The 72,089-nt window shown below is 31.9% G+C and overlaps 8 protein-coding genes across 9 annotated transcripts in view; 5 read left to right on the top strand and 3 right to left on the bottom strand.

Annotated features, from left to right (window-relative positions):
* LOC123919512 (elongation factor 1-delta-like) overlaps positions 1–2,076 on the top strand; it is a 2,548-nt gene extending 472 nt beyond the window's left edge. The window contains exons 2-8 of the mRNA XM_045971430.1: positions 8–114; positions 228–344; positions 563–653; positions 784–907; positions 1,005–1,118; positions 1,548–1,709; positions 1,847–2,076. Of these exons, the coding sequence (XP_045827386.1) occupies positions 29–114; positions 228–344; positions 563–653; positions 784–907; positions 1,005–1,118; positions 1,548–1,709; positions 1,847–1,848 (696 nt within the window). The 5' untranslated portion in view covers positions 8–28 and the 3' untranslated portion in view covers positions 1,849–2,076. The remainder of the gene's footprint in view (positions 1–7; positions 115–227; positions 345–562; positions 654–783; positions 908–1,004; positions 1,119–1,547; positions 1,710–1,846) is intronic.
* A 14,213-nt stretch (positions 2,077–16,289) lies between these two features.
* On the top strand, positions 16,290–20,806 carry LOC123919511 (protein NRT1/ PTR FAMILY 5.6-like). Its single transcript, XM_045971429.1, has 4 exons — positions 16,290–16,534; positions 18,401–18,618; positions 18,826–19,373; positions 19,728–20,806. The coding sequence occupies exons 1-4, from the start codon at positions 16,393–16,395 to the stop codon at positions 20,602–20,604; spliced, it is 1,785 nt and encodes a 594-aa protein (XP_045827385.1). The 5' UTR covers positions 16,290–16,392; the 3' UTR covers positions 20,605–20,806.
* Positions 20,807–29,720: 8,914 nt separating this feature from the next.
* Positions 29,721–34,439, bottom strand: LOC123919510 (alpha-copaene synthase-like). Its single transcript, XM_045971427.1, has 7 exons — positions 34,222–34,439; positions 33,651–33,930; positions 32,724–33,108; positions 32,354–32,572; positions 32,008–32,149; positions 31,670–31,915; positions 29,721–30,174 (listed from the first exon to the last, which is right to left on the bottom strand). The coding sequence occupies exons 1-7, from the start codon at positions 34,348–34,350 to the stop codon at positions 29,869–29,871; spliced, it is 1,707 nt and encodes a 568-aa protein (XP_045827383.1). The 5' UTR covers positions 34,351–34,439; the 3' UTR covers positions 29,721–29,868.
* A 1,146-nt stretch (positions 34,440–35,585) lies between these two features.
* On the top strand, positions 35,586–38,780 carry LOC123922041. The gene has a single exon (XM_045974786.1). The coding sequence runs from the start codon at positions 35,586–35,588 to the stop codon at positions 38,778–38,780; it is 3,195 nt and encodes a 1,064-aa protein (XP_045830742.1).
* A 261-nt stretch (positions 38,781–39,041) lies between these two features.
* On the top strand, positions 39,042–41,343 carry LOC123922040. The gene is made up of 5 exons (XM_045974784.1): positions 39,042–39,320; positions 39,405–39,617; positions 39,697–39,945; positions 40,866–41,256; positions 41,312–41,343. The coding sequence occupies exons 1-5, from the start codon at positions 39,042–39,044 to the stop codon at positions 41,341–41,343; spliced, it is 1,164 nt and encodes a 387-aa protein (XP_045830740.1).
* Positions 41,344–41,361: 18 nt separating this feature from the next.
* On the top strand, positions 41,362–43,294 carry LOC123919509. Of its 2 annotated transcripts, none has more exons than XM_045971426.1 (6): positions 41,362–41,492; positions 41,871–42,035; positions 42,122–42,226; positions 42,593–42,662; positions 42,762–42,857; positions 42,960–43,294. In XM_045971426.1, the coding sequence occupies exons 1-6, from the start codon at positions 41,383–41,385 to the stop codon at positions 43,071–43,073; spliced, it is 660 nt and encodes a 219-aa protein (XP_045827382.1). In that variant the 5' UTR covers positions 41,362–41,382; the 3' UTR covers positions 43,074–43,294. The 2 variants fall into 2 exon arrangements, with proteins under 2 accessions (XP_045827382.1, XP_045827381.1); XM_045971425.1 differs by lacking the exon at positions 41,362–41,492 and adding an exon at positions 41,638–41,786.
* A 10,948-nt stretch (positions 43,295–54,242) lies between these two features.
* LOC123919508 ((-)-germacrene D synthase-like) lies at positions 54,243–59,142 on the bottom strand. The gene is made up of 7 exons (XM_045971424.1): positions 58,929–59,142; positions 57,935–58,214; positions 57,456–57,840; positions 57,010–57,228; positions 55,627–55,768; positions 55,274–55,519; positions 54,243–54,679 (listed from the first exon to the last, which is right to left on the bottom strand). Exons 1-5 carry the CDS (start codon positions 59,055–59,057, stop codon positions 55,630–55,632), a joined length of 1,152 nt encoding a protein of 383 aa, XP_045827380.1. The 5' UTR covers positions 59,058–59,142; the 3' UTR covers positions 54,243–54,679; positions 55,274–55,519; positions 55,627–55,629.
* On the bottom strand, positions 54,374–55,288 carry LOC123922039 (alpha-copaene synthase-like). Its single transcript, XM_045974783.1, has 2 exons — positions 55,274–55,288; positions 54,374–54,679 (listed from the first exon to the last, which is right to left on the bottom strand). The coding sequence occupies exons 1-2, from the start codon at positions 55,286–55,288 to the stop codon at positions 54,374–54,376; spliced, it is 321 nt and encodes a 106-aa protein (XP_045830739.1).
* Positions 59,143–72,089: the final 12,947 nt, after the last annotated feature.

Below are 72,089 nucleotides of genomic sequence, written 5' to 3'. Positions count from 1 at the left end.
TTTGTAGAAGTTCAATCAAAGACAAAAAATGGCAGCTACATTGTATAACCTTAAATCTGAATCTGGATTGAAGAAGCTTAATGAATATCTTCTCACTCGCAGTTATATCTCGGGGTAAGGTTTTGTTGTTTTTTATTAAGTTGTAATCTTTTGTTAATTTGGTTGGTTGTTTGTTTGTTTGTTTTTTTTTGTTTCTTATGAATTTTGTTTTTACTTGGTCTATATAGATACCAAGCTTCAAAAGATGATATCACCGTTTACGCAGCTTTGCCATCAGTTCCATCAAGTGAATATGTGAATGTGGCTAGATGGTACAAGCACATTGATGCTTTGTTGAGAATTTCGTAAGTTACTCTTTCCATATGTATACTTATAAAGTTGTGTGTCTTATGCGGTGATTTATGTGTTGGATCTTAACAATGCTTGGCGTTGTGTGATGATTTTGTAATTCAACAATGTTTGGTGTTGTGTGATGATTTAGTAATTTAACTGACTTGTATTCGTTATACATTCATATTTGTTTTAACTTTTTTGAATTTTCAATTGAATTTTGTGTCATTAGTGGTGTTTCTGGTGAGGGATCTGGTGTGACCGTGGAATCTTCCCTCGTTGCTGAAGAGGCTGTTGCCACTCCTCCAGTTGCTGACACAAAGGCAAGTATTTTATAAATGATTGATATTTGAACAATGGTTGTTGTCATGTTTTCGTTTTATAGAACTTAAACTAGTTGTCACATTATCTATTTGGTTGTTAATTTATGACTGATTGTATAATATTGATCAGGCTGCCGAAGCCGAGGATGACGATGACGACGATGTGGATTTGTTTGGTGAAGAGACTGAGGAAGAGAAGAAGGCAGCCGAGGAACGGGCAGCAGCCGTGAAGGCATCAGGCAAAAAGAAAGAAAGTAAGTTTCTGTGCTATCATATTCATATTCTCATAATTATTTGGAATCTCGTCAGACATCAATTTATCGTATTGTTTCCTGTTGATTGCATTCCCAGGTGGGAAATCATCTGTATTGTTGGATGTGAAGCCATGGGATGATGAAACTGACATGAAGAAGCTTGAAGAAGCAGTGAGATCTGTTAAATTGGAAGGGTTGTTTTGGGGTGCATGTATGTTATCTTTCTCTATACCGTTCTGTTGATTGTTTTCATTCTGATATATTCTGAACAATATACGATATGATTCTGAATTATGAGTTTCAGTTTGTTGTATGCTAATTTTCAAGGCTATGTCTATGGCGCACAAGTAAAATATTGTACCGCACACAAGTTTGTTTTCATCATTGTATCTAATTTGATCCAATGGTTGAAACAAAGTTATGCATTGTACATCACTCATCTAACTTGTGCACCATAGTAAATAGCCATTTTTCAATCGTAGAAAACAAACTCTTTTCAAATGTGTAAAATATATATCTATAGTCTTCGTTCTGTAGAGAAGTTGTAGTCATCTTTACTATTGATTGTTTTTATCTATCTATCTATCTATACTGGCCATCTTTCTTCCGGGATTCTGATATTTTTTTATTACTGTCATAGCCAAACTTGTTCCTGTTGGGTACGGTATCAAGAAACTGCAAATTATGCTTACTATTGTGGATGATTTGGTTTCCGTTGACAACATGGTTGAGGATTATCTTACTGTTGAGCCCATCAATGAGTATGTCCAGAGTTGTGACATTGTTGCCTTCAATAAAATATGTAAGTACTGTTCAGATTGTTTTTTACTTGTCCAATTGCCTCTTGAGGTTGCTTTTATATTCGGTCATAAGATGCATATCTTAATGCTAAAATTGTTCAAATCTTGTTCTAATGCTATTTCATAATCTTTATTGCAGAATCTTAAATTCATCTTGACATGGAGATCATGGTAGTCGAGAGAAATTGCAGTTATTAGAAATGACAATCAAGGGATACTGCTATCTTAAGCCGAGATTTTTGTTTTAGGAAAACCTACTTTGTTGTGTTGTCATTTGATGATGATTTTTGTCTGTGATTTCATCACCATTATATGGATTGTTACAATAATTTAAGCTTTAAGAATTTAACGTGTGGTCTGTTTTCTAAATTTTGATTGTTGGTTGTGATTTTGTTGATACCCCGTGCTCACACTTCGAATCTTTTTTATACAAAGAGGGCTGAAACCCAAATAAAAGAAACTAAGCTACAATGTCACGGGGGATGTTTTCCTCATAACATCGGCTAGTAGAAAAGAACTAAGTTGAGATGGACATTGCTCATATAAAATCGAAACTTCCTCTCGTTGGCATCCCAGATTAGCCAAAGCAATTGACTCACGTATTAACCTTAAGAGTACGTGCGACAGACTTATATCTTCCAATCCAGCGATAAGACATTTAATATGTTGTAACTAAATCCTGTCACACTTCTCATGCTACCACCCCTCAAATAATTGTAGAATCCACATACCACAATGAAGTTTAGCTTTCCTACAACCTTTGTACACAGTGCACCAACCTAGATACTTGGAAAATCCTCAAATAAGGCCACCACACCCTGCGACAATGTTACCTTTACTTGCTCCTTTCGTATTCAAAACAACCCAATTTTACTCAGACTAGTGCAAGTAATCAAGACATGCACTCTCCATTTTTGGATTTATGATGCTATTACTCATAGCCTACTCATAATGATCAATGTCTCCAAGGTTGCACAGGTTCACACACTTTGAATCTTATCACCCCAAAATTTTATGGTTATTATATATGATTGGAATAACTATATAAAGCCATGTAAGCTATTTTCTATAGATTTTTAAGACAAGTATACAAGTATTTATGCCAATAGACAAAATCTAATGAGCCACTAGGCTGACAAAAAAAAGAAGATAAAATCTAATGAAATTTTTTACAAGATGATCCAAACACAGAATCTGGTTTAAAGTAAAACTGGTTTAAATAAAGAGTTATGTTAGCACCATTTTATCACATCTATTTTTTTTTTAAATCTCTACAAAAATAATATCTAAGTTTTATTTTAACTAAATATCTAAGTTAATACGTAAGAAACAAACACTATTTAGATCAATTTTCTTCCAACTCAATTAAAGTGAATTTTTTTATACAATCTATACAGTATTACAAGAAATTGGGGCTGAGTATAGTATCATTCAAATGAAATTTGGTCCATAGCTGATCATCTTTCAATAACCGTTGATATACAACAAAATACTCAAGAGTTTTTTATTTTATATATATATATATCAATGGCTACGAAGAGTTGGTCCATAGTGAACCAGATATTATTTGGCAAAAGAAAAGAAGAAGCAAAAGGCTTTTGACCACTAAGTAGTAGTATCTAACTTATGCTTTGAAGTGGCTCTAATATAACAATAAATAGCCACCAAAAATGTTGTGGCAAGTCCTCCAAGAATAACTCCTCCACCAGCCATAGACTTATCAAATGGATGATGATGATGATGTTGTTTCATCAAATGAATATTACCTTGAGAATCCAAAATGGAAGTTTTTTGATGACTAAGAATATTTCCTTCAAAAGGGCTAGGACTTGGTGATAAAATAATTATATGATGTTGGTGCTTACCAAATTTCCTTCCAATAGAAGGTTGTGCTTCATTTGTTCTTTGGTCACTAAAGGGACTTTGAGAAGGAGCATTTGAAGATGGTGATGAAATAGATTGAACACTAATTTGAGGTTTATTTGTAGTTGTAGCTATGGCATGGCATAGAAGAGTATTTGCTAATAAAAAGCACAAGAAAATTAACTTAACCATTTTTTTTGGAGTTTTGGATTTTTTTTTGAAGATGTATGATTTAAGCTTTGGAGATGGTTTTGAGTTTTGTTATGTAAGGTTATACATTATATATAGAGATCTTACAATCGTGTGGTTTGATATTTAGAAGAAATTTCCTATTTGTTGGATTTGACATGAATATAGTTTTTTTTTTAAAAAATATTTTTTATACTAAGTTGTCTATGAGATAGGAGAAATTATATGTTACTTGCTTGTATGTTTGGTATTAGAATATGTAGAAATACAACTAAGAGAATCAAGGGAACAAGATGTCACTGATGTTTATATGAAGAGTTGTGATACGATTCGACTCTATTATAAAAAATTAGTGTGTCTAATTACTAGATACAAAATATTTTTAAGGAAGATGTTTAGAAGTTGCTTAATTTTCAAATTAAATCATTAAAATACCATTTGCACGTGAAGGGAGGTAGCTACATCCAACATTGGTAGCATAGAAAATAATTCATTTGTTCTTATAAAAAAAAAATTCATTTGATGCATACATGTATTGGTGATAAATTTCCTTTATTTTTGTAGTGTTAAATAGATTAGATCCGGATTAAAAGCTAGCAATTCAATCAACTATTATCAATTTATTTTTATAAACTGTTTTCTCAATGATAGCTTATCAAAATAACTTATATATAAGCGCTTCGATTTTTATAACTTCTATAAAAACACTTCGATTTTTTGTTGATGTTGATGTTGTTGTTGTTGTTGTTGTTAAGGATATAGCTATATAGCTTATATATAAGCGCTTAATTTGCTTATCGGTAACATGACCATAATTTGACAAAACATTTTTTTAAATTTTTTTTGCAGTTCTGTGCAGAGATATTCAGTTTATACAAAAAAAACTCCTAATCACATTGCTAAGATACTACTTTGTAATTAACATTTAAAACAAAAGAGATACAAACATAAAGGTGGAGAAGAACCGGTGATTTCTGAAATAGCCATGTAAATATAAAAAGTTTGCTATGATATAAATATAGCTTCTCCTTAGTTTAGAGAATGTAATTGAAAACGGTAGGCAAAGAAACATGGGTATCTCGATTTAGATCATTGACAATAACATGTCATGTTTGTAGTTAAATTTGAAAGACAATAAAACACTTCTACGAGTTAATAATCTTCTGGTACATATTCATGATGGTTTTTGAGACAACAAGATTTTTTTTTTAATATTCCTCAAATTTGAATATAAATCTTCTGTGAGTTAATTAATCCTCATGATATTCTGTAACTACAATTTAGTTGATAGCTAATAAGGATGATATTGGAGAGACCGAAATTCGAACTCTGAATTATTTACTTCTTCACACTTAAGTGTGTATTAGACTATTTGACAAAAAAAAAATTAATTCTTTACGAAAACCTTGCACATAATTAAATATCACATTTTTTGTTTTGTTTTCATCACCAGTTAAATCTGGTTCGGGGGTCAGTGCTGACATCAAGTGGTTCCAGTCCCCTCCCGATCGCAGTTGTGGGGGATCGAACTGTGATCCTCCTTATTAAGTTCAGCGACAATCACCATTATACCAACTAATGATTGGTAAATATCACATGTTAATACTATGAGTCATGCTAGCTAAATATTACTGCCGGACACTTCTTAAACATACTAAAAAAATTAAAAATAAAGTTAATGTTAAAAAGATATTTTTTTTTTTATATTTCAAGATATTAAATGCATAAATTTCAAGATAAAACTTCTTTATTAATATGCTTAACTATAGCGTCCCGAAACACCGTTTAACATTTTCCTAATATTACTAATCCAATCATGCAAATGTAATCAATCCTTAAATTCAAATGTCTGTCTACGCTAATTAATCAAAGGAATAATTAAGGGCTAGCTAATTTACTTATATGAGATCATCCATAATATATTGAGGAGTATTATTTAGGAATATATGCATTGTCTACAAATGCACATCACAATTCACAACAATGTCTACATGCACATTATATGAATTGAACCAAGAGAGGCCATTAGAATCTGTAGCCTCTATAAGCTGTATTATCAATTTTTGTCATGAAAACAAGAGACAAAATGTGGGGTTTCAAATTTTTCTTTGAACTAGAAGCTTCTGCCATACAATTAATGTTACTTTATTTAATTGATTAACAAAACATAACATCGATGATCATGAAATAACAAGTGTTATATACCTCGGTACCAGAAGCCCACCATAGGTTTCATTATTAAATTCATATTTTATGTTAGTAGTAGGTATGTGTGCATTATTGGTTTTTAAGAGTTTGTCATTTCCTCTATTAAAAAAATAATCACCAATCTATATGAACTAGGAAAAAATATGTATATTTTTTTCTTTTCCATAGGCGCAAGAGGATTTTGATGGGGGAAAGAAAAAGTCTTATATAGAGTTTGTAGTACTTTTTTTTTATTACACGGGCCTTAGCCCATAACAAGAAAACAAAAAAAAAAATACTAATCAGGTGCAAAAAGTCTCCACCAAATTACTGCAAATAATTCCCTGGGAGTTACTTTTGGTTATCCAAACATTGTCCGCTACTCAAGTAGTGAACGATATTTTTTTCCAAAATTTCTAATTTTATAACATCCGCTACTTAAGTAGCGGATGTGTAAAAATAAGGTGCGCGAGTAATCAATAGGATGACAAAAATAGCTCCATAAATCCCCGCCATACCATCCGAAGGATTTTGTAAACTAAGAAAACACACAGATCCATCCCCAAAAATCTCCAAGAAGCTAAATGATTAGCACATTTGTTCTTTTCTCTGGTCACATGAGAGACTTGCACATTCAGGTCCTCTTCAGCCAAGACTTTATTTTATCATATATGAATTATCCATCATACTATTTATTTATAGTTCATTCAAACAGTAAAGAAAAACTCTAGGTTCACACTCTAAATAAAAAGTACTGCATGAGGGTAAAAAATTACAAATCATTTAATTATTTTAAAAATATACTATTTAATTTATTTTTCTTATATTCTTATATGTAACCTGATTGATGTGGTTAATTTTATGACCACACATAACTTTTTTAGGACAATAATGTTATCCTTGTTAAAAAAAACAATAATGTAGCCACAGTACGTTGCTACTTGCTAGTGCTTTCGGTTGATATAACCCATAAATCCAATCAATCAAGTGTTACAACTTACAAGCCACACATAAGGGATATGATATCTCTTCAGAATCTCCACAACTTTAAGCTATACTAGTAGAAATTATCTAGCTTTACTTGGTTTTGCACATGAATAATTAATAAGTGTGATTCCTTCACATTCACATAATAAGCACGTGCTTCACATGATTCATCAAAATAAGAACAAATTCATCAAAAATACCTTCTAGCTACTTATAAAAAGTCTGGCCCCCTTCTAGCATTTTTGAAACAAATTCTTCATATTATATATATTCTCTACATATATGAATAATTAGAACAAATTTAGAATCCGAAATTTCTCACTATTCTCGATCAATCATGGCTTCTCAATATGTATTTGAGATGTTTTCACTTTCACCAATCATATAATTAACTTGATTTAAGGCTTTATAATTTTAGGCAAAATACTAGGTACAATATTTTTGAAAACTTGATATCCGACCCTAGTGTCAAATACAATATTTGTATGTAGAACCAATTGCACTTTCATTTTAAGTCCACAGCTAGAAGTTGATTTGCTTATTTCAGCGAAGTCATTATTAATAATGTTATTCCACTAAGATATATACAGGACTCATAACAAAAATAATCCTATTCTCATTTGGCACTTTGTGGCTTATTGGTAGCTGTAGGAGCTTAATAATGGGTATATATATGTTCTCTATTTTTTTTTTTTTTTGACGAACTCTCATTTGTTATCCCGTGTAAATACTAGTAGACAGTAGTATATCAATTGAGCATATTAAGGTAGTATCCTGAAAGTGGTTTTTGTCAAAAGTGTGGGGTAGTGTTCCTATTATGAGTGGTGTATATATCGGTCCTTTAGAATGAATATTTCGAACTGTTGTTCGGAATTAGTGCATGTATCTGTTTGTGGTGGGAATGGGTCCTCTGTCGTGCAGTTTTCACTGCATGAGGTCCAGTTCCAAATTCAACTATTCAGTTTTTAAATAAAAAAAATTGAAATTGCAGTAATAATCCATAATGGGGCTGAGATTTTACTGAACAAAATAATGTATTGGAGATGATCCTCTCCCGTTTGTGGTAGGTTGGAATATCTGTCAGAATAAATCTAGCAAGAAAAATACTTGTATGGTCTTGGTCACCACTTGGTCACACACATAATAAAATATACCTATTATTTAATTATTTTTTTTTTGTACTTTTTTCCCAAATCAAATATGTGAGTGTGACCAAATATTAATGGTTCTTGCAAGTATATCTCAACATATCTAGCAGGGCCCTTACTTCAATTATGGAAGTCAGGGAGAGGAGTGAAGAGATAGAGATCACATTCTATCTGGATAGACAGATTTCAGCATTCTTCCGCAACAAACAATCGAGCAGAAAAAGTGACCATTACTTATTTTCGATGAGGAGAAACACAGTTGGGAACGATATTGGACCCTAGGTTGGGCTTGGCTTAACTATAAGGTTCCCGATATATTTAACTAACACTAAGCTAACCTAAAGCTTTCTTATCATGTATTGTACTCGATCCTTCCATATTTTATAACTAGAACTTTGACCCATGCACCGCATGAGTCTAATTAGGTGTAATATGTAATAATAAAAAATAAAATACAAAAATTCTAAGAGCATTTTCAATAAAAGTAGTATAGGGAATTTCATGAACTAATTAATTCTATATTTGTTTATGTGCTTATTTTATATTTTATATATTTTTTAAATAATTTTGGAACCCCGTCGTTTTGTTTACTTATTAAAAAAAATTGCTGATAACTAAAGGTTAAAAAATTGATGATAATTAAAGGTTAAAAAAAAAAAAGACATAATCAAGAACATAAACTTAAGTAGACATCCATAAATAAATAAAAATTGTGATTAATTCCGCCGTTCAAATTTATTGAAAACGGGGTTAACATATTAGGATTGCTAAATTCTTTCATAATTGAAGCACATGATTTAGTGGTTGAAAGATTTTATTGTAAGTAAGGGATGCAGGTTCGATGACAAATCTGTATTTTTTTAATATAAAGCTGCAATAAAAAGAAAGATAAAATGAGAGGGGGGAAAATTTGGTTTAGGGTTAGCTTATGTTAGCAAGCTTATAATATAAGAAATTATTGGTTTTTAATTGTTTAAATTGTGCAATGAAAATTGTTGGTGCTTAATTGTCGTATGAAATCTTTCCTATGAAAGTTGATGGAGCTTAACACTTTGTGGACATGATTTAAATCACAATTGGTCTGCTAGTGCATATTGTATCAATTGATCATCGGTTAATATTAAATCTGCAATGTTAAAATCAAAATAATGAATGTGATTAGTGACATGACCATGGTTGTGTTTGGTTGTATTGCAAAAACAATTGATTTAGTAGAATTGAGTTTGATAATAACTTTCCAAATTACACGTGATAATAACTTTCCAAATCTCACATGATAATTATTCTCTAAATTTATGATCCGGTAGAAAAAAAAATATTGATCAGGAAAGACATGAAAATATTTCGTGATAAATAATATAGTCAACAATAATTTTAATATGATATACTTTTAAAATTGATGGTGCTTATCAATTATTGCACATAATTTTAATCATAATTGGTATACTTGCCATAGTGGTTGAAAATATTGCCACCCATTGAAGGATTGCAGGTTCGAATCCTAGTCAAGATAAAATTGTATTATTTTTTAATAAAAATTGCAAGATAAAATGGAGGGAAAATAGAGAAAACAAATTAGGGTTTAGGATTTGCTTGTGTATACAAGCTTATAATATAAAAGATGTATATTTATTTTGCCGTTTAAAACAATATGATAGTAAATAATTTAAATATAACTTGATCTTGTTTATCTTGGTACGTTTTGTGCTGGGAAGGCTCTAGTGTTAATATATATCATTTTAGCTTTTTCAAAAAAAAACTTGATCTTGTTAAAATTACATTCTATTACTACATTAAAAATTTAATTAATTCCATTAATGATTTAAATTTAAAGTATTATATTTTTAAATAAATAATTGTAAAAAAAATTGGCATATTTAACAATTTTTTTTTAATATACTCAATGATATACAATCTCGAAATATAGTAGTATTGGAAATCATATATCTATATAAAACAATCCACGATAGGTTATACGGCGTCGGTAGGTTGTTGGTTCTTCTAGTGTTGCGCCAGTGGTTTTGGTTTTGGCAGCTGCACTAGTAGGCGTGTTAGTTGTTGGCAGTGTTTCGTTGGTCGCAACAACATGTATTGGGTGTTGGCTTCTAGTGTTGGAGGAGTTTATCGTTGTGAGTTATTGCGGCGGTTCTAAAACGACTTTTCTCAGTGGTAACCCTTTCCTCTACTATGGTTGTCATACAATCAAATTGCAAATGTAGACTTTTTACTTAGACTAGTGGTTTCCGGCGGTCTCCCACGAGTTAGTTGCTTGGGTGGGTTGTAGTTTTGCTGAGATTGGGTGGAGTGTGTTTGATTGACAGTGTTTACTCTTAGTCCGAAAGAGTCTGATTTGGCAAGAATGTTCTTCAGTGAGAGATGGTTTTGTTCCGCTTAAGTTCATCAATATTTCCGCTCAGGTTTTTTGGGGAGGACATGGAGTTGGAGTAGGACTTTTGTCTGTCCTTATTTGAATTTCAAATGATGGTTTAATTTTGGTGATGTAGTTCTACTTATTTTTTTTGCACTTTTATATTTATTCTCGCCCATTTCTGTCTCTTATACTTATGATTCAATGTTATAATATATTTGCTGGTTAAAAAAAAATCAATTGAATAATTTTGGTGATAGCTTTCAATGGGTAGAGATCCCTTTTGGTGCATTTTTTCTCCAATAATAACATCTATACTACTCAATTATTTTTTTTTGCAGCCTAATGTTCAAATCTTTGGAAAAGATTGGATGGTGAAAATCTATACTAAAGTGCCTAATTTTTTTTTTTTACTGTAGAGCATCCTAATTCAGGTCCGTTTGATATATTCAAAGTCCAAAAGTATATCATGAATGACAGTATAATTCACGTTTTTTATACCAAACGATGTAATTCACGTTAAGCACGTTGATAAATTATTGTTGAATTCCATTTGGTGTGGTAACAATAATAGTATATCCACTATCTTTTGCCCTAGAAAATACTATAATTATTGTTGACCTTGAGGATAAAATATTACTAAATTTAATCTATAAGGCTGTAATGGTTGCTTAACATTCATGAGACACTCATGAAGGTGGGAGTGCTTTGGCAACATTGGGTTTGTTTGCTCATTTTAAGCCACAAAAGGTTTGAGTTTGACTTAAGCCAGGGTTGATTAAATAATATCAAGTGGAATTTGTTGGTGTAGTAGTAATATTAACTATTTTATTTGCAATATCATGTTTGCTATTATGATGTTTAATTGCCTTTTAGCAAATGTTCTCTTTCTTCTGAATATGTGGATTTATAGGAAGAATTGGGTCACGGTGGTTTTGGTTGGTTAGAGGATTTTTTGGTGTCTATTTTGTCTTGGTAACAGATCTTTTTTTTCTTTTTAAGAGGATATATGGGTCTTCATGTTGCAAGGTGTTGAGGTGTTCTTGGTTTTTTTTTTAGTAGGTGTGCCTATTTTTGGTGTTGCGAATGATAAGGCAACAATTATAAAATGTTGCAAGGTGTTGAGGTGTTTTTGGTGTCACGAACAACTCGATTGATAATCAAACTCAGTTCAACATGATAGTTCGAATGAAACAAACAAAATAATAAAAGAAAACCGACATATGAATTAAAATTTAAATGGTCTTGATTTTAGTTTTTTATTATGTTTGCCGAGTAAATTTTAATGTTAATTTTATGAATTTTTGTTTTTAGAATTTATAGTAGAATGAAAATTACATTAAAAACAATAATAATATTTGGTGACAGTTTAAGCGGTAGGAAGAAGTCTTTTATGTTTAAAAAAGTTTAACATGAATCTCTCAAAAATTTCCTTAAAGTTAGTACTATCATATACTAAAGCTATCATATACTAAAGCTCTCATCAGCGATGTTTCATGTTGACAATAGATGCATGGTTAATACCTTCAGAAAAACAATAGAATGAGATTATCACAATGTATAAAATACTATTGCAAATTGAAAGGAGAAGGAGAAATAATACATTATTTTTCTATAACCTCCCATAATTTTTCTTTAACGATAATTGATCGATGCAAAGGCATAATCAACTATATATATACATGATCTTAAAAATCTTGTCAGTTAAGTTATATATATATATATATATATTAGGGAAACTCAACAATTGTTTAACCTTGACTCTAACTCTTCATATGTAAGTTGGTGCTAAACTTAATTTCACTAAAATATTGTTATTATAAAATAAACTTTCATTGAAATGCTTAATTAATGATATTGATATATTATATGGCACCAATAGCAAAAGAGAACGTGAAGAGTTTCTTAACGGAAGATTAGCCATTTAATCATAATCCCAGCCTATAATGCATTAGTTTTTTATTTTATTTTTAAATTTAATTAATTTAATTAAAAGAGATATAATAATAATATTATTAAATTTTAATAATAGAGATTATGAATTTTTTTGTAGAGTGTCACATCAGCACAATAGTTGTTTATGAGCAACTCAACCTTCCTTTTATTCTAGAAAGTACCGACACTTCTCAGATTAGGCGTGTTCGTGTCCGACACCAACACTTATGATTACACTAAATTATGTCATTTTTCCAAATTTTTATCGGTGTCGACGTGTCAATGTCCGTGTCGTGTCAGGTGTCCGTGTCTGTGTCCGTGCTTCATAGCTTTTGTTAGATGGTTTCTAGGAATTACCTACAGTTTTATCTGTAGCTAAAATGCAAAGAATATAGTGACAACCATCTAGCAATGACCGTGGGACGAAATATAGTTGGGAGTCAGTACGTGATTTACCTTCAAATATGAGATTTTTATTGACAGTTTTTCTCCGTCACTAAGTCAAATTTTTTATAGTGTCAATAATGGAAATATTAAATAAGGTTCATATAATTCACACTAGACCCAAATATCAGGTGGCGCACGTATGAAGGTTAAGCATATAGTGTGTGGTCCTCCGTTTATAAAATGGGTTACCTCTTGGGATACACCATAAATAGTCACCTTAGGATATATAAATAAACATTAATAATTAAAGAGCGTCCTTTTCAATGTGAGATTTTTTCCCACTTTTTTCATTCCACACTTCAAAATTCTAAGTCACAAGACTTATGTGTAACCTTTTCATTTCCAATCTCATTGATTTAACTTCCACACATTTCCAATCTCATTGATTTAAATGTACATTGAATTTGTTCATTTTCCAACAATAACAAATCAGTTGCATTCTAGCTTTTTGGTCAAAATAAAATGATTGCCACATTTGTTATGCAAATACTCTCTCCGTCACAATTTGATTGACACAGTTGACTATTTTACGTATGCCGATGCATAATTTTTTTTTGAACAAGCGATGCATAATTTTGACGATTATTAATATTTTTAATTGTATAATAGTAAAAATTATATAAATTTGATATTTTAAAAATACTCATCGAGACGAATCAAACAATATCTTATAAGATAATATTTACTTTTGTTTATTAATAGAAAAATAAGGTCAAAACAACATGTGTAAATAGTGCACAACAGTCAACTGTGTCAATCAAATTGGAACGGAAGGAGTAAAAATTTGGAATCTATGAATCTTGATAAAGATGACCCTGGCTTGAGTTCCATCTCCCGACAAATGAGAAGAGTCATCTTGCTTAGTAAGGAGTGCAGTCCATGGAAGCAATGAAAATAATGGTACTAAATATTTTATGAACTTAAAATGTAGAATTTATGAATTATTAAAAGTTTGATAATTTTTACGCACTTATCCTTTCCTAAATAATATAAGATTCACTTTTTTGTTTTTGAACCAAAATATAAGATTCACTTATAACTCGCTTATTTGTTTTGTTGACGATAGTGTTATTTTTTGTAGGGATGACTCTGATGAGGCGAGACCTTTATGTTTTTCTTCGAGACCTTTTTTTAGTGTGAACTAATGTGGTTATCACTTATGAGAGCCTCTTTCCTTGGTGATTTTTTTTTTATTTTTTTTATTTTGAAGGTTTAAAATTATTGTTTGAGTTGTCTTATCCTTAAACCGGTCAACTCATACTCCTAAAATCGGCTGATAATTTTCGTACTATTCAAACTTGGCTCAAATTCTCGTGCTCAGCTCACTTTGAAATTTGAATATAACCTCTACCATAAACTCGTGATCTTATTTCTAACAACGTATATTTAAAAAGAGGAGTCTATGTCGTTCACAATGGATGACTCATTTCCTCAAATAATAAGTTATTATATGATGTAAATTTTAATTTAGTTGAATTGAGAATGATGAATCTCAGGTTGAATTCATATTTAAGTTCTTGACACATATAATTATGTCTTCACTTTTGAAAGTCAATATTTTAATCACGTGTTTCTTGCCTTATGTATTTATCATATAATTAAATTAAAAGAAAAGAAAGAGAATTTCGAAAACTACTTATAATTCTTTGTGAAGTAACAAGATTGTATAACCGTTTATTGAGGTCTTTTCAACGCAACTCTCATATAATTTGGAGTGTCCAAAATGGAACAGTAACGTGGTCCCATAAAAGAAAGTGGGAACAAATACTATGCCATTACAACAATGACGTTTCCTTTGTGTGCAGTACAAAGTTAGGAGCATCTCACTAATTCTCTTCAAGTCTTGTTACCAATGTATAACACATGAATTTTAAGTTGATTAATGAGATAAGTATTTGAGATGATGTGACTTTGAAAATGTGTTTATAAATTGTAAATAATTTTTATTTTATAAACCGATTTAATAAAGATAAGTTACACGCAAATTTTAAACATAAGAGTATCAAATTCTTACAATAAAGTTTGACGAGTGCTATTTGCTACCAGTAAAAACGGGTAAGAAACACATGAATTAGTACAAACCTTACCATTCTCACACACATACATAATATTTTTATTTGTTATTATGTATTTGACAAATATCAGATTAATGTTAGTACTTATATCTCACACATATACAATTATATATAATTACTATTACGTGTTTGGCGAAAAACAGGTAAGGGTGAGTACTTAGGGTCAGTTAAGTGTTCGTGTGTTTCGCTGTCGATTGTCGTACCAATCAACATTCCCCAAAAAGTTTTTCAAGCTAATGAACACTACTATTAAAAATTGAATTAAAAACATAAATTAAAGAAAAAATAAATAAGATTTTTTTTTTTTTGCTTACAATGAGCTGGAGATCGAATCTAGAACCTATAACATACTACATAAATTCTCACCACTAGACCAAACATAGTGGCTTAAATAAATAAGATTTTATTTTGACAAGAAAAAATTAAATAAGAGTTTGTTTTTTACGAAATTAAATAAGAGTGTTCACTATATTTTGCGCCATTAATATAGTGACTAAGAGATATTTTTGTCTTTTTCGTATTTATATTTTCGTCACTATTTCAACAATTTTTACATAGTGTAACATTTATTGCTCATTGTTTGACTATAAAATTATTGCACATAAAATTACATATACAATTTTATATCAGTCGCCAATCTTACCAATATCTCTAATTTTAGTTTTGTTTATCCGTTAGAGAGAGGTAGTTTATGGTTAATTTTGATCCGCAATTATTCATTTTAATTTTTTTGTTTGGTGTTGTTTTACTCCTATGTTGTGCAAATTTGTTTGTTTTGGTTTGTTGTCTTAGTATGATGTTTGTTTTGATTCCTCATTTTGGTATGATATTTGCTTTGTTCATATTTGCACATTTACTTCAATTCAAATCAAATGTAGAATTGTAGATTCAATGACTGTAGCGTCATCATATTGCAGATCCGAAGACATAACTATTCCAGACATTTAAATTTTTTCATATCAAATGTAGATTTTGTCATATTTGTAGATATTTTGGTTGTTTTGATGTTATTAAGTCGGATGTTGTGAGCTTGTTCACAAATCCTTTTTTTTAGCAAACTTGAATATATAATGATATGACTGATGTACTCAACAATTTTGAATAAACCCACTTGGGTTAGTCTAGTGGTATTGGCTTGAGACCTGAGAGTGTAGAATAATGAATATCGTTGTTTTTTACTATTAAAAAAAATCTTATTATAATTTCATGGGTCAAAATTCAAGTTTCACCCGAAATAGTTATAAAATGACTATTATTAATGCTCTTTAATTAATATTAATTTATTCTTCTTTAATTTAAATTAAAAATAATTAAGTGTTAGTCTAGTGGGTGAAGAAGACAAAACCCATTCTCTATATAAGGTGGTGCTAACAAGGTATATTTGTCAATTCAATATCCACATCTATCTTCAATATTCTTAGTTTAGAATACTTCATCTAATTATAGCATAGTATTCTTGCTAGCACTACTTAGCTTGAATTTGAAGATGGAGAAGAATAGAGTCTATGCAAAAACAAGGGAGGTTGATGATGAGATGAAATGGGTTCATGATTCTTCATTTGATCATAAGGGAAGAGTTCCTCTCCGAGCTTCAACCGGTTCTTGGAAAGCCTCTCTCTTCATTATTGGTAAGGATTAACTAATTAATTGCATGTTTTGCCTAATGTTCATGCACAAGTAGTACAATTATATTGTCAAAAAAAAAAAAAAGTAGTACAATTATTATATTTGCTTCTAAAAAAAAATAAAAAAAAAGTAGCCCTATATCTTTTGCTTGCATAACAATTATTTTATTTGTTTGCATATATAGTTATCATTTCTTACTTATTAACTTACCAAGCGCTATGTCTCTGTAAATTGAACTTAGTTGGTAGGGAAATTGCATGTTATATGCGGATTGGGATTGTCCCCGTGGAAATAGCACTGGAGAGTCCAGTGTTGTTATCCACCATTGAATTAATTATTGTAGAATCTGTATAGTAGAACAAAAACAAAATGAATGGTTAGAATTGGACTGCTGGAAAAAATTAGTGGGAGAGGATCTCCTCTCGTTCTCGTTATTATATGCAGAGATGGAGAACCCTGATATTCTGACTTATTCACTTTAAAATGTAAAATTTTAGTCACTGAGCTACAATTGACAAAAAAAAAAAAAATTACCTAGTGCTATAAAAATATGTCCATCATCTTTTTCCATATGTATATACATAATATAATTAGTAAATGACTATTTTCAGCCAAATATGCTCCAAATATTGGTTCAAGTTTTTTAATTAATGAATTTATAAATAAAAAATATTTCATCCAAAATATTACTATAAATGTTTAAGATAAAAATAATTTTGTGAGAAAAATATTATAAATTTTATTAAATAGTTTTTATTTATAAATATTTAAATGTCTAAAAAAACTAGCTTAAATTCATCAAAAAACACTCTAAAAAAATATTCATAAACAAGTCAACGTATGTCGATGTATCAAATGTGAATTAGAATTTTAAATTAAATGTAAGAGTAGAGATTGAATAATATATAAGTGAGTAGATTCATAAACTCGATCAAATATTCTAAGATTTTAAATGAAAATGTAACATCCAAATTCTCTTATGTGATTGCTCTTAATGTGTTGATCAACTCTAACATAGACTCTCAAAAGTACCAACAAATCTTCTTTGAATATATTTACCACCTTTATGCTTTTTTAAACAAATATTTAGCACTTTAAATGCTTAGTTAGGAAAATGTTGGTCATATATTCACATGGCCAACATCTAAAATTGGATATTTTTTTTCTTTTTCATTTTTGGAAAAGCATTCCAAACTAGGTTTAGATCATGAATATAGAATAGAATTAATACCTTTACTTTTGATTTACAAGAATTCGACCTCACTCAGCACTATATATATTTATATATTGTTAGTGTAATTATGCGATTATGAAAAACAAAATTTCAGACATCGCATTTTATATGTGTGAGTCGGAGTTCAAATCCCAGACATCTCATTTATCCATCTTAAGGATGAAATTTCTAACCACTAGACTACCCGACCAAAAAGAAATATATACTATTAGGTGAATTTCTCTTCTTTTTTTGGAACATTATTAGGTGAGTTTCCTTTTTAAGAAATCCCACTTTTACCTAGTGCGAGTAATAATGGGAGTAAGCTTAGCATATAAGCACTGGCTATACATTTAACATATTTATTTATGTTAGTGGTATAAATCATTGATTTATTAAGTATATGCTTCAATTCTATACAAAGATTAAGTGTAACTAAGTCATTACAGTATTTTTCACACTCTCCACCAGTAATGGGATTGTGGCCAAGGTCACTAAACTAGTTGGGAGGCCTAATACTTAAATATTAGGCCGATGTAAATTAATTCCTCCCTATATGCGTGCGCGAAACAAAATTATGAGCTAATTAATACCTTACAAAAATGTAATCTATTTATCAAACAACTGATAATTAATTTTTACCTTTGATTTACAGCAATTGAGTTTAGTGAGAGGCTTAGCTACTTTGGAATAGCAACTAGCTTGGTGATTTACCTGACAAAGGTTATGCATCAAGACCTTAAGACAGCAGTTAGGAATGTGAACTATTGGTCTGGAGTCACCACTTTGATGCCACTTTTGGGAGGATTCTTAGCTGATTCTTACTTGGGCCGCTACACCACTGTCATTGGATCATGCATTATTTATCTCATGGTAATCTCAATCACCACTAAGGTTTTTTCTCACTTACTGGGGGCTTAAACCGCCACTAAGTTATTAAGGGCCAAAAACTGCCATTAAATTATTGTATAAAACTCTAACAAGATCATTGCATAGTATAATTATCCTTATTGATTTGAGTATTTCATATATTTATTAACATTGATAACACTTTTTTTTTTGTTGGGAAAAAAAAAACAGGGTTTGGTCCTACTTACACTATCATGGTTCTTACCAAGTTTAAAGCCATGTAACCATGCTAATACATGCATTGAACCAAAGAAGATTCATGAAGTATTCTTCTTCCTAGCAATATATTTAATATCAATAGGAACAGGAGGACATAAACCATCTTTAGAGAGTTTTGGAGCTGATCAATTTGATGATAATCATATTGAAGAAAGAAGACAAAAAATGTCCTTTTTCAACTGGTGGAATTGTGGACTTTGTAGTGGACTCATTCTTGGTGTCACATTAATTGTTTATGTACAAGATCATGTGAATTGGGGTGTTGCTGATATTATTCTCACCTGTGTTATGGCTTTTTCATTGGTTATTTTTGTGATTGGAAGGAAAATTTATCGTTATAGGATTCCAAATGGAAGCCCTTTGACTCCAATGTTGCAAGTTGTTGTGGCTGCAATTTCTAAAAGAAAGCTTCCTTATCCCTCTAATCCAAGTCAATTATATGAAGTTTCAAAGTTTGAGGGTAATAATGGAAGATTTTTAGCCCACACCAAGAATCTCAAGTAAGTATTGCTTGAATGTTTTTTTTTAATTATTTTTACTAATACTTTTTTATAAGTCGTTCTACTAAACCATGTCTCAAACGATTGAATCAACAATTAGGGATCTCACCAGTTCAATCTTTAATCCAACTTTTAAAACATTGTTACATACGGCAATTTAAAATACATTATGTGGTTCAATTGTGGTTGCAACTTGCGACCACTTTTGACCACATGTTCTTCGTAATATCTTATACCATAATACGACAAAAAAAGCTGATTTAAAATCTATGTGTACCACAATTTTAAAAAGCTAAATTTGATTCTATATATAAAATAATTAAAAATTAATTGATGGTACATTTTCTTTTTCAGATTTTTTGACAAGGCAGCAATTGTTGAAAATGAAGAAAATTACTTAGCAAAGGAACAAAGTCCTTGGAAACTAGCAACAGTAACAAAAGTTGAAGAAATGAAGCTTATGATCAACATGATCCCAATTTGGATATTTACTTTACCATTTGGAATGTGTGCTGCACAAACATCAACTTTCTTCATCAAACAAGGTCATATAATGGATAGAAAAATAGGAAACGGTTTTGAGATTCCATCAGCTTCAATTTACACTATTTCGGCTATCGGTATGATATTTTCTGTGGCATTTTACGACAAAATCCTCGTACCGGTATTAAGAAAAATAAGCGGAAACGAAAGAGGAATGAACATTCTTCAAAGAATTGGTGTTGGAATGGTTTTTTCAATTTTTACAATGATAGTAGCTGCTTTGGTAGAGAGAAAAAGGCTTCAAGTTGTTGAAATGAATCCATCAACCGGTTCACTTTCAATGAGTGTTTTTTGGTTAGCGCCGCAATTTCTAATTATTGGTTTTGGCGACGGTTTTACACTTGTTGGTTTACAAGAATATTTCTATGATCAAGTTCCTGATTCATTGAGAAGCTTTGGAATTGGACTTTATCTTAGTGTGATTGGAGCTGCAAATTTACTATGTAGTTTGTTGATAACAATTATTGATCATGTGACAAGTAAATTTGGAAAAAGTTGGTTTGGTGAAGATTTGAATAGTAGTAGTTTGGATAAATTTTATTGGCTATTGGCAGCTATAACCACATTAAACATGTTTATGTTTGTGTTTTTTGCTCAAAGGTATACTTATAAGAATGTTCAAAGTGTTGTTGTGGCTGATTGTTATGATGGGAAAAGTGATGATGGTGGAGCAGGGAGAATGGTGTGAATTATTATTTAGTTCTATTTTCTTGAATACTAAAATTTCATGAAATTATATATATATGTTTGTATGTACTATCAAAGTCATATACTTTGTAAATTTGGTTTTTAATTGTGTGTTAGTTACTTTGGTGTGAGTTTTAATGAATAATAATCATAGAATATTATTGATTGCTTATTCAATCCAAGAATTTCTCAGCTTATTTCTTTATGAATTATATATTTTTTTAATACAAATAATATTATAATAAACAAAAAGAATAAGAGAAAATTCAAAACACAAAAGAGTACCGGAAGTACACATTGCCAATACCTAACAACCTCTAAAATCCATACACAACTCTACAAGAAGGCACACCAAAAATTAAATATTTCTAACCTACTGATGGATAATTTTCGCAAGTGAACGAATTACCACGTAGTAATAAAAATATCGATCCACAGGGATTGTGTGATTAAACGAGTCTAATAGTGTTCATAAACATGATGCAAAGAATACACATAAATTGGGGGTATGTTGAGTGATGAATTGTTAGAAAACGTGCTTTGATATAATGGAAAAGCGAGGTAGAATCATCGGAATCACCTAGTCTATAGCTAAACCACATGCAATCTACTAAATCATAGGAATTTACTCAAGTGTTCACAACTAGATCAACAAATTAGTGAATCGCAATCTCTTGTCAAAATCCACTCTATTCGTTGTCGATACTTCCCCGATCTCTCGGGCGGAAGCTACCTACAACGAATGATATGAAAGCGCGTCGATCGTTCGCTACACTCTATGCCTCAATCTCTCGATCGGAAACACTCGAGTGCTCAATGCAATTCAGTTCAGAAATTAAATCAATACTCTCGCACGTGACTTAACTCGAAATCATTACAACACTAATGAAGGATCATAAAGCATTAAGAGACGAATTGCATTAAGTAAACACTGTTACAGAGTAAATTCTTACAATTAAGCAGATTACATGAGATTCATCTACATCCTAAGCTATCCTAGATCCTACCTCCACAAGGGATTTAGCTCCTCATGTTGCTTCGTTCGCGTCCTCGCTTCAACTTCATGGCTTGAGAATCCATGCTATTGATGTGCTTGGAGCTATCCTCTGGAGTCTTGAATCCCAATCTTGAAGTTTCCAAACCCAGAATGTAGATCAAATTTGCAGAATTTTCCAACCACGTAACAGAATTATGCAGAAACCATATATACTGAACGCAACCACGCCGCGCGCCAGATATATCACGCCGCGCGTGGTTGCAGATCCATCAACTACGCCGCGCGTGATAACGGTATCACGCGGCGCGTGATCAAGTTAGAGAGCAATCCTCTTTTTGAATCAAGGCTTTACGCCGCGCGTGGTCAGTTATCACGCCGCGCGTGATCAGAGTAAAAAAATCAGCTCCCTGTGATCTCCATCACGCGGCGCGTGATGGGCTACGCCCCCAGCGTAGTGAAAATCATCCATTTCCTGCAATTTTTCCTGTTTTCTTGCAAAACAAGTAATCAAGCTTATGATTAGATTTCTCTTATATTTATTGCTAAAAACCTACTAAAATGCATCTAATGTTGCTAAAATAGGCATGGATTAGAGAGTGTGACGATCCGTCATCACAACCCCAAACTTAAACCTTTTCTTGTCCTCAAGGAAACAACTTTTACCTCAAGCTTTTGTGTCAAGACCTTGGCATTTTCCTTAAATTCACTCGAATCATACATACGTGAGAATCACCTGATGATCAATGATCCACCTGCAAACAATGCTCAAATGCACAATCGTTCCCGCAAGACATTTTCAAGTAGTTCACACTTTTCGACCAAGGCTCCATGATTTCATCACACTACTCACATGCACTCTCCAGTTTTTGGTACTTCACTCAAATCAACACATCAATGCAAGTCAACAATAATTTTGCAAGTAATCTAAGAATTCATTCGGTTCACTTTGTGCACACACATTAGAGGTCTTTTAGGGTTATAACGTGGCTTGGCTAGGGTGGATGGTGACATTTTGGATAAGTAGTAGAAAAACTTGGAGTTAGATCCCCCTATTAGTCAAAGAACATTTTCAGAAACCAACCCTTATTCTTTTGAAACATAGTGGACTAGAGAACATTTTTAAATCATCAACACAGTTTTGCAATTCTTATGAATTCAAGGCTATCACTTCTTTTAGTACTTCTTTTCTATTTGTTTTTTTTTTCACATTCATCTCTTTTTTCATTTTTTCATTTTTTTTTTCTTCATCATATCTTTCTCTAAAGCCTTGAATCTTTGAACAATTATCAAATTTTTTTTTTTCAAAAAACTTTTTGTAAGTTCTCTAGTACCCTCACCCCAAACTTTATTTGTTGCTAATTCCAAAGAGCAACCCCAAACTTAGTGGTGAGCAATGCGCATCAACCACTAATTAGGTGCCTAACCTCCAAGAAAGTCATTCCTTTTTTCTTCAAAATGTTCTTAAGGTTGTGCAAAATAACATTTTCTTTTTCAGCTCAAAATGGTTAAGCAAAGGATAGTTATATGTAAGGGTGGATAGAAAGGCTCAAAGGTACCAAGGAACATGCCTCGTGTGTGCTACAAAAGTACCAATCAAATAAAAAGACGACAAGCAAAATCGAGAGACAATACATGAGTGGATATCACACATAGAAGAAAAAGGAGTGTTTGGCTCAATACCTCTCGGTTGGGTCGAATCAAAGAACCGGTCAAAAAGTGTGCGTTCCTTTCCTTTGCCTCTTGATCACATGAGTGCAACAAGCTATTGCACTGCAGGCTTCACATATCACACACGGAGAAAATCAAGCAATTGATACTCAAGTAACAAGAAGGAACATGCCAAAATATTGAAACAAACTCTAAAAGTAAAAACCATTCCACAATCAAACAAGTCAAAGTTCAAATTCAAAGGTTAAAATACTACAATCCAGCCAAATCCAAGCAACATCAAATTATTATTACAAACCAACGAAAGTAAAATAGACGAAAGTAAAAAGTAGAGATAGAGTAGTAGTGTAGCAGCAGGGATTAGAGAGCAGAGGACCCCTGTTACGCCGCGCGTAGTACCAATTGTAACGGTCAAGAACTTCTTTCAAAAAGGCCACGCCGCGCGTGATGACCATCACGCGGCGCGTATTCACTAGTCAGAGACTCCATCTTTCTCCAGGCTTCACGCAGCGCGTGATACGCTCCCCCGCCGCGCGTGATACATTCTGAAAACTCCTTCTTCTGTGTTGAAGGATCACGCCGCGCGTGAGTGTACTGCGCCCCCGGCGTAGTAGAGCTCTGTTTTGCCCTGTTCTGCTTCCGTCCTTGCTTCTGCTGCACACCTACCTACATACTTCAAAAACAAAACAAACTAAATCATTAGAACCCGTTGGGTTGCCTCCCAACCAGCGCTTGTTTAACGTCCCGATGCTTGACGTTCCATGCCCCTAAGGGTTAAGGAAAAGTAGTGCCACCATGTGGCAAGTAGTGTGCATTCCAAGGTAACTTAAGGGCATCTTTAACCATGTGATCATAAACCTGAATTCTAAAGCACTGTGGGTCTCCATCATCACATGTCATCTTATCAAAGACATTGAATGTAACCTGCTGATCATCGGTCCTTAGCATGAGTTCCCCCATCTCTACATCGATTAGGGCACGGCTAATTGCTAGGAAGGGTCTACCAAGGAGTAAAGGCTCCCACTCCCTAGTTTCTTCTATGTCCAAAACCACAAAATCTGCGGGAAACACAAATTCAGCAACTCTAACCAACACATCATGGAGAATACCTTCCGGATGCACAATCGATCTATCCGCCAAAGAGAGACTCATCTTTGTCGGCTTTGCTACCGCTCCCGGTATCTTCTTCATCATTGATAACGGCATCAGATTAATGCTAGCACCCAAATCGCACAAAGCCTTTTCAATAGTGAGATTTCCAATAGAGCATGTAATTGTAAAGCTCCCCGGATCTTTCTTTTTCTGAGGTAGCTTCCTTTGGATGAGGGCGCTGCACTCTTCCGTCATACTTACCATTTCATCATCTAGCGGTTTTCTTTTCTTTGTAAGCAGCTCCTTCAAAAACTTTGCATAACTTGGCATTTGCTCCAATGCCTCAACCAACGGTATAGCCATCTCAAGCTTGTTCAACACCTTCATGAACTTCTTGAACTCCTTCTCTCGCTCAAGATTCTTTACTTTCTTTCTCCTAGGAAAAGGCATCCTAGCATATGGCGATTCATCAACTCCCTTACCTTTTTCAACCTTCTTGCTCTCTTTTTCTTTTATCTCCCTCTGTTTTTCAACTTCTTCTTCCTCATCCTCACTAATCTCCACTTCCTTAGACATATTTTCATTTCCCACATCTTTCTCATGTCTCTCATTTTCAACTACAACCTCTTGCTTATTTTCAACCTCTCCCTCAATGACCTTCTTCTTCAAAGGCTTCTCCACGGCTGGCCTTTCCGGTATCTCTCTATTCCTCAAAGTGATTCCATTGCAAGTTTCATTTTTAGGATTATCATGAGTGTTTCCACCGAAACCTCCTTGGTTTTGCAACATTGAAAACTGTCTTGACAGCTGACCCATTTGCACCTCAAGATTCTTTATAGAAGCTTCATGATTCTTGTTAGAGGTTGCTTGACTCGATTTCATCGCTTCAAAGTTGCTTTGGGTCATGAGCATGAACTGATTTAGAGTCTCTTCCATCCTTGATGGAGGCCTTTGCTGCTGTTGCGGTGCACCTTGACCTTGCATACCGTTCCCCCACCCGGAACCGTTATTGTTGTTGTACGGCTTCCGGAAATTGGCTAAGTAGCGAGCCTCCTCTGAACCTTCCGGGAAGCATCCGCCATTTGGGTGGTCCTGCAAACAAAAATCACAGCGCACATTGTCAACCTTACCTATTGGAGAAGATTGAACTTGTGGATTGGACAGCAGCTTCATCATTGCTTCCATTTGGCTCGTCATTAGCTTTTGTTGTGCTAATAGGGCTGTTTGAGTATCCAATTCCTACACTCCGCCTTTCTTTTTAGCTCCTCTATCATTAGTAGCTCTATACTCGTTTTGAGCCATGCTTTCCACCAATTCTCCTGCTTCAGTTTCGTCACGGTTCTTCAACGAACCACCGGCTAATGCGTCAAGTATCATTCGCGTTTGCGCCCTCAAGCCTTGGGTAAACATTTGCATCTGATTGTGGCCATCGAAACCGTGATTCGGACACCTTTTAAGACAAACTTTGAACCTCTCCCAAGCATCATACAACGTCTCCCCATCCGCTTGCTCGAAGTTGCTAATTTCAGCCCTTCTTTCTAGAAACTTGTGAATGGGAAAGTAACGATCTAAGAACTTCCACTCCAGCTGTCTCCAAGTCTCAATCGTTCCGGCGGGTATCGTATCCAACCAATCTTTAGCACGGCCGGTGAGAGAATGCTTGAATAACCTCAGTCTTTTGTCCGATTCGCTCACCCCCGGTGGATCGGTATAGTCGCAAGCTTCATAGAAGTGAGACAAGTGTAAGTTCGGGCATTGAGCTTCCGATCCTGAATAAGGATTCTCTTTTAGGGCGGAGAGGACCGTGTTCTTGATGTCAAATAAGACAGGATTCGCCGGCTGAAAGCCTTGATTTGCCAACGCGTCGTTGTCTCTTCTCCCATAATCGCCAAGAGTACGTCTTTGTGGTTGAGGAACCGGTGGAACCTGCTCTTCTTCCATTGTGGCTGAAATTTGTCCTTGACAGTCCGGTGTGCCACCTAGCAAAGCTTGTTCTCTTGAAGCTTGAGCTTCCCTTGTTGCCTTCCGAATTGCGCGAGCTGTCTTTTCAATTTCGGGATCGAACTGTAGCTCAACGGGACCTGTCCTCCGCATGCACAAGGAAACACACAAGTAGAACGCTCCGGTAGAAAAATATAAAACAGAAAAATAAAGAAAACACGGAAAATATGAACACTATCGCCTTGTCGAATCAATCACAATCCCCGGCAACGGCGCCAAAAACTTGATGGATAATTTTCGCAAGTGAACGAATTACCACGTAGTAATAAAAATATCGATCCACAGGGATTGTGTGATTAAACGAGTCTAATAGTGTTCATAAACATGATGCAAAGAATACACATAAATTGGGGGTATGTTGAGTGATGAATTGTTAGAAAACGTGCTTTGATATAATGGAAAAGCGAGGTAGAATCATCGGAATCACCTAGTCTATAGCTAAATCACATGCAATCTACTAAATCATAGGAATTTACTCAAGTGTTCACAACTAGATCAACAAATTAGTGAATCGCAATCTCTTGTCAAAATCCACTATATTCGTTGTCGATACTTCCCCGATCTCTTGGGCGGAAGCTACCTACAACGAATGATATGAAAGCGCGTCGATCGTTCGCTACACTCTATGCCTCAATCTCTCGACCGGAAACACTCGAGTGCTCAATGCAATTCAGTTAAGAAATTAAATCAATACTCTCGCACGTGACTTAACTCGAAATCATTACAACACTAATGAAGGATCATAAAGCATTAAGAGACGAATTGCATTAAGTAAACACTGTTACAGAGTAAATTCTTACAATTAAGCAGATTACATGAGATTCATCTACATCCTAAGCTATCCTAGATCCTACCTCCACAAGGGATTTAGCTCCTCATGTTGCTTCGTTCGCGTCCTCGCTTCAACTTCATGGCTTGAGAATCCATGCTATTGATGTGCTTGGAGCTATCCTCTGGAGTCTTGAATCCCAATCTTGAAGTTTCCAAACCCAGAATGTAGATCAAATTTGCAGAATTTTCCAACCACGTAACAGAATTATGCAGAAACCATATATACTGAACGCAACCACGCCGCGCGCCAGATCTATCACGCCGCGCGTGGTTGCAGATCCATCAACTACGCCGCGCGTGATAACGGTATCACGCGGCGCGTGATCAAGTCAGAGAGCAATCCTCTTTTTGAATCAAGGCTTTACGCCGCGCGTGGTCAGGTATCACGCCGCGCGTGATCAGAGTAAAAAAATCAGCTCCCTGTGATCTCCATCACGCGGCGCGTGATGGGCTACGCCCCCAGCGTAGTGAAAATCATCCATTTCCTGCAATTTTTCCTGTTTTCTTGCAAAACAAGTAATCAAGCTTATGATTAGATTTCTCTTATATTTATTGCTAAAAACCTACTAAAATGCATCTAATGTTGCTAAAATAGGCATGGATTAGAGAGTGTGACGATCCGTCATCACCTACCATCACAAGAAGATCCAAGAACCCCTCAGAAAGGGACAGGAACAACAAAATAAAATTAAATATATCAATGAATTATATGTAATATATGAAAAGAAAATTATGGATATTATCGTTTTAAAAAGTCCAACATAGGGGTACGCATACATTGTATTGTCAGATCACAACAAAAAATTCTCAGTTATTAGGCAAAGAACCGAGCAATAATAAAGCATGCAGCTCATCATCTAGCTTAATATTAGTAGCTGTCAACCGATTCACACTGTTCTGAAACACACTCATATGCTCTACCATTGACTCATCGTCTTTGTACTTCATGTTAACCAGCTTTCGAATCAAACATGTTTTATTCTGTATATTCTTCCGTTCATACAATTCTTTCAATTTATTCCACATTGTATGAGCATTCGATTCAGCTTCAACATGAGGATACACACTTAAATCAAGTCATTGCCTGATAATAGCGATTGTCTTTCTATTCATCTTCTTTCAATTAGTATCTGAAGTATCCTTCGATCTAGCAGTTTCACCCTTGATGGGATCATACAAATCTTTGGTGTATAACAAATCTTCCATGAGAGTCTTCCAAAGTGTGTAATTGGAAGCGTTAAGCTTAATCATATTCGGCTCTAAATTTATCTCCATTTAAAATTGCACAAAACAAATCAACCAAGGTCTAGATACCACTTTGTTGGGGAAAACTACTAAATAATATCTTTAAAATGTGGAATTAACTCTCCCAACCACATGTGCAATTAAATGAGCAACTAGAAAATTCCAATAGCAGAGAAAAATAATAACAACAGCGAAATAAATATCTCGGACACCAGAATTTTACATGGAAAATCCCAAGAGAATAAAAAATCACGGGCACAAGCCAGATAAATCTTTTAGTATAAATCAATAATTGATACACAAATAGTCTTTTAAAAAATACTAGGAACACTAATAATCATCATTTAAGGTGAAATCATACAACACAACTTCCACATGAGTGGGTAAATTAACACAACCTAGAGAAGCATTTAAACAACTAGTAAAAACTAGCTAGGTATATAGAAACCATTACTAAAATTGTAACTCAAACAAAGCAACTGGCTACATATGTGGAGAAATATTTGTATGGTCTTGGTTACTATTTAGTCACACACATAACAAAACATACATATTATTTAATTATTTTTTTCTTAATTATGTGAGTGTGATCAAATTGAGACGAAATGGTACATGCAAGTATTTCTCATATATGTGTTGCGCTACTGTTTCTCACAAACACATATATGTGTTTTACAAATTAAGGAATAAAGAATCTCTTCTTTTTCTTCACGTGGGCCAAGCCCAATGGATACAAGCACACACACTCTTTTTATTTCCTTGACCAAAAAAAAAAACACTCTTTTTATTTCTTTTTCTTATATTTTTTTAGAAAAAATTTTAGTATTTAAGCAATGTAAAAACTAACAACACTTCAAACAATTCTCTCTGCTCCGCCATCATCACTTTTCCCATCATAACAATCAGCCACAACAACACTTTGAACAATCTTATAAGTATACCTTTGAGCAAAAAACACAAACACAAACATGTTCAATGTGGTTATAGCTGCCAATAGCCAATAAAATTTATCCAAATTACTGCTATTCAAATCTCCACCAAACCAACTTTTCCCATATTTATTTGTCACATGATAATAATTGTTGTCAACAAACTACTTAGTAAATTTGCAGCTCCAATCACACTAAGGTAAAGTCCCCAATTCCAAAGCTTCTCAATGAATCAGGAACTTGGTCATAGAAATATTCTTGTAAACCAAAAATCGTGACAGAAAATAATTAAGAGATCAAAATTTGATGATGATGATCATAGAACAACTATATATGTACATAAAAACTACGTAATAGTGGGAAGAAAACTTATATTTTAAATTGTGGCAGTATACCATTTTGTGGTACCAATACAATAATAAAAACGATTAACAATTAAGCAAAAAACATGGATGTATAAACAAGTAAAATAAGCCACTTGTTATAATTGTTTTTGCTTCTTCTACCCACATTTCTCGATGCTTATAGGATCGAGAATCAGTTTAACAATGTAGTCTTTGAGTAGTTCTGCATTTGTGTATTTATCCGCATAGTCTACGTACATAAATCCACATCCTCGTGCAAAATTAATAATAGTTTCAAGCACTGGATTTGGGATAGAGTTTAAGTTTAGGCACTCTTCATTCATAATCATCCAATAATTTTCAATGTCTTTGAAAATGAGTTTATAAGCCTCTTGTTGTGACATGTCATACTGGTTCATGCAACATTCAACTGAAGAAGCAACATGCACTCTTTGCTGCTCAAACTATAAATATAAAGCAAAAGTTTCGTTAGATACTCCTCAATTTCATAATAAGTGTAAAAAAGGTTTGCGCGATACTCTTCTATTATATTATAACCAATTCAACTTTCATACTTTGTTTTTCTTTAGATTCCCAATTTTGAGGCCATAATAAGTGTATGTATGTGGTAGTTCATCCCACAGGTCGCTCCTATGAGAATATATTAGTATGTGTTTGCTTCGGCGTTCAATTTTCAATTTTTACGTTTGGTATGGTAGTTCATCCCAAATTTACTTAAGATGTTGTCATGTGTCCAAAGTAAGGACAATTGGTGTCTAAAAATTTGATAACTAAACTAAAAGTACACAACTAACCAAGCCGTCTGAGCCATATGAGATTTTGTGAGTGGGAATGAAAGGTATCATTGAGATTTGACCAAGCCATCTAAGCCAACCACAAAAAAGACTCTTTCAAGTTACAAATGAACCATATGATAGTAACATCGCTGGTTTTGACTCTTTTTCCTTCTTCAAATTTCGGTTCCCAATGTATGACACCAAATTTGAAATTCAATTTTTTTTCATCTCTTCACTTATTCAAAATTCTTGTTTTTATTTAGAAAAGTTTAAAAAAAATATATAGAAGTATCAGTTGCATAATTTTATATCATTTGAGGAATATATATATATATATATATATATATATATATATATATATATATATATATATTGCATAAATATTACATGATATTATAAGGAAAATTGTTAGAAATGTTTGACGATCAAAGCAGTCTCGCAATTGGAAATGCTCTTAATAAGAGCAAATATTCATAAAATTTGGATTAAATTTTTTTTCTTAATAAAAATATTTGGATTAACTCTATCCGAATTATTTTTTTGTCTACCGATTACAATTTCACCTTTTTTAAAGTAAATAAATAGGCGTACTAAAATTCAAACTCTGGTCTATGCATAAAACTAATAAGATGAGTGATGTCTAGAGACTAAGTTGAATTAACTCATCTCAGCAATAATATTTGGAAGGCTAAAGGTGAAATTAATTCCATGATTAAAAAAAAATTAATCTGTTTGTTACAGATTAAAAAAATAGTGATTTTGATGTAAAATAATTTAGAGATTAGTTTTTAGAGATTTTTAGAACAGTTGAATTGACTTTGTGTTTGTTTATTATAATAAAAATCACTGTTTTTAAATAAAATAATCTTTAGTTTGTTTGGATACAACTTATAAAAGTGTTTTTTTTAATTACAAATAATTTTCATATTTTAACATTTTTTTTCTCTCTTCTCTAAAAAAAATCTGTTATTTTATAAGCTACTCTTATTAGCTTCTCATTTTTAGCTGTTTTCTAATTATTTTTAACTTCTGATTATTTTAAAAATCTATAATAAACAGAAGCAAAAAAATTAAAAGTGATTATTTTTATAAAAAAAAAAAGATTTTTTTCTAAAATAAGCTATAACAAACAAACTCAATTAAATATGATCAATTATACTACCTTATGCGAGGCTATGTCATCTGCGATTTTGGCAATAGTTGATGTAGCACTGATGATTTTTGGATTGCTGAAAATCCAATCAAGCAACTCTTTGTTTGAAAATTCTCCAAGCCCAACAAAAGATAATAGTAAAAGTGGGAATGCAGAAGACTTAATTCCATTAGCCTTGTATTCATCATATGTTGGAATATATCCTTCATTGCACCATTTTGCTTCAACCAAGTAGGATTTTGCCAATTTATAAAACTAATAAAAGAAAAAATATATTTATCATAAAATTATTTGAAAGATGAAAATAATCATGAGCATGGGATTAGTTATGAAATTTGGAAGCCTACATCTTCTTTAATATACTCCAATAGTAAAGTTGATTTTCTATTCTCCACAATTGTCCTCTCATATTCACCCCATAGTTCTAAAATTGTATTAAATACAACTTTCATGCTCTCTGGAAGGGATTGAATAAGACTAATATCCCATCTGAAAATTCGCAAAGGAAAAAAAATGATTATATAACAACTAAAAGGAAAGTATATATACAAAATGATTATTAAACAAAAAAAAAAAAAACCATGTGGTTTAATTAGGACAGGGCAAGATGCAATGCAACACGAGTTATTATTTTTTTAATTGTGAAAAGATATTATAAAATATTTGAATATCTTTTTTGGATTGAAATCAAACCTTTGAATGGCATGTGTAAAAAGTTCAAGTTCTTCAACCGTGGCAAAGGCATCATAAGTATCATCTAAAATAGAAACACATTTTGTCAATTTTGTCCCTAACTTTCTTGCGGTGCTATTTCTAGGCTCATAGGACAAAACCAATTGCCAAAAGTAAGCCTCAACAACTCTATCCCTTGCGTAAGGGACTTTTGTCTCGATGTCTGTTTTTTTCCACCACCTGCCTCAACAACTTCTATTTTGTAACAATCTCTTAAAATTATTCTCTAAATTAGTGAGCATCAAAATCAATTTTTTCATAACCTTAACAAACAGGTCTTAGTAAACTCATGAAAAGGTATAAAATATTTTAGAGTCTTTGTGATACTTACTTGGTGATACTCCCGAGTTCTTTTTGGTACATTTTCTGCATCTTATTGAAATCTAATTTTGCAAAATTCAAAAGAACTTTATTGTGAGAAAGTTCTTCACTTAAAGAAGAAATGTAAAACATTGTTTCCAACCTACGAACTCCCTTGTGAAGAGGTGTCTTTAAGCAGCGACGTATTTGTGTGACAAGAAAAGGACTAATCAATTGATCATTGGTGATGATCAAGGAATTAAGATGAGTGTATGTGAAATCAAGTGCTTCATCTAATATAACTTCACCATTAATCCTTAATTGTGTAGCTTCATACAAGCTCCATATTCCTTGTACATCTTTGGATAGCTTTTCATTGAAGTTTTTTTTATTGCTTTTGAATTCTTCAAATATCTCTGTCGATCAATTCAACAACAAAATTAATATTATAGTAGCCTTATTATGATATATTATCGTGATTTTTAGGAATATAAGCTCATAATATTGATTAAGTAATGGCCACTAATTATACAGCACAAAAAGTCTCACAATTATACATCATAGCTAGGGTTGAGCATTTGTCAGTTTCGGTTAGATTTTAGGATTGAAAATAATCAAATCGTTTAAAACCGCAACCATTTAATTTGGGCCAAATTTACCTCTTTAGTTTGTTCGAGTGGCGGGTAAAACAACTCGGTTATTATTGGTTACATTGATTTTCTTTTTTGATATGCTTATTAAGTGTCCTGAAAGTCCGGTCTAGCAAGACCCTATATTTATATAACCAATTAAATTGATTTTAAAAATTAAAAATTAAAATAAAAAAAAAAATTGTGGCTAAAATGATCTTTTGAGTTTTGACCCAAGATCTTGCTTCTTTACACACCTGTGCAAATTTGTGCAATAATCTCTTTGAAACAAAACAAAAAATATGCTTGAAGATTCTCTTTATACTTACCAGATGAAATGTGATGTCCTTTTTGCCTAAGCAAACGAAATGCTAGTGCAAGAAATGGAAGACCACCTTCTTTTGTGCTCATATCTTTATTATTAGTAAAAAATTTGTAGATTTGTTCTAATGCTTCATCAATTTCACTTTCAAAATGATAAGATATTCCCAAACGCTGCAATGAGTCTATCAAGTTTAGTTGTTGTCCCATATCATTCTTGGAAGATAGAAAAATATTTTTCACTTCTTTTAGCATTTGTTCTTGTTGCTTAACGGCATTGATGATTTCCTGCAATTAATTATTACAAGGAATGAGGTATTTATAGAGCATATGAAAAATATTTTGGCAAATGTTAGTAGGTGTTTCAGGAGATAAGAAATTAATTGTAGAAATATATTTTTGAAAGTTGTGTGTATGATCAACCTCTTAAAAATTTAGGGGGAAATGGATTAGGTGCCGTCCATTTTTTGGTACAGTTATTTTATAGCTGTTTTATCATGATCGTACGGTTTAAACAAATACAGTGAATAAATACATATAGTTATAAATGGATTAAAACAAACTAATTAATATCATTACCATTGATTGAGATTGAGAATCATATTGAAGAAAAAAATCTCCCCAAACACTAGGACGAAAATTTATATTTGGTCGCTTGATGTATGGGACTTCATGTTGGCTTGAATTAACTGGTTGAGAAGTTGACATGCTCTGAGATTCTATTTTGTGATGATCGATGGTATAATAAACTATAAAACTTGGATAGTAGTTTTTGTGAGCATAAGCGATTAGTTTAGCACTATAAATACTACTTTCTGGCGGTTCATTAAGTGTGTTTGTTAAAGGAAAAGAGATACCCTCACGTCTCAACCTTACCAAAAAAGGAAATACCCTCAACAAATAAAAAACATCATGTTTAAATATGTATTTTTTAGTTTTTTGTGAATAAAAATTTGTAAATAATTCATTTTATGTTAAAAAGTTCTAAATTTTTGTGGGAATGGTTCATATAGTATTATAAACATGAATACAAATTATAACAGTTGGGTAAAACTGAATTGATTTGTTAAAGGTTATCCCATACTGAACTAATATAAAGATTTGGTTTTTGTGGTTCCAACCCAAAATTACCTTTATAGAAAACCTAATTGTATTTTTTCAAATTAAACTTCTTCTTTGTGACCAGGATAGTTTTAATTAATAATAGTGTTATTTATATCATGATTTGTAGGTGTTGATTTCAAGATCAAAACGCTAACCGTAAGTGGAAAAAGATCATAACTCTCCACAGGTATGTATATGTGAATAATATTTTATTGTTATATTGTTATTACATCATAATTTTATCATGTGTTTTATAAAATTAATTTGTACTTATTGTTGACCTCTAAAGAAATAGATTTAAACATGTTAGAATACATTGGTAAATATATATTTAGCAATAGCCACATGACTGATTTAAAGACATTATTAAAACGAGAGGGCATAATTAATGATAATATTAGATGTCCTTGTTCTAATTGCAAAAACGTCCCTTTCAAACACGTCAAAGATGTTAAACTTCATATTCTTAAGAGAGGGTTCAAACCTAATTATTGGTATTGGACTTGTCATGGAGAATGTGATTCGGAGTTGCTTGTAGAAATTAATAAAGACTCAGAAAACCTACTCATCAAAGTACAATTAAATTTGGTCACATTTATTCAGCAGGTTTTCCTCTTTGTCATCTTAGGTAACCTTCAATTACTCAACCCTCTTGTGACAGAATCGCATTAACCGCTACCCTTGAAACTCTATCATCCTCACTGTTTCGCATCTTCTAACCACCATCACAAATTAGAGTGGTTTAATTCAACCTCCTCAAGCATGTGCTTCACTTAGAGTGAAGTTGTCTTTGTTCCATCCTTAATCTTTGTGGATGTTTATTTTTTCCAGAAGTAGTTATGGATCGTAGTTGGATGAAAGCTAATCGTTTAGGTGCAGAGTTCGAAAATGGAATGGAAGAGTTTTTTCAATATGCTCGTGAAAAACTTCCTAATAATAATAGGTTTTTTTGTCCTTGTGTTAAATGTTTAAATAGAGCGCCACAACTTTTAATAGATGAAATACGAAATCACCTTGTTTGTGAGGGTATTTGCGAAAGTTATACCAATTGGATATGGCACGGTGAACCGTCAAAAGACATGCAAAGTGCGCCGAAAAGGGAGGTAGTTGATGTAGATATGGACTGTCGGTTAGAGGATATGATTAATGATATTGGACCCGAGTATTTTCAACGTGCTCATATGTACGATAGTTTGCGCGGTGACAATGAAGAGCCGTTGTATCCGGGATGCACTAACTTCACACGGTTATATGCGGTGTTGAGATTATTCAACTTGAAGGCAAGAAATGGATGGACGGATAAAAGTTTTACTGAACTACTAGAGTTGTTGTGTGAAATGCTCCCTGAAGGTAACAAATTGCCAAATCGTAACTATGAGGCAAAGAAGATATTGTGTCCGATGGGTATGGAGTACAAGAAAATACATGCATGCCCTAATGATTGCATATTATACCGAAATGAGTATGAAGAATTGAAGGATTGTCCCACATGCGGGCAATCACGTTTCAAATTGAAGGATGATGATTTGAATAGTGATGAAAACACAAAGCGTCCTCCTACAAAGGTGTTGTGGTATCTTCCAATAATTCCGAGGTTTAAAAGATTATTTGCTAATGCAAACGATGCCAAGAATATTAGATGGCATGCGATTGAGAGGGAACGTGACGGACAACTTCGTCATCCAGCTGATTCTTTGCAATGGAAGAAAATTGATGATTTGTATCCGGATTTCGGTAATGAGGCAAGAAACCTTAGGCTTGGACTTGCGACAGATGGAATGAACCCATATGGAAACTTAAGCAGTATTCATAGTTCATGGCCTGTTCTATTAATTATCTATAATTTGTCTCCTTCAATTTGTATGAAACGAAAATATATTATGTTATCTATGATGATTTCGGGCCCAAAGCAGCCAGGAAATGATATAGATGTTTATCTAAGTCCTTTGATTGAAGACTTGAGAATGCTCTGGGAGGAAGGTGTTGATGTGCTTGATGGGTATTCCAACGAGAATTTCAAGATGCGTGCAATGTTATTTTGCACTATCAATGATTTTCCTGCATATGGGAATTTGTCCGGTTATAGTGTTAAAGGACATAAGGCATGCCCTATATGTGAAGAGAATACATGCTTCCAACAATTAAAAAATGGAAAGAAGACAGTTTACCTTGGGCATCGAAAATTTCTCAAACCTAATCACCCATATCACAGGTTAAGAAAGGCGTTTAATGGAGACCAAGAAAATGGAATTGCTCCACAAGCCTTAACTGGAGAGGAAGTTTTTGGACGGGTCCAGGATGTCAATGTTCTATTTGGAAAGCACGAACAACAAACGACTGATACAAATATATGGAAGAAAAGGTCGGTGTTCTTTGATCTACCTTACTGGTGCAATCTAGATGTTAGACACTGTATCGATGTAATGCATGTGGAGAAAAATGTGTGTGATAGTGTAATCGGAACACTACTCAACATTCCGGGCAAAACAAAGGATAATGCAAATTCTCGTTTAGATATGGTTGAGATGGGTATACGACAACAATTAGCTCCAAAGTCATCTGGTAAGCGAACATATTTGCCTCCGGCTTGTCATACTTTGTCAAGAAATGAGAAGAAAAGCTTTTGTGAGTGTCTACGTAGCATAAAAGTGCCTCATGGTTACTCTTCAAATGTCAAGAGTCTTGTCTCATCGAAAGATTTGAAATTGGTTGGCCTAAAGTCTCATGATTGTCACGTATTGATGCAACAACTACTACCAGTTGCTATTCGTGGCATATTGCCTAAAAAGCTTAGAGTTGTCTTAACTAGGCTTTGCTTATTCTTCAATGCTATTTGTAGCAAAGTCATTGATCCTAAAAAATTAGATGAGTTGGAAAATGAAGCTGTTGTTATCTTGTGCCAACTGGAGATGTATTTTCCTCCTTCTTTTTTCGATATCATGGTTCACCTAATTGTTCATCTAGTGAGGGAGATTAGATTGTGTGGTCCTGTTTATTTGAGGTGGATGTATCCAATTGAGCGATACATGAAGATCTTAAAAGGGTATGTGAAGAATCAACATCGTCCTGAAGCATCTATTGTTGAGAGATACATCGCAGAAGAAGCTATTGAGTTTTGTTCTAACTACATGTCCGAAGCGGATGCTATAGGAATTCCTATGTCTCGTCATGGTGGAAGATTTGGAGGTATTCGGGGTTTAAAACTTAAACGCATGGGTCGAGAGGAGGTACTTCGAGCACAATTGTATATATTGAATAATACTGATGAAGTTCAACCTTACATTTCTGCTCACAAAAAGATTGTCAAAGAAACATTTCCTCGAATGAACCAAAAATGGGTTTTGAATGAGCATAACAAGACTTTCTTAAAGTGGTTTAAAGAAACCATTTTAGCTGACAATACATGTTCTGAAACATTAAAACGTCTAGCAAGGGGGGCTAAATTTGATGTCATAACTTGGACTGGCTATGATATCAATAATTTTACATTCTATACAAAGACTCAGGATGACACCAGTACCGTGCAAAACAGTGGGGTTATGGTTGTAGCTGAGTCCATGCACTTCTCTAGTTCAAAAGATAAAAATCCTGTTATGGCATCAATACCTTACTATGGGATCATAGAAGAGATTTGGGATATTGATTTCATTACATTTAGGGTTCCTCTGTTTAAATGTAAATGGGTTGATACAAAAAATGGTGTTAAAACTGATGAATTTGGTTTTACATTGGTGAACCTTGAAAATATAGCTTATACGGATGAACCTTTTATTATGGCATCTCAAGCAAAACAAGTGTTTTATGTTAGAGACCCTTCTAGTTCTAACAAAAAGTGGTCAGTGGTTCTCAAAGGTAAATGCAACCACAGACCTAATGACAGTGAGCATGCAACGCTAGATATTTATGAGACTCCTTCTTTCTCACAACGGGTGCCAACTTTAGTTGAAGATACGATTGGTGACGAGGTGTATGCCACTCGTGAGGATCATGAAGAAGGGATATGGGAAAATACTCAAACTGTAACAGGAAATTAATATTAGGATATTAGTTTATTTTAAATATTAGTTTATTTTATGCCATTTTATTCTATTAGCATTGACCATTGTATTTAAAGGCATGGTGCCTCATTTTGACAATCAATCAAACATTTTGATCTAAATATGCAATTTTTAAGTAAATTTTTTTATTGTCTCATGTACAATAGTTTTGATCATATAATCCCTTATATTTCATATTATTGAGCTTGAATTGTTATTGACCATTATTATATATTTTTTTTCTCTCTAAACAGACACATGGCTGATGCATCAACTCCTTCTCAAAGTGGGTTGAATACTCAATCAACCAAAAAAAATGTAAGAGGTTGCACCCGGATGAAAAAGTTGGAACTTTTGTCTGCACGGGGTGAGAGAAAATCGATTGATTTCAATTCAGATGGACGTCCTATAGGGAAAAATGCACATGATTTCAAGTATCATGTGGCTTCCCTTGCTCGAGAGAAAATCAATATTCTGATTGATGAGTGGGATAAGGTTGGTAGCGAAGACAGAAATGAAATTTGGACAGGACTTAAGGTAATTTTAATTGTGTTTATCACAATTGTACATAACTTCAGTATTTTGATATGTACTAAATCTTCTATTTGTTGTGTGACATAGCAAGTATGGGATATTCCTAAAAATGCTGCTGCTGATAAGAAAACGATGATATATGCGGGTGAGCGTTGGAAGGCCTTTAAAAACAGCTTAACCAGTAGATATATAGATGAGAAAGGAAATAAGTTTGGCAAATCTGCTGCTGATGATTACTCTTATATTGGTAAAGAAACGTGGAACGATTTTGTTAAGTCGCGAGAGGACCCTACCTTTCTGGTTAGTTGGCTTTATTATTTAGTTCATCAATCAACAAATTATTTAGTACTACGTAATGAATTATTGTGCTATATAATAGGAGAAAAGAAAGAAGGGGCAGGTGGCTCAGTCTTATAATAAATATCCCCATAGATTGTCTCAAGGCGGATATGCTTTGCTCGAGAAAGACATGATGGCAGATAAGTTAAAAAAAAGAAAAGAAGCAGCTGGAGGGGCAGAGGTTCCACCTCCATCTCCACCACAACGTCATGAAAAGTGGAAGCAAGCCCGACTAAAACCATCAGGAGAGTATACATCAGAAGCCACGCGTCTTATTGCAGAAAATATTGTAAGTAGTTATACAATTGTGTTTCTTGCGCTTCTGCCTTTTTCCCAATTTTTTAATCTGCCTCGATATGTGTGTATAGACTCAATTTGTCTACTATGTCAAATACGTGTTTGGAAAAACTGTGTTGAAATAACACAGCTCATGGTTATATTTATTCTTATCTCTTATGTCTATCTATTCTTGTTGAGTTGGTAATATTTGGTGAGTTTATGCATGTCTTTTTATGTTTATGAATTATGATTGTGCGCTGAGTTGATGAAGTCTTTGATGCATATGTTTATTGAGTTTATGCATGTGATTTTAGCAATATATAATTGGCCATATCAATGGTTTTAGCAAAATAAAGAGTATAATTGGTCAATATAGAATGAATTGAATAGTATGTTGCAGAGCAAAATGGCCAAAAGTGGTTTGCAATTTAAACATCGTGTCTAATCTTCTCTTTTAAGTAATGGAAGGAAGGCCAATTTGAGCAACTAGTCCCCACCTTCCATTTGCATCATGATGTACAACATGTTACATTATTAGAGGTAATACAATCTGATGCAGGTCTTGATGAAATTTTAAGTGTGCCCATTAAAACAATGTTTGTTTTCCCTCTTTGTAACCAAAAAAAAAAATGTTTGTTTCATCCGATGTATAAGTGCAACATGCCATGTATAAGTATCCCTTTGAATGAGTTAAAGCTTCTACAACTTTGTTGAGGTAATTATTCTGCCTTTGATAATAGTAAATGTATCATGGTATATGCAATTTTCTAGGGCTAAATGTCTCATGTGGGTTTTTGCTGGTTTTCCTTTGGTTTAAATAATGTAAAAACATTGTTTTATTGGTCTGTTGCAAACATATGTTGATCTATTTTGCGAGCATATTGATCAGTTTTTTACTAATTATTGATTTTGAACTGATGATATTTGTAGGATGCTCTGGTGTCAGAAGGGACCTTTGTCCCACAAGGACGACACGATATTTTGACAGAAGCCACAGGGCGAGGTGAGCACCCTGGTCGTGTTCGGGGTGTTGGTGGGGGGGTGGGGATTCGAGAATACTTTAGATCTCATTCTTGTAAATATTCTAGTACCCCTCCTGTTATGAATAAAGAACAAATAGAGGCCATAAAGGCTGAGCTTACTAAGGATATTACAGCGCAAGTGATGCGGGATATATCTTCGTTGCCAGCTTTCTCTGAAAAATACACAAATAACCCAGTTTGTTCTCCAAATACCACTCTACAATATGAGAGCACAAAGGCTGGTTGTTTAGAGTTGCCGCATATGTCAGATGATGATCCGGAGGATATTCCTGAAGAGTGTGAATTGTATATTGAAGGAAGCAATCATGTAGTGGCATATGCTAATGTGTATAGGTTGGGGCCCAATATACATAATCAAGTGTTAAATAATGATATGATGAGAGTGGCTGTTACCAAAGTGATATATGCAAATGCTAAATTACCTGTGCCGACTGATGAGGTTACAACTGTTGGTGACGCCCCCAATACTTTCATTCAATGGCCCAAAAGACTTTTGCAACTTATTTCTAACAAGGTATTCATTACAATTATTATTATCTGTTTACACAATTGAGATCTTTTAAATATGTTGTCTAATATTTTATCATATTTAGCATGTTCGATCTAAGAAATATGATGCTCCACCGAAAAAGTCAGAACCTATCTGTCAAAAATTAGGGGTAAAGACAATGTATATAGATCAAACTTTGAAGTTTAATGTTGAATTCGGTGGGACAAATGCCTTTATTGAGCTCCCAAGGGAAGATATTGTAGACTTGTGTATGGGTACAAAAGAATTAGGGATCAGTATTTTACAAGTGTGGCTTATGTAAGTATATTTTATTTTTAAATTTATTAATTTATGATTAACTTAATTTCATTTATAATGTAAATAACTTTTAATATGTTGTAGATATCTTCATCGTCGTTGTATGGAATTGGGCAACAATAACGTTTATGGATTTATTGATCCGCAATTCACTCATAGTCAAAATGAGCGTGGTAGTGTTCAGTCCTACATACAAAAGAACATGTGTGATGATAAAAAAGAATGTTACATTGCTCCTTATTTAAACAAGTAAGAATTTTTTTTTTTGATAAAGTCAATCACTTATAATTGATATAAATTAATTTAACACATTAAATTGTATGTTGCCCTTGTAGTCATCATTGGCAATTGCTCATTATTAATCCTACGAAGCTTGAAGTAGTCTTTCTATGTTCATTGGGAAAGAAGCCGGATAAAAAAATCTGTGACATAGTTGAAACGTAAGTATTCAAATTATATATCGTACATAAACTATGTGATATGTTTTATTATACAAATCTAACGAATATTTCTTAATGCTACAAATCTATGAGTGAGGAAGCCTGCATTTGTTTTTCTTCTGTTAGTTTATTGTATTTCCTCTTGTTGCCTAGGCAATTTGATTTATTTTGGTTTAGGGATTGTCATTGTTTGTAGATGTTTTTAGTCCATGGATGTAGGCTTTGTGTCTGTTAGTTTAGGATTTGTTATTTTTGCCATGTACTGTGTTTGCAGTTCTGGTTTTGTACCTTTTAGTCCATGAGCATTACCTGTGCATTTAGATATCTATTAATAATATATTTTGCTGACTCTAAAAATTTTTGTAGAGCTTTGGGAGCTTATAATAAGTTACAACGTGCGAGAAAGCAAAAGAAAGTAGAATGGTTCTTTCCCACCGTAAGTTGTTAACTTTCTATTTAAATGAAAATATATAACAGTTTTTGAATAATAATTACTGACTAGTCGACATTCACATTTGATCATATTATATTTTAGAGTCAAAAGCAACAAGCTAGTTATGAGTGTGGCTATTACATCATGATTCACATGTTGAACATTATATCTGCTACTATTGTTTGTTCATGGACACAGGTAAGTAATAGAGTTATTTTAACAAGTTGTATCAATTAATTAGGACTATATTTTTTATGTTGATATAATAATTTAATGTTATGTCAACTTTTATTTATTCAGATATTTCGGGATTCAAAGCCATTTCAAAAAGATGAAGTTAAAAATGTTCAAGAACGCTGTGGAAACATGATATTGGAACATATTGAAGTAAGTGCGGACAATGATATGAATTAGGGTGCAATTATGTGTTGGATGTTGGCTATAGTCATTAAGGTTCCTACTTTTGATTGTATTTTGATAAGTACGTTGTTGTTTCACCCAAGTAGTTACTCTTGTTTATGTTTTTTTTATAAGACTAGTGTTATATCTGTTGAGTTTGCATTTTAGTGCAAAGCGCAATGTACCTATTTTGATTACAATGATGTTTTAATTTTATATGACAATATTTTCTTCTATGATTTTATTATTATTATATATTTTGCAAGCAGTGTATGCTATTAGTTTAAGTATATATGTGCCACCCAAATAAAAGTGTCATTACAAAAAAAAACTGCTTAAAAAAAAAAAAATCCACAAGAAAAAAAGCATGCGTAGAAAAAAAATCCAACGTAAAAAAAAAAAAAAAAAAAATCAACTTTTTAGGTCGGTTGATTATATCCGACTTAATAAAGAACTTCTTAAGTCGGGTACAAAATCGGACTTAAGAAGTCCATACATCTTATGACTGTAATTATTAGGTCAGGCTCGGAACCGTCTTAAGAAGTGGATTTTAACAGACCTAAGATGTACTTTTTAAGTCAGGTACTTATCTGACTTAAGAAGTGGATTCTAACAGACCTAAGAAGTACTTTTTAAGTCAGGTCAAATACGACTTAAGAGGTGGATTCTAACAGACCTAAGATGTACTTTTTAAGTCAGGTACTTATCTGACTTAAGAAGTGGATTCTAACAGACCTAAGAAGTACTTTTTAAGTCAGGTCAAATACGACTTAAGAGGTGGATTCTAACAGACCTAAGAAGTATTTTTTAAGTCAGTTCCAAATCCGACTTAAGACGTCAATACTTCTTATGTCGGCTTTTCTTAAGTCAGACGCGGAACCGACTTAAAAAGTCAATTTTAACCGACTTAAAAAGCGTTTTTTCCACTAGTGAATAATTTAAAAAATATAATATGATATTAAAAGTATAGTTTATTCAATGAATTGAAATTTAAAAAACATAAAATAAAACTTACAAAATTTTTATCTTTATTTCTATTTTTATTTCTTTAACCATTATTCTATAGAAATTATTTAGCCTAACATTTATACAATTATTTGAGTTGTTTATGATTTGTATGCTATATAATATATATGTAGTACGGTGCAATGCCGGCAACTCTTGTTGACTATAAGAAAATCAAACCGTAAAGTCTAGTTGTAATACAAAGCGGTTGAGAATAATGTCGATGGGGGTTGTAATTGAGAATTGAAGATAATTATAATGATTTTATGAGATTTTAGGCTATGTTTGATATGGTTAGATTTGTAAAATCAACTATCGTTATAATGCATGATTTTATGAATTTATGCAATGTAACAAAAACCGGAATGGATCTGCCAGTTCGACCGATTGAACCGGGAACCGAACTCTGTCTAGTTCATAAAACACTAAAAATCGTTATGTCATAGAATCGGGATGTGAAACGAAAAACCGGATGAAAATCAGAGAAAACCATAAAAATTGGCTATTTATTCAGTTTAAAAGGTTGGAGCACATTTCCCTTTTTTCACCAAAAATTCAAAGTGAGATCCATTTTAGCATAAGAAAGAAGTAAGATCTAGTATTTTCATTGTAAAAAACAATTATAAGATGTTACATTATTTTAGTCTTAGACAATACTATTGTCGTGATTGTATCTAAGGGAGGGCGAAGAGAGACCGTCATAGATCTATAAAAATAAACCTAAAATTTAGGTCTCATGATAAATTTTTTAGGGACTAATAATTGATGAGTTGATACAATAATTGTAAGTATATATCAATGATCAAATTCTCTCTGTGTATGTATCTCTTACTCATATCAAGTATCAAATTCTCTGTGAGACCGCCTTCGTACTATTTTCTCATGACTAAACGTATGCATTTATTTTCATCTATCGTCCTCCTCTATTTTTCTCTCTACAAATATGCAACTCATCAGTCATCCAGAGTTTTCTCTTATATAACATGTTGATGTAAACACAATTATTAGTGACTTTGCATTATTGCATTTAGAAATGCACATATGAATTGTTTTGTATGAGTATTTTGATATTAAATAAAAAATTCAATGCTTTTTGAGAATTCAAAAATTTTATAAATACAATTATTAGGTAGGGCCAAATTGTAGATTAACCCTTAGAGCATCTCCAATAATACAATTATTAGGTAGGGCCAAATTGTAGATTAATCCTTATAGCATCTCCAATAAGAGTATCATAGAGAGTTTGAGTTTCATGGAGAGTTTAATAAGCTAATGATTTGTATCTTATTTATTTTATTGTTGGAGTTTTATGACGTGACATATAGAGTATCAAAATTGATGATATGATATCTTAAATAAGGCATCGTGTATGATCAATTTAATATTACGTTTTTAATTAAGACAAAGTTAAAAACATAAATAAATATAAAAGGGACCACTAGTGATTAACATATGATACTCAAAATTATATCATCATATTGGAGTAAAATATGTATGAGTTGCATAAGTATTACATGACATTATAATGACTCATTATTAGTAATGTATCTTACCCAAAGTGATATCATCGTTAGAGATTCACTAAAGACCACCAAAATTTTAAAAATGGCACTGATTATTGTTTTGCATATTAGCATTTAAACCCCATGACTTATGCCTTGTTTAAAATAAAAAAAAAAATAAAAAAAAAACTAGACAGGAAAAGAATCAAACCAGCCTATAATATTCCAAGATTAAAACAATCTAATTAATATCATTACCATTGATTGAGATTGAGAATCATATTGAAGAAAAAAATCTCCCCAAACGCTAGGACGAAAATTTATATTTGGTCGCTTGATGTATGAGACTTCATGTTGGCTTGAATTAACTGGTTGGGAAGTTGACATGGTCTGAGATTCTATAAAAGTTGGAGAGTAGTTTTTGTGAGCATAAGCGATTATTGGTTTAGCGATATAAATACTACTCAAGTCTCAACCTACCACCCGTCAAAAAAAAAATCTCAACCTAACAAAAAAGGAAATACCCTCAACCAAATGGAAAAACATCCAAGTGTACTCTACTATTCATATAAATTTTAGGAAACAGATTAATGAATTTTCAATTAACTTGTTAAATATTTTACGAATTAATTGCATAAACTTAAAGAGAATGTTAACAAGATCCATTTTAATACCTCCGTCCATAAATATAAGACGTTTTTTAAAATTTAAAAACATATTTGTTATGAATATTATTAGTGGATGTCCTGGCCCATGTAATTGGCCCATTATGTTTACCTATATATAGATACTATGTATCACTATATTGTAACCCTAATCCTAATGGTGAATAACATACACTATTATTTCTCTCTTTTCTCTCTTCTCAATCTATACTATTGCTCCTATTTACATTAGTTTATAACACGTTATCAGCACGAGCTTACCAACTGAGGTACGCAATTCTTATTCTATTTTTATGAAATCACAAGTAGTTTTTATTTTTGATTATTATATGATTATGAATCGTTTGAACCTTGTATACTTATAAAGATCAAATAATAATAATTAAAATTAAATAAATAAATAAGCATCATTTCTTTATGTATTTAATTGATTCAATGTTGTTTACGCTTCGTGATATCCGACATTTGTATGGTGAAGCATAACACTTTGATCATTAATATTACATAAAATGTTGATCAATTATTTATTTATTTATAATATATATTTTGGATGTTTGATATTGTTTGAGTTTCGTGACCGACAATAGTCTGGTGAAGCATCATTATGCTTCGTGACCGACACTTGTATGGTGAAACATCAACACTTCGATCATCCAAAAGAACATAAACATGTTTAAGAATTCATAATCTTGGTTCCTGAAGAACCTAGAAAGTTAATACATGAATTCCCGAAGAATTCATTATCTTGGTTCCTAAAGAACCTATTCTTAGTTCCTGAAGAACTTAGACATTTAATACATGAATTCCCGAAGAATTCATAATCTTAGTTCCCGAAGAACTTAAAAAAAATTAATTTTGTTCCTGAAGAACTTATGAAATATCACCATTTATCACCATGCATCCCTAATGGATTGCACATCAAAATACTTTTATGTGTTATATAGTTCCTGAAGAACTAATAAAATACTTCTTTTTCTCTTCAATGAATTCTAGATGAATTCAATATTCCTACATCCTTGAAGGATTGTAAATTGATAGTGATTTATTATATAGTTCTTGAAGAACTCAATGGATAAAATTGTAAAATTCAATTGCTAAGTAAATTTCACAAAAGCATGTAGCATGAATCGCACCGTTTTTACGGCCTTACAGATTTAATTTATGAATTCCCGAAGAATTCAAAAGCATAGTTCTTGAAGAACTCAACATTATTCTATGTCAATTCCTGAAGAATTCAAAAGCATAGTTCCTGAAGAACTCATATTATTCTCTATGAATTCCTAAGAATTCAAAAGGGTAGTTCATGAAGAACTCAAGATTATTCCGTGTGAATTTCAAAAGAATTCAATAATTTAGTACACTACTAATACATTCATATGTACCGTAAAAAAAAAATGTCATTCATATGTTAATTTGGTCGATCAATCTCATTGAAAACAATTGAATGCCTTTTATTTCTTTCTTTTATTGTTTTCAATTTATTACATTATCGATTAAGGAAGTATTATGATTGATTCATTTGAGATTAAATGATTTGTTTTGAAAATAAAACTAGTTGATTTGACAAATTTTCAAATATCAATTGAAATATCATATCGTTTAATTTCTTTTGTGATTTCTATTAGCCAAATTTTTGTAATTGTGATACTACCTATTACTTTTGGGATTTTTGCAAGATGAAATCAACTTGACCTTTTAAATCATGAATTAAGGGATTATTTATTTACATTATTTTTGACAATTGTGATGTTTCATGTTACTTTCATATACTAAGTTTGAATGTTACTAAAATAAAAGGTGTGCATGACTTAATACTTTATTCATTTTATTTTATAAGATAACTTTGTACTCTGTGTTATTATGAATTAATTCAGTTACTACAATGCTTAAGGTATGAATTGTGTCTTATTAAGGAAATATTTTTCTTCCATAATAAATCAATTTAATTGATATTTTTTTCTTTTGGAAATAAAATTATAATTCATACCTTAAGCATATCTTTTTTCTTTTGGAAATAAATTTAATTATAATTTATACCCGGAATATTTTTTTTATATATTCAATCCAAGAATTCAAGAATATTTGTTTGATATTAATATCATATCCTTGGTTTATGGAATTTGAATTTATTTTGTGAAATTTTTAAATATTTGGTGTTGATTGAATGTGAGAACTGAGAATCATATATAATTTTAAACTATATTAATATCACGATTTGATCCTAAAATATTATATGAGAAACTTTTTTTTACTTTAAAAGTTGTAACACTAATGTTAATTATTTTGTTAAAGTGTTCTATTTGGAAATTTATTTTAGGCTCAATTTTGTTAAATATTACACAAAATATTTTTTTTTACGATAATTATTACACCAAATGTTATTTATATGAATATTTGTAAATATTTTGTAAATTTTATATTGTCTTGTTGTTATTTGAATGCTCACTTGCAAACTGTTATTGAAATTATTATTTTGAGAAATTATTAAGACAATTGAGTATTAAATTATCATTGCATTGATTTATTATTAGAGTTTTTTATTATTATATATTGGCTTGCCGTTGATTTGTGGCTATTTGAGATGACTTGTAAAGTCATCAAAATTTATTGGCTCCATTTGTAAGGAAAAATTCGAGTGGCAACCTGAAGTTTGCTTGGAGCACATTTATATAAATGTACCAATGATTGGTAAAGGCACTCACTCGCTAATATGATGAAACGTTTTTAAACGTACATAAATGACAATAGTCCCAATTGATTGCATAAGTATAATCTTCTTTCATTCATATATGAATATAAATATGGAAACAAGAAATGAAGAGATGTTGAATATCTCTATATATTACTAATTTACTACACATATTTTGGATAAACTAAGTGTAATGAAAAAGTTATAAACCAGAAGTTTATACTACACTTTTATATATAATAATGCAATTGAAGCACAAATTATTGTAAACCAGAAGTTTACAAATCATATTAAATTTATTGTTGGCAATACCGGTTGGGTCATCCCGGATTTATTATGATGCGAAAAAAAAAAACTATAAATATATAGTGAAGGGCCTGAAGTTCCTTCATTCTAATAATTTTTATCGGTTACTAATTCCCAAAAGAAATTGATAATTTGAGATTTTTGACCATTTAGATATTTTGTGACTTGAATTGATGCATCAACTAAATTGGTCACATGCATGTTTACTCACAACCAGAAGTTTGTGAGTTTGTTTTCTCAAATAGTTTTGCTAAGATCTCATTTTCTAAATTCTTAGAAAATATTTGATAAGTATCGTATGTCAATTGAAATCGATATCGAATAGAATATGATCATACAAAAATGGACTAGAAGATCCATTCTTTAGACGTCTAAAGTTAATTACATGACTGATACTTATGAGATCATAACTTCTAATTTATATTTTGGGAACATTCAAATATGTATATTGAGATACTAATTCGCATCAAGCCAACTAGTTATTATAAGTTCTCCCCTAATTTACAATTTGAACTTTGTTTATAAACATGATTCCCATATAAGCATTTTTGGATGTGTTGTGTATGTGTAATTGCTTCAATAGAATGCATTTAAACGGTTCTTAAAGAATATTGGGAAAATGTATTTGATATGAATCTCCATCTATTATAAATCATCTTGAGCCAAAAATTGGAGAATTATTTACAGCCCTGTAGGCTGATTTTCAAGTGATGAATTAATTTTCCCAATATTAGGGGGGAGAATATATAAGCAGCTGAAAAATATGAACCAGAAGTTCAAATGAATCACTTGAAATAAATTAATGTTATTATCTCACATTGATCCTCATATAAAATAGTTTGAACAAGAAGTTCAAAAGATAAATCATTTGCAAAGTTTATGAAATCAACTATCAGCTGCTAATGCTCCGATCAAGATGGATGTCCCTGATGGACAGTCTTATATTGCAAATGAATTTTAACCACCCTGAAGCGTGGTAGATCAATCGGTTCCAATGAAAAAAAATCCTCAAATAAGAAAATGAGCTAAAAAGAAAGATGACCCAAGTAAGGATATGAAACTGTCAAAAGAGTATTTGACATAATTGAGTTATAAGTCCCAGAAGAACTTCTCAGGTACCTGAAATTTATGATAATAAAGAGATCTCGACGAATTATGTCATGAATGAAAATTATGTCACGAATGGAATATAATGGAACCGAAAGGAAGTCAACGTTGACAATATTTTTATATATAATATAGCGCTATTTGTGAAAAGAGTTAATGAGGATCATGAACTAAATTCTATTGAGAATTATAGACAATGATTGTCTAAATGAAAACACAATTGCTACGTAATTAAAGTCACTTTGCAAAGTGAAGATTTTTGGACCAGCAGTCCATACACCTGAAGATGTAAAACATGATAGATACGAATTAATTTTCGTGTGAATAGAAAATGTTGACATACAAACATTAAAAGCTTGATTTTTTTTATTCAAGCATATTGGTAAAAGCTTGCCATTGAATGTGAAGAGAAATATTCACCTGAAGTGAAATCAAAATCCTTCTCTTACTTAATTAAGTCTTACTTGATTAAGTTTATTAACACATGGAAAATTCAATTTATTTGAAAAATGTGTCACGATATATTTGTATGGCTCACTTGTTAGTGTGAATTATATAAAACTCTTTGAAGGATTTAATTTCCACGAGACATACATTCCAAACTATTTGAGAAAAGAAAATATACAAATATTTAAAGTTTGACTCATTATTAAAGAATAATGATAAACGTCTATCATTAATTTTCAAGAGGCGTATTCACCTGAAGTGAATTCAGAACTTCTTTATAATTGATTAAGTTTAGTATATGTATTTGAATGACTCACTTAATAATGATGATTACATGAAAATCATCTCACTTGATAATTATATGAAAATCCCAAAAGGATTTAATTTTCATGAGACACATATATCAAACTATTGGAAAGGTGACTTAATAAACATGAATAAGTCTCCTTATATACTCGAGCAATATATATGCTTGAATATTTCCAAGTGAGAAATATGGAAATGACAATTTGTTCATTTTAAGAAATATTTGGCAATGAATTTTTTAAAAGCTTGAAATATTGTCATTTCTTACAAAATAAGTATTTGAAGAATATTTTAGAGTTCGAGTAAATGATGAAGAACTAATTGGTCCTGAAGTACCATATTTTAGTTCAATTGGGGTCAAATACATTATGGACCTATTATTTGTTGTCAATATATCATCAAGTATATATTTTGTTATTTTAGATATGCAGGTAATTTGTTTAATCCTCGTAAAGGTATATATCACAAACAAACTATATGTTCACATGAAGAAGTACAAATACTCATGGAGATCTATGAAACAAACAACAATAACAATATCATGAAGAAAAAAAAAATGACGAGGAAAGTTGAGGAGTATAGAAGATAAATCAAGAATGTGATTTGGTTGAAGTGTGTCATTCATCATATACAAGAATTTGTGAGTTTTCTTCTAAATGGTTCTTGCAACGATTCAACATGAAGATAATGTCGCACAAACTACATATTTGGAGAAGATTATATGATAAAGAAGATAAGACATGTCTTTCTACAAAGATATCAAGTAAAGCTTCTGATCAACTATATTGAAGATTAATTGCTCTTATTCGTCTCAGATATAATTGTCTTCATGAGGGTGAGATATAATTGTGTTCTGCACTCTTTTTCCCTTAACCATGGTTTTGTCCCATTGGGTTTTCCTGTTAAGGTTTTTAATGAGGCAGTTCAAACACAAAGGATGTTGTATTTTTCCTTCACTAGAATTTTTTTCCCACCGGGTTTTTTCTAGTAAAGGTTTTAATGAGGCATATCCTCGATGGACATCCAAGGGGGAGTGTTATGAATATTATTAGTGGATGTCCTGGCCCATGTAATTGGCCCATTATGTTTACCTATATATAGATACTATGTATCACTATATTGTAACCCTAATCCTAATGGTGAATAACATACACTATTATTTCTCTCTTTTCTCTCTTCTCAATCTATACTATTGCTCCTATTTACATTAGTTTATAACAATACTCTAATTAAAGTGTATTTTTTTCTACAATTTATAATAAATACTCTAAGAAAAAGTTAACTCATTCTTTTTCTTGAATGATAAAATTGTAAAAATAATATTAATTATCAACAGTGACGGAGCTAGCCTAAAATAATGGGGTGGGCCGTAAAAAAATTAGTTTATAAATCAAATATGCAAATCATATTGTATACCAAAAAATTAAGTTCTAATAAGCAAAAACTTGCACTACTAGAAAACTCGGCTTTAGCGACCGATTTAGAGACCGATTTTGATGAAAATCGGTCTCTAAATCCATTAGCGACCGAAATAGCGACAAAAAAAAATCAGCATCAACAACCCTGGTCGCTGATCAGTTGTGACCACCCCAGCGACCGATTTTGTAGCGACTAAAATAGCGACCGATGTTAGCGACCGAAACAGTGACCGAAATCAGAGACTAGCTTCGAGACTGATTTTGCGACGATGGATTCGACGAATTGTCCGACGCTATAGCGACTGATTTGTGACTGATTTTTTAATAATTTCTCTGTTCGTTGCGACCGAAGTAGCGACTGAATTTAGAGACCGAAATAGCAACCGACCTCAGAGACTGTTTTAGAGACTGATTTAGTGACCGATTTGAAATTAATTTCTCTGCCCATTGCGACCAATGTTGCGACCGATTGTAAGACACTATGTGGGAAATTCAGTCTCTAATTCGGTCTCTATAATTACTTAGCGACCGATTTAGCGACCGATTTGTTTTTTTACTTTGACAGTCGAAATTTGGTCTCTAATTCGGTCTCTATAGCGACCGAAATAATTCAGTCGCTAAATCGGTCTCTAAAAGCGAATTTTCTAGTAGTGTTGACCACCAACAAAATTAAACTACGTGATTTAAAATATCTTAATATGACATATTACGAGTCAAGAGAGACCTGAAATTATCAATAGGTTCTTCAATTCTTGAAACATTAACAGGTTCATATGCAAGAGTTATAGTTTCTTCAATTAGATCATTAACATATTCAGATGTAGGAGTTAAAAATATTATGATTATTAATTAATATCAATACACAACAAAACTCTAAATTTCGTAAATAAAAAAAAACAAAACTCTAAGTATCTCTAAGTATATATATATATATATATATATATATATATATATATATATATATATATATATATTGTTAATAGTTAGTTAGAGTGGTAGATAGTTCCATATTATTTCATCTCATAAATATTGAACAAAATATGAGGAAATAAATTAAAATTCGGATGTTGAACACAACTTTGAGCAAAAAAAAATGCAAGTTGTTACCAACCATGAGGCCAACATGCATCTTTAAATAAGTATGAGGCCAACGTGTTTTCTTAAATACAACATAAGTCCAACCACTACAATGGTCCGTTGGAATGCACATGGTGGTATCGGGATAATTCTGAATGTTGATGGGAGTAACATCGGCAATCCAGGCATCTTTGGCTTCGGAGGTTTGATTCGGAACTCTGACGGGGCGTGGGTGCACGGTTTTGCTGGAAATATAGGATTTTTGAATATCCTTCGTGCGAAATTATTGACAATGTACCATGGTTTAGTTTTGGCGTGGGGGCTGGACATTAAGGATTTGTGGTGCTATTCTGACTCCAAAATTGTGATTAAGCTCCTATCTAATAATGTAAATGAGTGGCACCACTATGCAACGATTATCTATAACATAAAAGATCTTCTCATTAGAAACTGAAGGGTTAGATTGGTGCATACTCTTCGGGGGAATACTTGTGCAGATTTCTTAGTCAAGTTTGGAGCTCGCAACCCTAAAGCTTATTCTCCCATAACTGTTACGCCGGATGGAATGAGTGTGCTCCTGCTAGTGAGACTATTTTTTATAGATAATTTTCTTTTTGTCTTTTTCCTTTTTTCTTTCATCATGTACCAAAAAAAAAGTAATATTGCGAACAAACTTATATTTCAAATAACAATATATTTCCTCGGCCCAAATACAAATAATTAACAATTAAACAAATAAATAGATGTATAAAACATTAAATTAATCCGCTTATTATATTTTATTTTGCTTATCCTACTCACATTTCTCAATGCTTATAGGATCTAGAATTAGTATATCCACGCATTCTTTCAGCAATTCCCCATTTGTAAATTTATCCTGAAAGTTTTCATATGTAAATTCAGATACTCTCGCCACATTAATAATAGTTTCAAGCACTGGATTTGGGATAGAGTCTAAGTTAAGGCACTCTTCATTCATAATCATCCAATAATCTTCAATGTCTTTGGAAATGAGTTTATAAGCCTCGTTTAGTGACATGTCATACTGCTTCATGCAACATTCAACTGAAGAAGCAACATGAACTCTTTGCTGCTCAAACTATAGATATAAAGCAAAAGCTAATTAGTTAGATACTCTTCAATTTCATAATAAGTGTAAAAAAAAAACTTTGCTCGATACTCTTCAATTATATAATAAGTATCATTTTATGACGAATATCAATTGCTACAATATTATAACCAATTCAACTTTCATATTTCTTTTTTCTTTAGATCCCCAAATTTGAGGCCCTGTGTGGTAGTCCATCCCACACGGCCTTCGGTTCGCTCATGCAAGCATAGCCGATCTTAGGGAGGTGTAAACAGCTCTACAGAGTTGGACCTCCAAAAAAATTGGCTTCATTTTTTTTTTTACCTACGGGTGCAAAGAGCAAGTCGGTGTAGCCTAGGGATGTGCAAAAAGTCAATCATGAAAAAATGAGTATATCATGAATAAACTAATAAGATTAGTGATGTCTCGAAACTAAGATGAATAAACTCGTCTTCGCAACTCAATAATAATATTTGGTAGGGTAAAGGTGAAATTTTCATAATTAATAAAACAATATTGAAGCTTATGAATTAATTATGCTCAAATATATCAAAATGGAGTAAACACAAAATTTAAAATTAACATAAAAATTAATTAAACTACCTTATGTGAGCCCATGTCATCAGCAAGTCTGCCGATAGCTGATGCAGCATTGATGATTTTTGGATGGCTGAAAATCCAATCAAGCAACTCTTTGTTTGAAAATTCTCCAAGCCCAACAAAAGATAATATTTGAAGTGGGAGTGAAGAAGATATAATTCCATTAACTTTGTACTCATCGTATGTTGGAATAAATCCTTCATTGCCCCATTTGGCTTCAACCAAGTAGGAGTTTGCCAGTTTATAAAACTGTGAATGTAAAAAATTATCAATTTAATAATTGAAGGGAAAAAAAAAAACTTATTAATTGAAAGATGAAAAATAACATTGATAAGTTTGGAATTTGGATAGCTTACGGCTTATTTAACATAGTCTAAAACCAAAGTTAATTGTCCACTCTCTAGAATTGTTGTCTTATACTCTTCCCACAATTCTAAAATTGTGTTAAATACAACTTTCATGCATTCTGGAAGGGATTGAATGAGACTAATATCCCATCTGTAATTCACAAAGGAAAAAAAATTTATATTTATAAAAAAAAAATGATTATATACCGACTAAAAGGAAAGTATATATAGATAATGAATTTTATTCACATAAAAATAATAAATTCATATACATGACTGGTGTAAAAAAAATTACACTGCAATCATTCATAGGATATATAAGATTTTATGATAAATATATAAGGGTTCAAAACATAGCAAGAAGTTCAAAATATTAAGAAGTTTTTTTCTGTATCGTTCCAATTTTATCGGATGTCCCCGAAGGGATAAGAAGTTTTCCTATTATGTGCAAATTTGCACATTTTAAAAATATCAAAATAGTAAGTTTGTATTTAAATTTGTGCATTTTATACTACATGTATAACTTTTTGATAAATAATTGTTACAGTATTTTTCAGTAAAAAAAATTTACTACTTTTAATTAGTTGTTTTAACATGTGTAATATTGCATATGTTAGACAAACCCTATATATATATATATAAAATATTTTTTTGGTTCCACCCTATATATATAATATAAAGAAACATAAAAATTATAATATTTTAAAATGATAATAAAGAATAGGCTTAAATGCAGTTTTGATCCCCCTATTTTAAAATATGACAGTTTTGGCTCCTCTATCATAATTTTTAACTATATATTGGCGATGTGATATAGTTTAAATGACATATGATATGATGATAAGAAAATAACAACATCGATGAAATTGTAAGAAAAATCTTTTGTAAAGTTAATTTAAAACATGTTTTTCACCATATTTTAGACAAAATATTTGTTGGAGGGACCAAAATTGTCAAATTTTAAAATAGGAGACCAAAATTTTAAAATAAAGGACCAATTTTACAAAATGGTAAAAATAAGGGGATCAAAACTGTAATTAAACCTAAAAAATAAATTCGCATTGAAACAGTTACACACAATTCTCCTCGCAACAACAATAATATCTACTACAATTGCAACTGCATGTGGCAACCAATCTACCACTGCAATATAATTTAAATTCATGGTTATGAAGATGTATTGTGTTGCACAAATAGTATATTAAAATTAAATTTAGAGAAAATAAAAACCATTTTTAATTAGGAAAAGGCAAGAAGACTAATAAATTGAAAGTCAAGATGCAATGCAACAAAATTCATTTATTTTTTATTTTTGTCAAGTAGTCATTATTATTTTTAATTGAGAAAAGATATTGTAAAATATTTGAATATTCCTTGGATTGAAATAAAAACCTTTGGATAGCTTGTGTAAAAAGTTCAAGTTCTTCAACCGTGGCAAATGCATCAAAAGTATCATCTAAAAGAGCAACACATTTTGTCAATTTTGTCCCTAACTTTCTTGCTATGCTATTTTTAGGCTCATAGGACATAGTCAATAGCCAAAAGTAAGCCTCAACAACTCGATCCCTTGCATAAGGGACTGTTGTCCCAAAGTCTGATTTTTTCCACCACCTGTAAAATAATATGTATAAATTTGTAGTATAACATATGAAAATCTAAAAATATAATTTTTATTATTGCAAATTAAATAAACATGAAACAACTATTTTGTAACAATCTTTTAAAATTATTCTCTAAATTAGCGTGCATCAAAATCAATTTTTTCGTAACCTTAACAAACAGCTCTTAGTAAACACAAAAAATGGTGTAGAATATTTTAGAGTCTTTGTGATACTTACTTGGTAATACTCCCGAGTTCTTTTTGGTACATTTTCTGCATCTTATTGAAATCTAATTTGGCAAAATTCAAAAGAACTTTATTATAAGAAGGTTCTTCACTTAATGAAGAAATGTAACACCTTGTTTCAAATCTAGGAACTCCCTTGTGAAGAGGTGTCTTTAAGCAGCGACGTATTTGTGTGCCAAGAAAAGGACTAATCAATTGATCATTGGTGATGATCAAGGAATTAAGATGAGTGTATGTGAAATCAAGTGCTTCATCTAATATAACTTCACCATGAATCCTTAATTGTGCGGCTTCATACAAGCTCCATATTCCTCGTACATCTTTGGAAAGCTTTTCATCGAAGTTTTTTTTGTTGCTTTTGAATTTTTGAAATATCTCTGTCGAAATTCACCCACAAAATTAATATTGTAACCTTATGTTATGAATATTGTAACATCATATTTCAACCACAAAAACTTTCTATATACCTACCCGGTGAAATATGATGTCCTTTTTGCCTAAGCAAACGAAATGCTAACGCAAGAAAGTGAAGATCTCCTTCTTTATTGATTATTTCCTTATTGTTAGTAAAATTATTGTGGATTTGTTCTAATACTTGATCAATTTCACTTTCAAAATGATAAGATATTCCCAAACGATTCAATGAGTCAATCAAGTTTAGTTGTTGTCCGATATCATTCTTGAAAGATAGAAAAATATTTTTCACTTCTTTTAGCATTTGTTCTTGTTGCTTCACGTCATTGATGATTTCCTGCAATTAATTATATATATAGTCGCAAGGAAACAAGGTGTTACATATGAAAAATATTTTGGTGCCGATGATTCAAATAGGTTGAAACTAGAAGAAATATAAAAATAATATAACAAAAAAAAATGGCAAATTCTATGGTACATTGGATGATTTCTAATGTAGCGGTACATCAAGTCATTAAATTAGTAGATAAATGAATATTTTTTAAGAGAAATCATGTTTTATATCATTAAAAACATTATATAATAAGATTCTACAAAAAAAAAAATATTATAATAAGAGAATATTATTTATCAAAACTGTCAAAAATATAAAATTTGATATTTTCTTAATTTTATTCCTAATAATCGTCAATATTGAATTTTTTTAATGAAAAAATGTTAAAAAATCAGTATCATACATATAAACAATGAAATTGTGTTTTTTCTTATAATATTATTATCTCTAAAATACAATAATCGGCTAATAAATTTTTAATTCCTAAAAATAATTACTAATTTATCAATTTAACGACTTAATGTACCGGTACATTCAAATTATTCGAATGTACCGTAGAAGATCCCAAAAAAAATTGAGTTAAGTTGCAAAATGATCCAAAAAGACATAGATTCATTTATTTTTAAACGAATAGAAAATGGTTTTTTTATCTAAAGTAAAAATGTGTAGCTTACTATAGCTAATGCACACTTTTACTTTTAAAGTGAATAGCATTACCGTTGATTCAGAATCAGAATCATATTGAAGAAAAAAATCTCCCCAAACGCTAGGACGAAAATTTGTATTTGGTCGCTTGATGTATGGGACTGCATGTTGGCTTGAATCAACTGGTAGGGAAGTTGACATTGTCTTAGATTCTATTCTATGATGATAAACTGGTGTGATGGTATCAAAGTTGGAGACTAGTTTTTGTGAGCATAAGCGATTATTGGCCTAGCAATATAAATACTACTCAAAATATTGTTGATCAAATTTCTAAATTTTTATTAAAAAATATACACGGAATTATTATTTGTGACGGATACATAAAAAATTGGATAATTTATCATTGATAATTATAATCAAATTTATTCATTTAATAAGTTCACTACAAGAAAAAACGTGATTTGCTACCATAATTTTGCTAAAAAACGTGTTCCTTGTTAATTTCAAGTATATTGACAACCAATTGACAGAAAATAATTTCAAGTATATTAAAACGTTTTACAAAAAATAGCACAATAGTTTCACTTATATTTTAACAATATTAATTATATATCAAATTTTTAAATATTTTATTCTAAATAAATTTTCTACCATAATATAATGACAAACTTAAATATTAAATAAAAGTCAATGATCCATGAGAATTCACGGGTCTTTAAACTAGTAATTGAACAAAATATATGGAAATAAATAAATTAAAAAATGGATTAATAGGGTGTTGAACCCCACAACTTTGAGCACAAAAACAAAATCCAAGGCTGTTACAAACCACTAGGCCAACATGCATCTCTAATTAATATGATATCAATAGTGTTGAACCCCACAACTTTGAGCACAAAAACAAAATCCAAGGCTGCTTGATTGTCTCTCGTGCAGTTTCCACTGCAGGGAGTCCGGTGAAGATCCCAACCCTTGAATTCATCTTTTTTTTTTGTTCATTTCTCTCTCTTGCCTAAATCAATGGATGAAATTTGACTGGACATTTATTTCACGGGAGACAATATGCTCCCAATTAATATGAGATCAAAAAATTTATAAGTATTAATTGTCTCACTATAATATTTTTCAAAAAAATTTGGGACGGGTCGTGGCCTTGTCGAGCCCAAGCTCAGCTCCACCTCTAATTATCAACAAATTTGATATTACAATCAACTTTTATAATCTCCATAATTTTCTCAATAAAGTCTTATATTTAAGAACAAAATAGTAGATTTTAAAATATATTATTTGTTATTTGTATATTTTACCCTGCTTTCAACCATCATATAATTATGCTTCCTCTATGTTTTATTTTCAATCAAGAATCTTGATTCAAGATGTAAATTAGGTAGATGAGGTACGAATCTACATGTTGTATGTTAGAAGTCCTACATTGGCTAGAGATATGGCAAAGATAACCTTTATAAGTGAAGTGCAAACCTCAACTCTCAGGCTAGCTTTTATGGTTGAGTATAGGCATCTAAATTCTAATATGGTATCAGAGTCTATCCTAAATCCATTTGTTGTTTGTTGTGGAGACCTCCCATATTTGGGTCACCCGTTGTTGTTGATCCCACATTCCAGCTTATTCAGTTCTGGAAGTGAGAGGGTGTGTTAGAAGTCTCACATTGGCTAGAGATATGGCAAAGATAGCCTTTATAAGTATAGTGCAAACCTCAACTCTCAAGCTAGCTTTTGTGGTTGAGTATAGGCATCTAAATTCTAATATTGTACATTGGAGTCAGCTGACTTCACTTCTCCTAGAAATAAGTAAACCACTAATTCAAATTTTTACTCATCCCCTATCTACGAGTTTCTCGCGCTCCCTATTTTTACTCATCCACTACCTACGAGTTTCTCATGCGTCATATTTTTACTCATCCGCTACCTACGAATTTCTCGCGCGCCCTATTTTTATTCATCCGCTACGTACGAGTTTCTCGCGCGCCATATTTGTATTCATCCACTACGTACGAGTTTCATGGTGCACAAGTTGCACAATTTTAACATAGGAATATTGTTGATCAAATTTCTAAATTTTTATTAAAAAATATACACGGAATTATTATTTGTGACGGATACATAAAAAATTGGATAATTTATCATTGATAATTAGGGGTGTACGTGGGCCGGATTGGGTTGGGTTTGGCCAAAACCAAAACCCAAACCACATATGGTACTCCGGGTTGGGTTTAGTAAAATAACCACCCGTTATAACATTGGGCCGGGTTGGGTAAATCCACTAATTTCCGGGTTGGATTGGGTTGGGTTGTGGGTTACCCAAATTATTTTTCTATTTTTTTTATATTAAATATCTAAATGTTGAATCATAATATTTTTTCATAAAAAATAACTCAATCAATATATTTTCTTGAAAAATAGGGTAACTTTTTTTCACTATAAAAAATAATCACCCATTTTTTTGTGTAAATCTACTAATTTACGGGTTGGATAGCGTGTTATCCAAATAATTTTTTTTGCTTTTTTTAATATCAAATGACTAAACCATGAATCACTATATTTGTTTATGAAAATTATTCAATTTTTTAAAATTTTAAAAAAATAATGCGAAAAATTATTATATTTGTTCATAAAAATTATTCAATCTTTTTATATTTTCGTAAAAAATAGTATAACTTATTTTCAATATAAAAATATTTAATAATTAAATGAAAAAATCTTTAGTATTTTCATAAAAAAATTTCTAAAAACATAGCACTAGTGGGTTAGTGGGTTTTTTGGGTTGGGTCCGGTTTTACTCGAAACCCGATTTTTTTAATGGGTTTTTCATTTTTGAAATCCATATTCACCCACTTGCCCGACCCAACCCACTTTTTTGGGTTGGATTGGGTGGGTTTGACCGGGTCGACCGGGTTTGCCCAACCCATGTACACCCCTATTGATAATTATAATCAAATTTATTCATTTAATAAGTTCACTACAAGAAAAAACGTGATTTGCTACCATAATTTTGCTAAAAAACGTGTTCCTTATTAATTTCAAGTATATTAAAACGTTTTACAAAAAATAGCACAATAGTTTCACTTATATTTTAACAATATTATATATCAAATTTTTAAATATTTTATTTTAAATAAATTTTCTATCATAATATAATGACAAACTTAAATATTAAATAAAAATCAATGATCCGTGCGAATTCATGGGTCTTTAAACTAGTAATTGAACAAAATATATTGAAATAAATAAATTAAAAAATGGATCAACAGGGTGTTGAACCCCACAACTTTGAGCACAAAAACAAAATCCAAGGCTGCTACAAACCACTAGGCCAACATGCATCTCTAATTAATATGAGATCAACAGTGTTGAACCCCACAACTTTGAGCACAAAAACAAAATCGAAGGCTGCTGGATTGTCTCCCGTGCAGTTTCCACTGCAGGGAGTCCAGTGAAGATCCCAACCCTTGAATTCATCTTTTTCTTTTGTTCATCTCTCTCTCTTGCCTAAATCAATTGATGAAATTTGACTGGACATTTACTTCACGGGAGACAATATGCTCCCAATTAATATGAGATCAAAAAATTTATATGTATTAATTGTCTCACTATAATATTTTTCAAAAAAATTTGGGACGGGTCGTGGCTTTGTCGAGCCCAAGCTCAGCTCAGTGGCGGAGCTAGCCTAAAAAATGGGGGCGGGCCGCTATAAATATAAATCGAATATCCAAAAAAAAATTACTAAAAAAACAGTGTGTATATATATATATATATATATATATATATATATATATATAAAAATAAAAGCATATCATATTTAAGGGTGTATCTAATTTGAATATCTAAAAATAGTCAAAAGATGAACCATTGCAATTTTTAATAAATAAACCTTAAAAATATATTATGAAATATATTTTATGTCAATTCATGTGTAAAATTGATTCTTTTTAATTAATTCTTGTATTTATGTTTATAGTATTATATGAATCTCTTTAAAAAAAAATTTAACAAAAAATTTATCAAACATGAATTTTTATACATTAAAACTCTATTTTAAATAAAAATTTAAGAACTTTATTACAAAATAAATTACACATTTTTTAAAACATATATAAATTATCTAACAATTCCAAAGAGAGGGGGTTTATAACCTCCGCAAACTGTTAAATACTTTTGGGTTGTCCAAAAATGAAGATAGAAACCCCTGCAAAACTGGAGGAAAACAAACTACACGTACTATTTAGCGGGGGTTGAAAACCGCCGCTAGAACACATGTATATGAAAAAAAAATTAAAAATGTTGGGGCGGGCCATGGCCCTGTCCAGCCCATGAGGGGCTCCGCCCCTGGCTCAGCTCCATCTCTAATTATCAACAAATTTGATATTACAATCAACTTTTATAATCTCCATAATTTTCTCAATAAAGTCTTATATTTAAGAACAAAATAGTAGATTTTAAAATATATTATTTGTTATTTGTATATTTTACCCTGCTTTCAACCATCATATAATTATGCTTCCTCTATGTTTTATTTTCAATCAAGAATCTTGATTCAAGATGTAAATTAGGTAGATCAGGTACGAATCTACATGTTGTATGTTAGAAGTCTCACATTGGTTAGAGATATGACAAAGATAACCTTTATAAGTGAAGTGCAAACCTCAACTCTCAGGCTAGCTTTTATGGTTGAGTATAGGCATCTAAATTCTAATATGGTATCAGAGCCTATGCTAAATCCATTTGTTGTTTGTTGTGAAGACCTCCCATATTTGGGTCACCCGTTGTTGTTGATCCCACATTTCAGCTTATTCAGTTCTGGAAGTGAGGGGTGTATTAGAAGTCCCACATTGGCTAGAAATATGATAAAGATAGCATTTATAAGTATAGTGTAAACCTCAACTCTCAAACTAGCTTTTGTGGTTGAGTATAGGCATCTAAATTCTAATATTGTACATTGGAGTCAGCTGACTTCACTTCTCCTAGAAATAAGTAAACCACTAATTCAAATTACAATTTGTTCCCAAATTGTTCAATTAATTACATGACAAACAAACTGCACTTTCGTGGACACAAACTATTATACTTATACTACAACTAGTAAGGAGTATATAAATTAAGAAAATGTTGACGGGTGTCTTTGGTGTACTTTAAGTATATTAAATATTACAACTATTGAGAGTAAGTTTTTGTAAAAAATTATTACAACTAATTGAAATGTTTCACTTTTTTATTAAATTATTCCATTACATAAAATGTTTAAAAAATGTCTCAGATACACTCGTTAACAAGACACCATAAATTAACACTATTTTTTGTATAATATTTGTCTTCGGTTTCATTTGCTTTACGTCTTTAATTGATTTTTCTTTAAATAATTGTATACTCTATTAAACTTTCGTGGACACAAACTATTATACTTAAACTAGTAAGGAGTATATTCTGTCAAAAGCTTTGACTTGCGACTGATTGGTCATGGCATTTTCTAGCAACCGTCGGCGCTATTTTAAATTTTCAGGATTGCGGCCGTTTCAACTAAACCGTCGTGGCTTAGAAACATTCTCTCTTCTTCTTTATCCAGTACCCACTACTTTTTTTCACTCACAAGTTGTTCGTTTTCTATCCTAAGCTATTCAGATTCAATCACAATCACAAGTTCTTCGTTTTCACCTAAGCTGTTCAGATTCAATCTTCTTCTTACCCTAAGCTATTCAATCTTCATCTAAATCCTAAGATTAAGATTCAAATTCGTTCGTTCAATCTAAGCTTCAGATTCAAACAACTCGTTTGTTCATGGTAAGCTTCAGATTCTCCCCAAATTCTTCAATTAACCTTCAAAATCAACTTGAGGAGGACAAGAATGTTTCAAGTTGAGGAGGACAAGAATTTTCAAGTTGTTTTAAATTCTGTAATAGCCGACCGCTATTATGTCACTGAGATCTGCTGCATTAAATAAAGCTATACAAGCTCATGATCTACAAAATTGAGTTTACTTTATGGTGCAATAATTTAGTTATCCGGTTCTACAAATTTTTCGTTTCAGGAAATCATTAAAGATGACGATGAAAAGTTGAATGGGCTGAGAAAAGAAGTTGGTGAAAATGCTTATAATGCAGTGGTGGTAGCTTTAACGGAGATTAATGAATATAATCCTAGTGGTCGATATGTAACCTAGGAATTATGAAACTATAAAGCGGCCGGGAAGGAGAGCAACTTTGGAAGAAGGAGTGCAGTTTTTGTTGAACCATTGGAAACGCAAGAAAGCAATGTTCTCGTGAACATTATATTCAGGTTACTGAAATTTTCTCGTGAACATTATTACTTATAAGTAATAGCCACCTCTAAGTTACTTCTGACAAGGAGGAAGAGACATGTGTGTTGAACTATTAAAATTTTATCTTAGTTTTTTTTTTTAAAAGTAAACGATATTCATTCAATTAAATTGATAGAGTACATCGATGCAATACAAATTCAAAGTCGCTAAAAACAAAAAGGATAAATCTGTGAACAAACTCACAGTATCCATGTTAATAGCATAAAACGGCAATTACATATGCCTAAATCTGAATTAATCTGCACTAGATCTGAATTAATCTTTCAACCTGAAACAAATAAACACCGCACAAAGACGGGATAAAACAAATATACCGCACAAATGCGGAACAACTAACAAACAAATATGTGAAAATCACTTATTTAAATGAAAGAAGAAAAAAACAACTTAGAGGGGTGATTTGGGGTCAAAAATTGACCCAAAAACTACCCCTCAATTGGTGGATGAAGAAAAAGAATAAACTAGGGTTAGAAGGAGGGTGGAGGCTACTGTATAAACTTGACATGCGTCAAAATAACTTTGGTTGTATAATTCTAATTACTATGTGTTTAAGCAGTATTTTAATTAAAATATGTTTTCTTTGTTGATTATAGTTTTGAATTTTTTTGAATTAATTTAGTAGTTTTGAGTATGAAAAAAGAAGTATTAGAAAATCCGAAAAAACTATAAACTAACCAACAAAAAAAAAGGAATGCTATAAGCTAAAAAAAAAAAGACCATAAATTTTTTTTTTATAAAAAAGGGAATTGCGACTGTTTAAAACCGTTGGTAAATCAATATAAACACACTGACGACGGTTCTAAACTGCTGCAAAAGGGTGAAATAAATTCGCCAACGCCTTCGAATTCGCGACGATTTAAACTGATGTTACAACGGTTTTAAACGGACGCTAAAAAAATACGACGGTTTGTGCGGCAGTTCACAAACCGCCGCTAACCCCTTGCAGAACCGTCGCTAACCGGCAACTTTGTTGACTAAAAAAGAAAAACATATTTTAAATAAAACATGTATTTGGATTATTTTAGCCTAGATGCATGTTTTATTCAATAAAACCAAAAAGTTTTTTTTTTCTTATATTCAAAATCGGAGTAGTATATTATATCACGGTGGGAGTATACAGTGATGTTTAATAGGAATCATTTATCATATTTTTAAGACTGTTATAGCATTCACAATAGAGCTCCTCAAGTTTGAGTACTTAACTAGGTCTCACGTGTACACATTACTTATTTATTAATTTTTAATAATAGTACCTAATAAATACATAATTCCTCGAGTCCGGCATCTCTTAAAAAGTTCTAAATGGATCTCATCAATGAAAAGTAAGGTGGATCCCAAAAGAGAGAGATGATGCTTATTTTAGACTCAGTACATAATAGATACTCAAATGTGTATTGCTCTAATAGTAGTACATAATAAGTACCTAATTGGTACTATAGTTGGAGATGATCTTAAGCGGGGGATATGTAGTTGTTATTAGATAAGCGTGTAAAATAATACTATACTGTCAACTCATATAATATTTGTGAAATTATTTGATGAACTTAATTGTTGTGGTCCGTTTGTGTTCTCTCCGTCGAGATTAATCATCATCAATTGGTATTGATACTATGATAACTAAAAAAATAAAAAATAATGTACCAAAAAAATAAAAATAAAAAATTTACTCACAGCACGCACAGTGCATCGGACGGGGAACCCACACTAGTAGTAAAACATAGGAATTAGCCTTAAATATTGCAAATATAAGTCATATTTGTTTTGGTCCCTGTAAAGAAAAAAAAAAGACATAATTAGTTATTTGGTCCCTTAAAGACATTTTAAGTTTCATAATGGTCCCTTAAAGAAAAAAAAGTTCGAATTGGTCCATTAAAGACATTTCCGTTAGCCAAAAAAGTCCATTCCGTTAAATTTTAACATTAAATGTATAAGGTGGACCAACAATGTAAATGGTCCACCATAGATCTCAGTATAACTTTTAATTATAATCATTCGATCTTTGTTTTAAAACATATACATTTGGATCTTGCAAATCTATAAAATATTATAGTGAACCACCAACACTTGATTCATCACCTATCTTAATATTATTCGTAAAAAAAAAATAAAAAAATCATCAGACAAAAACAACATTTTCATCTCCTTCTTCATCTTCATTCAGGAGATCAGAAAACCCAGAAATTCATAAATGAAAAATATCAAATCTTTATCAGGAAAACAAAAAAAAAAATCAAATCTTTATCAAGCAAACAAAAAAAATCAAAATCTTCCCACAAACCCAGATCCACCACAAAATCAAAATCTTTCTTTCCGCAAACCCAAATCCACCAGAAAAACATAACGTAAAACAAAATTTGAATCTTCCCACAAACCCAGATCCACCACCACCATGTTCTGTTTCAACCTTGGGACACCAATTTCTGTTTCAACCTAACAACTCTTCCCCTCTCTCACAATCCCCTTCACCACCACCAAGTTTAACTCTCAATTCTTTGACAGCGGCGACATAACGGTTACAAGGAAAAAATGAGGAGCAAGGATAATAAAGCACTAGCTTAAATCTCTTATAGATAAAAGGTCACAAGGATACTACTATACGTCTATACCTTGATACTTGCCGAGCATAATAATGTTCCTCACACCTAGGACAATATACTTGTTTGATGAGTTTCCTATGTGAGATGATTAGGAAAAAAATTTAGTTTTGATTTTTAATTTTTCGGATTTTTTATATGAAGATAATGAATTTTATGGAGATGATGATGAAGATGAACAAGGAAGATGAAAAAAAGAGAAAAAATTAGGTGTTGGTGGTTCACTATTAAATTACATAGACTTTACAAGATTCAATTGTTTAGATTTTGATAAAATGATCAAATGGTTAAATTTTAAAATTTTATTGAAGTCTATGGTGGACCCTATGTATGTTGGTTCACCTTATTGAAGTCCATGTCATCTATTCAAAAGTTAACGTTTTTCTCTCAAAATCTAACGGAAGGGACTAAAATGACAAACAAATATGTCTTTAAGGGACCAAAACGAAACTTTTTTTCTTTAAGGGACCATTGTGAAACCTAAAATGTCTTTAAGGGACCATTTAACTAATTAAGCCAAAAAAAACATTGATTTATACCCTTTTGCAAATTTCAAAATTTTTGAAAAAGATCCTTGATGAATTTTTTATAATAAAAAATGTTGAAATGTCCAATTTTAATTGATGTGGCATGTGATGACTGTGTTAATGATGCTGATTGAACACTTTCTTACTAATTAAATTATAATTGAAAATAAAATAGTTAAAAGAAAAAACAAAACTAACTAAAAACACTTCTTCTGTCAAAACAAAAAATAAAAATCTAAAAACTCTTCCAATTTTTTGTTTTGCTCAGATTGTTGATTGTTCCCAACATTCACTGTCACGCTGCTCACAAAATAAATTCATCACCATAGCACTCCCTCGCAACCTAATCTATCATCATATTCACTCTCTCCCCCAACTAAAAAAACACGATTTTTTTTCAAAATGTCCCCCATTAGAGCTGTGGCGGCCCGGACAATTTTGGGCCGGGCTAAAAAATCTGGATAAAAAATGGGCTATCAATATTAGTGTCTGAGCCCGGCCCGGTACGGGTAGTCGGGCTTTCGGGCCGGCCCGATTTATTTATTTTTTTCTTCTAGTGCTCAAACTCAATCATGTAAATAGCATTAATAATTATCGCGCGTCCTATTTTTTACTCATCCGCTATATATATATATATATATATATATATATATATATATATATATATATATATATATATATAGGGGTTTTCTAACTTAGACCCTAGTTAGGTCTAAGTTAGCAAGGTGCACCTTTTGAGTTGGACAAAAATACCCATATTTTTTTTTTGAAACAATAGAGCAACTGGGGCATGTATGTAATTTGCATCATAAAATAGCGCGCCCCCCAAAATAGCGCGCCCCCCATGCAACAACAACAACTATTACATTTTTTAAATTTCTTCCAAATTTCGACCTCATTTTACGTGCGAATCGAACGCCGATTTCAAAAACTAATACCGGAAACCTTTGTAAAATTGAAAAACGATCAAAATCCATATATGGAACGTCGAGTTTCGTTGAGTATTGAGGGAGATCGAACCGGGTCAAAAACCGGGTCGCGCGACCCGTTTCTGCAAAAAACGGGTGGGGGGACGATGAACAGTGCACGTCGCCCACGCCCACTCTTACCGGAGGCGCGTGGGGGCGCGTGCGGCCTCAGGGAGGCTCTATTGTTTTTTTATTTTTTCATAATAAAATAGTAGATAATATTCTGGAAATTTTGGTATATTGTATGAAATTTTTGGAGACCTGAAACTATTTTTAGTTAATTAAATGATTAAAAAGGTAATTAAAAATATTATAATTCCATAAAAAATTTCCAAAATTTTATGTAAAGTACTATGAATTATTTAGAACCCTCTTGTGTACCTCACTCTCCCTAGTTCAAGTCATGAAATTATTTTCACAAATTCCGCTGATTATTTAAAACCATTTAACAAATAATAATAATAATTTCATAGATTTGTACTCTGAAACCAATTGTTTTTTTATTTGTTTCTAATAAAATATTAGATAATATTCTGGAACTTTTGGTATATTTTATGAAATTTTTGGAGACCTGAAACTATTTTTCGTTAATTAAATGAGATAAAACGGTAATTAAAAATTATTGTTTGCTTCTGAAACCATTTAGCTGGTACTATGGTTTCAGAGAGTTGTACTTTGAAACCAATTTACTGGTAGAATGGTTTCATTGAGTTGATTCTTAGTTATTTGCTTATGAAACCATTTAGCCGGTAGAATGGTTTCAGAGAGTTATATTCTGAAACCATTTTGCTGGTATAATGGTTTCAGTGAGTTGATTGAGTGGTGCGTGTTAAATTACAACACACAAGTAACGTACTTAGTACGATACACATAATTTAAAATGCAATAGAACATATAAATAACGAGATTAAGGAAGTGAAAAATTATGTTTATATATTACTATGAAACCATTTAGCTAGAAGAATGGTTTCAGAGAGTTATACTGTGAAACCATTCTAGCAGTAAAATGGTTTCAGAAGCAAACAATTAAGAATCAACTCCCCTGAAACCATTCTATCAGTGAAATGGTTTCAAAGTACAACGCTCTGAAACCATTGTACCAGCTAAATGGTTTCAGAATGGTTTCAGAAGCAAACAATTAAGAAATTACTCACTGAAACCATTCTACCAGTAAAATGGTTTCAGAGAGTTATACTGTGAAACCATTCTACCAGCTAAATGGTTTCACAGTATTATATAAAGATAATTAAATGTAGTGAAAAATTGAGTTTTTTTTTTGTGTCCAAATCAAACGAACCAAGTCTCTATTTGTAGACAAAAAAAAATTATGAATTTTGGTATAAAAATAAAAAAATAAAAAATTAATTTACAACGAAATAATTGAGTTTAAAGTATTAAATGAAAAAAAAAACACGCCAACCACCCAGCAGTTGACACGTGTCCTGCTTTTTTTAAAATAAAATTTTCTCTCTCCAGGCGCAGATCTAGTGTGGTGCACGCGCTGGCTTATCATGGAGCTGGATGATCTAGACTGTCTGATTGATCCGACAGCCATGATGAGATCATCTCTTGGCCATCTGATGGAAATCAACGGTCTGTAACGGTGGTCCTACGGTAGGCGCGCGACATTGGATCAGCGCCAATATGTTTTTTTTTTTTTTTTTATAAAAAGAAAGGGTATTTTTGTCCAACTCAAAAGGTGCACCTTGCTAATTTTGACCCAACTGGGTCTAAATTAGCAGCCCCTATATATATATATATATATATATATATATATATATATATATATATATATATATATATATATATATATATATATATATATATATATATTTTGAATTATTCTGATACCAACAAGTATGTAGCAAGTGTTTATATTTTTGATAATAAGACGAAAGTGCTACAGTGCCGTCGCAGCGGGTTATATATTAGGAAGTGGTTTTAAGAAGAAACTATGAGATTTTTATTTAACTGATAAATTGTTCGATGATTACAACTGAAGCAAATTGCTCCTATATATAGGGAAATAAAGGATCACTATTTGATCCGGTAACAGGTTATACTAACCTACAGCTGTCCTGACTAAATACAGAATAAACCATAGTGGGATAATGCCGGGTGCTCATTGGGCCCCATCGTCACATCTGTCTTCACTAACAAACAAAAAGCATGAATATAAAAATTACAACCGGACAACTGGCAAAACTTTAATAAAGTTGATAGAGACTGATTTGTCTCCTTATGCCGACAGTGGCTCAGTAACTTTCAACCAGTTAATTTTTACATTTTTACATTTTTACTGGCTTTTGTCCCTCTTGGTCTTGATTGACTGGATCATAGCATCCCAGAAATCTTCTTGGGTAGGTTCCTCATCAGGCTGGGACTCTCCAGCTAATCCTTCAAACATATTTTGGCTCATTGATCCTTGAGAAGAGGTAGACATATCATCTCTTCTTTCCGCTGAGGGAAAAGTATTTAGGAATTGAGTCTTCATATGGTCCAGAATTCTGACCATGATTTCTTCTTCTGTCTCCTTAGGATATTTCCTTTGGAAGTAATCTTTCAACTCTGCCATAGAATATTGGTAGTTTTGTTGTCTGGCACCTGGGGCTTTATCATTATTGATAGTTAATTTTATTTTTGATATTAAATTCTGAATATCTTCCGAACTCATTTTTGTCCACCATTTAAAAAAGAAATTTCTTTCTAATATGGGGATGTTAAATTTATCCTTTGATATGGTTACAGTCCACCTCCATATCCAGGGAATTTGAAAATTAATAAAGAATAAGCAGGGACATTGTCCTGTAATA

This window comes from Trifolium pratense, linkage group LG4 (assembly GCF_020283565.1).
Source record: "Trifolium pratense cultivar HEN17-A07 linkage group LG4, ARS_RC_1.1, whole genome shotgun sequence".
Lineage (NCBI taxonomy): Eukaryota > Viridiplantae > Streptophyta > Magnoliopsida > Fabales > Fabaceae > Trifolium > Trifolium pratense.
The sequence above is the reverse complement of the archived record's forward strand: the minus strand, read 5'-3'. Positions and strand labels throughout refer to the sequence as shown.

Coding starts and splice junctions, on each gene's coding strand:
- LOC123922041 (XM_045974786.1), top strand. CDS start 35,586: ATGGATCGTAGTTGGATGAAAGCTAATCGTTTAGGTGCAGAGTTCGAA.
- LOC123919509 (XM_045971425.1), top strand. CDS start 41,647: ATGTATATAGATCAAACTTTGAAGTTTAATGTTGAATTCGGTGGGACA. Junction 41,787..41,870: donor ATTTTACAAGTGTGGCTTAT/GTAAGTATATTT, acceptor AATATGTTGTAG/ATATCTTCATCGTCGTTGTA. Junction 42,858..42,959: donor TTGTTTGTTCATGGACACAG/GTAAGTAATAGA, acceptor TTATTTATTCAG/ATATTTCGGGATTCAAAGCC.
- LOC123919508 (XM_045971424.1), bottom strand. CDS start 59,057: ATGTCAACTTCCCTACCAGTTGATTCAAGCCAACATGCAGTCCCATAC. Junction 57,841..57,934: donor AGGACATCATATTTCACCGG/GTAGGTATATAG, acceptor GAATTTCGACAG/AGATATTTCAAAAATTCAAA. Junction 57,229..57,455: donor GAACTCGGGAGTATTACCAA/GTAAGTATCACA, acceptor ATTATTTTACAG/GTGGTGGAAAAAATCAGACT.
- LOC123919511 (XM_045971429.1), top strand. CDS start 16,393: ATGGAGAAGAATAGAGTCTATGCAAAAACAAGGGAGGTTGATGATGAG. Junction 16,535..18,400: donor AGCCTCTCTCTTCATTATTG/GTAAGGATTAAC, acceptor TTTGATTTACAG/CAATTGAGTTTAGTGAGAGG. Junction 19,374..19,727: donor GCCCACACCAAGAATCTCAA/GTAAGTATTGCT, acceptor TTTCTTTTTCAG/ATTTTTTGACAAGGCAGCAA.
- LOC123922040 (XM_045974784.1), top strand. CDS start 39,042: ATGGCTGATGCATCAACTCCTTCTCAAAGTGGGTTGAATACTCAATCA. Junction 39,321..39,404: donor AAATTTGGACAGGACTTAAG/GTAATTTTAATT, acceptor TGTGTGACATAG/CAAGTATGGGATATTCCTAA. Junction 41,257..41,311: donor GGAGGATATTCCTGAAGAGT/GTGAATTGTATA, acceptor TAATGTGTATAG/GTTGGGGCCCAATATACATA.
- LOC123919510 (XM_045971427.1), bottom strand. CDS start 34,350: ATGTCAACTTCTCAACCAGTTAATTCAAGCCAACATGAAGTCCCATAC. Junction 33,931..34,221: donor ATTCTCAATCTCAATCAATG/GTAATGATATTA, acceptor AATTAATTGCAG/GAAATCATCAATGCCGTTAA. Junction 32,150..32,353: donor TTTACACATGCCATTCAAAG/GTTTGATTTCAA, acceptor GCGAATTTTCAG/ATGGGATATTAGTCTTATTC.